Source organism: Procambarus clarkii, chromosome 13 (genome assembly GCF_040958095.1).
Source record: "Procambarus clarkii isolate CNS0578487 chromosome 13, FALCON_Pclarkii_2.0, whole genome shotgun sequence".
In the NCBI taxonomy this organism is placed as follows: domain Eukaryota; kingdom Metazoa; phylum Arthropoda; class Malacostraca; order Decapoda; family Cambaridae; genus Procambarus; species Procambarus clarkii.
The window spans coordinates 36,641,378-36,711,664 of record NC_091162.1 but is presented as its reverse complement, the minus strand read 5'-3'; the positions used below and the strand labels follow the sequence as shown (position 1 = coordinate 36,711,664).

The following is a 70,287-nucleotide window of genomic DNA, read 5'->3' as shown; positions in this document are numbered from 1 at the left end:
GCTGCTGGAGTGTCGTCTGGGGTGGTGTTTGGAAGTGTTGCTGCTGGAGTGTCGTCGGTGGTAGTGTGAGGGAGTGTTGCTGCTGGAATGTCGTTGGTGGAGGTGTGAGGGAGTGTTGCTACTAGAGTGTCGTCGGTGGAGGTGTGAGGGAGTGTTGCTACTAGAGTGTCGTCGGTGGAGGTGTGAGGGAGTGTTGCTGCTGGAGTGTCGTTGGTGGAGGTGTGAGGGAGTGTTGCTGCTGGAGTGTCGTCGGTGGTAGTGTGAGGGAGTGTTGCTGCTGAAATGTCGTCGGTAGAGGTGTGAGGGAGTGTTGCTGCTGGAGTGTCGTCGGTGGAGGTGTGAGGGAGTGTTGCTGCTGGAGTGTCGTTGGTGGAGGTGTGAGGGAGTGTTGCTGCTGGAATGTCGTTGGTGGAGGTGTGAGGGAGTGTTGCTACTAGAGTGTCGTCGGTGGAGGTGTGAGGGAGTGTTGCTGCTGGAGTGTCGTTGTTGGTAGTGTGAGGGAGTGTTGCTGCTGAAATGTCGTCGGTAGAGGTGTGAGGGAGTGTTGCTGCTGGAGTGTCGTCGGTGGTAGTGTGAGGGAGTGTTGCTGCTTGAGTGTCGTCGGTGGAGGTGTGAGGGAGTGTTGCTGCTGGAGTGTCGTCGGTGGTGGTGTGAGGGAGTGTTGCTGCTTGAGTGTCGTCGGTGGAGGTGTGAGGGAGTGTTGCTGCTGGAGTGTCGTTGGTGAAGGTGTGAGGGAGTGTTGCTGCCGGAGTGTCGTCGGTGGATGTGTGAGGGAGTGTTGCTGCTGGAGTGTCGTTGGTGAAGGTGTGAGGGAGTGTTGCTGCTGAAATGTCGTCGGTAGAGGTGTGAGGGAGTGTTGCTGCTGGAGTGTCGCCGGTGGAGGTGTGAGGGAGTGTTGCTGCTGGAGTGTCGTCGGTGGAGGTGTGAGGGAGTGGTGCTGCTGAAGTGTCGTCGGTAGAGGTGTGAGGGAGTGTTGCTGCTGGAGTGTCGTCGGTGGTGGTGTGAGGGAGTGTTGCTGCTTGAGTGTCGTCGGTGGAGGTGTGAGGGAGTGTTGCTGCTGGAGTGTCGTTGGTGAAGGTGTGAGGGAGTGTTGCTGCCGGAGTGTCGTCGGTGGTGGTATGAGGGAGTGTTGCTGCTGGAGTGTCGTCGGTGGTGGTATGAGGGAGTGCAGCTGCTGGAGTGTCGTCGGTGGAGGTGTGAGGGAGTGTTGCTGCTGGAGTGTCGTTGGTGAAGGTGTGAGGGAGTGTTGCTGCTGGAGTGTCGTCGGTGGTGGTATGAGGGAGTGCAGCTGCTTGAGTGTCGTCGGTGGAGGTGTGAGGGAGTGTTGCTGCTGTAGTGTCGTTGGTGAAGGTGTGAGGGAGTGTTGCTGCTGGAGTGTCGTCGGTGGTGGTGTGAGGGAGTGTTGCTGCTGGAGTGTCGTCGGTGGTGGTGTGAGGGAGTGTTGCTGCTGGAGTGTCGTCGGTGGTGGTGTGAGGGAGTGTTGCTGCTGGAGTGTCGTCGTTGGTGGTGTGAGGGAGTGTTGCTGCTGGAGTGTCGTCGGTGGAGGTGTGAGGGAGTGTTGCTGCTGGAGTGTCGTCGGTGGTGGTGTGATGGAGTGTTGCTACTGGAGTGTCGTCGGTGGAGGTGTGAGGGAGTGTTGCTGCTGGAGTGTCGTCGGTGGTGGTGTGAGGGAGTGTTGCTGCTGGAGTGTCGTTGGTGAAGGTGTGAGGGAGTGTTGCTGCCGGAGTGTCGTCGGTGGTGGTATGAGGGAGTGTTGCTGCTGGAGTGTCGTCGGTGGTGGTATGAGGGAGTGCAGCTGCTGGAGTGTCGTCGGTGGAGGTGTGAGGGAGTGTTGCAGCAGGAGTGTCGTCGGTGGTGGTGTGAGGGAGTGTTGCTACTGGAGTGTCGTCGGTGGTGGAGTGAGGGAGTGTTGCTACTGGAGTGTCGTCGGTGGTGGTGTGAGGGAGTGTTGCTACTGGAGTGTCGTCGGTGGTGGAGTGAGGGAGTGTTGCTACTGGAGTGTCGTCGGTGGTAGTGTGAGGGAGTGTTGCTACTGGAGTGTCGTCGGTGGTGGTGTGAGGGAGTGTTGCTACTGGAGTGTCGTCGGTGGTGGAGTGAGGGAGTGTTGCTACTGGAGTGTCGTCGGTGGTGGTGTGAGGGAGTGTTGCTACTGGAGTGTCGTCGGTGGTGGTGTGAGGGAGTGTTGCTACTGGAGTGTCGTCGGTGGTGGTGTGAGGGAGTGTTGCTACTGGAGTGTCGTCGGTGGTGGTGTGAGGGAGTGTTGCTACTGGAGTGTCGTCGGTGGTGGTGTGAGGGAGTGTTGCTACTGGAGTGTCGTCGGTGGTGGTGTGAGGGAGTGTTGCTACTGGAGTGTCGTCGGTGGTGGTGTGAGGGAGTGTTGCTGCCGGAGTGTCGTCGGTGGTGGTGTGAGGGAGTGTTGCTGCCGGAGTGTCGTCGGTGGTGGTGTGAGGGAGTGTTGCTGCTGAAGTGTCGTCAGTTTTTTTTTTCTTCATTTTTTTTCTACCACAGACGTGGCCACACATTTACAATGCTAACCAGCATATATACATTTTCTTCTGTCCTCCATGGACAGGGTTAGAGAAGTGTTAAACATATAGTTCAAGGGTTTATTGAACACTCAACCACAGAAGGTGATTCGGTGCTTTTAAAATGCTAAGCTAACCTACATACGTAAATACATAGATACACAGATTTACGTATGCCCTACATAAAGTGTTCGATGTGTCTTTTACATAGTGTCATTAATGTGCATTTACAAAGGTGAAATGTAATTCTGATCAGCTTCCATATATACTTTATACCCAATCATATACATACACACACACATATACATACATATATACACACACATGCATTCACATACATTTGTCTCATTTACTCTGACAGGGTGAGGTAGCTGATAAAGAAACTAGTGTGCAATTAAGCACTTAATCACTGAAGGTGATGAAGGTGCTTTTACAAGCTCAGGTTATATAGTTACATTATATATATACATTGTATAATTGATATATTACATGGTCAATTTTGGATACAAGTCCAAAATATCATCAAGTGTTCCAGTACTCATATAGTAACTACAGAGTTCAGCATACCTTAGCCCAGGAGGGCGAAAGTCAGTCAATATGGGACATTCTACAATATAATGTTCAAGAGAGTGCATGTTTTCTCTTTCACAAAGTTGACACATTGTGTACTCGACATTTGGGTTTTGAGAAAGCTGCCAGATACGTCTATATCCCAGGCGTATTCTGGCCACTATAACATCACATTGCCGGGTTCTTGTTCTATTAGTCCCATATGTGAATGTCTCCTCACGATATCTATCATAATATTTAATGCTACGCCTTTCAGGTCTTTGAATTTGTTAGGTCAGTGAGATTTTCATTAGATATTTGTTTAAGTATTCTCTTTGTCACTGCTAATGAAACACCCATATCAATTTCTACCGCTGGTTTTCTGCAGGCTGACTTAGCAAGCATATCAACAGTGGCATGCCTTGAGATGCCAACATGTGATGGTATCCATAGGAATTTAATCTCAAATCTGTTTGCTTTAGCAGCTAAAACATTCATTCAAATATCACTGTCTATTTTCTGGGTGTCAATACTATGTGTGTTCAATGCCAGGAGTGCACTCTGCGAGTCACAGTATATAAGTCCACTGCCTTTGTCTTTTAGAAATTCAGTGGCAAGGTATATGCCTGCAAGTTCGGTTTGAGTTGTACTTGCCCAGTCATTGACGCACTTCATTGCTGAATGTACGAGAGAAGATTGTTCAAATATATTGTATGCACATCCGGTACATCGTCCACCTTCTTCTACAGAGCCGTCGGTATAGCACTGATACACATCGTTACCCATACTCTGAGTACTTTCAGTGATGCTTTTCAGTGTTAACTGTTTTAATAATGTAGAGTGTACACTATCTTTCTTGGGCGCATTTACAAAATCAACTGATAGATCCCAGTTATCCCATGGAGCAGTTGGTTGATTAATCATTTTTTTTTTTTTTTTTTTTTTTTTTTTTTGAGATATATACAAGTGTTGTTACATTCTTGTACAGCCACTAGTACGCGTAGCGTTTCGGGCAAGTCCTTAATCCTATGGTCCCTGGAATACGATCCCCTGCCGCGAAGAATCGTTTTTTCATCCAAGTATACATTTTACTGTTGCGTTAAACAGAGGCTACAGTTAAGGAATTGCGCCCAGTAAATCCTCCCCGGCCAGGATACGAACCCATGACATAGCGCTCGCGGAACGCCAGGCGAGTGTCTTACCACTACACCACGGAGACTGTTAAATAATTAATTGAGTTGGGTACATATTTAATATTTTGATGGAGTTGGCTACCTTGTAGAACCAAAATACATAATCAGATTTCGTTCTTCTTCTATAGACGTCAGGTGAGTGCAGCATATTAGAAAGTTTAGCTTGAAACTTCATGTGTTGTCTAGATCTACTCAATGCCTTCACGCCGAAAAATGTGCTAATAGACAAAATTCTCTCACTTATGGTAGGTAATTTTAACTCTGCTCTCATATTAACTATTGTCGTGGACTTTTGAGCCCCAAGGATGAGACGCATAGCTTCATTTTGCAAGGTTTCAAGAGATTTCAGCTCTTTGTCAGTATACAGTGTGAGATATAGAGCATTGTAGTCAATCACAGAGCGTATAAATGATACATAAAACATTCTAGCAAGTCTCACGTTGATTCCATGATTGACACCAACAAGGACCCGCAAAGGCTTTAATCTCTCCCACAGTCTCCTCTTGAGAGAAGAAAGGTACCCAGGGTCGTTAATGGGGACACCAAGGTATCTGTAAGACTCGCAGTTCTCAAGTGCTCGCCCATCTATATGATAATTGGCCGGTGGAATACCACATGGAATGAGGGCACAAGTTTTCTGTACAGAGATAAGGAGGCCACATTCCTCAGCTCTAGTAGCAAAAGCGTCGAGCAGAACTTGCATTCTAGGCTCGGTGGCAGCCTGTAAACATATATCATCAGCATAACAAATGACAGTGTCTTCATTATTAGTTGGAAGATCTTTAATAAGTTTATGCATCAGAACGTTGAACAACAAGGGACTGAGGACCCCTCCTTGTGGAGTTTCCGGTTCAAAGTGTTTGCTCTCTGTGCTTTTAACACCATTAAACAAAACATATGCTGTTCGATTAGACAAATAGCCCTTTATCCATTTCAGTAATTTTCCTTGTATTCCCAGCTCAGCAAGCTGTTCCAGTATGATTTCTCTGTTTGCTGTATCAAAAGCTGCTGCTAGGTCTAGGTCAGGGGTCAGGGGCCTCGTAGCCTGGTGGATAGCGCGCAGGACTCGTAATTCTGTGGCGCGGGTTCGATTCCCGCACGAGGCAGAAACAAATGGGCAAAGTTTCTTTCACCCTGAATGCCCCTGTTACCTAGCAGTAAATAGGTACCTGGGAGTTTGTCGGCTGTCACAGGCTGCTTCCTGGGGGTGGAGGCCTGGTCGAGGACCGGGCCGCGGGGACACTAAAAAGCCCCGAAATCATCTCAAGATAACCTCAAGATAGGTCAATGAAGACTGCTTGAGGGGAAGCTTCAATATGTGCGAAGTACTCAGCAAAATAGTATTGTGTACTGAGCCCAGGCATAAATCCAAACAGTTGAGGTGACAGGTGCCCCTGTATACGATACACGAGTCGGTTAAGAACAATACGTTCAAGCACTTTACAGACACACGATGTTAGAGATATGGGTCTATAATTATCTGAGTGTGGTTTGGGGATGGGAACAATGACACTCTTTGTCCAAGCATCAGGTAATACTCCTTCACGTAAACTCATTCTGTACAACACTAATAATGGATTACCTGGTACGTGTGCGACTAATCTCAGTAGACTGAAAGTAATACCATCCTCTCCAGGAGCAGTTGATTTTCCCTTCTTTAGTGCATGATTTAATTCCCATTCAGTTACATCATTAAGATCCGACACGTCGATAGCTGTACAGGCAAGATTGATGGTTCGTTGTCTGTTGGGGCGTGTGTCATCAAGTTTGTGCTGTATGTTAATTGGGAGTGAGTCGTAGCTCGATGTTAGTGCCCATTGATCAAGGAGAATGTTTGCTTGTTCCAGTGGGCTGTGGTGCAGTGGTTTGGTTGGGCTGCTTCTAGAGATTTCTCGTATCTTTTCCCAAACTTCAACAAGTGTTGTTTGCTCATTTATACTTTGTAGGAACTCTTCCCAGTGTTTATTACGTATGACGTTGCTCATGTCTCTCACCTCTCTATTTGCAACTAGAAATGCATGCAAGTCACCTTGTGCTTTGGTTCGTTTGTACGCATCTCCAAGTTGCTTTACTCGTTCATGTTCTTTAACAAATACGGGGTCAAGGACCCACTTGGGTGGTGGTAGGTGTTGCCCACTTCTCCTAGGCTTACGACCTGTTCCCCAACACACCCATGTGTCGTAGTCGGTAGTAATCGTATCAACGAGATCTCTGTAGAAGGCTTGTACATTCGTTATTGTGTAATCTTGATACCATTTTGATATACAATTAATAAAGTGGTCATGCAAGCCATATGGAATATTCATTTTCCGTCTCTGATGTCTATTAGGTACATCACACTGTACCTCATAGGAAGCAGAAACTGCATAGTGATCACTAACTAAGTGATTTACCAACGAACATTCCATCCTATCTTGCACAAGGTTTCTACCCATTACATAATCAAGTCTGCTTCCCAATAAATGAGTTTGGGTATCCGTAGTATACACGGTTAATCTGTTGTCATAAACATATGTGATAAATTTGCATCCATTATCGTTGTTAGTACTGTCTCCCAGCGTAATATGTCTAGCATTAAAATCTCCCATGTATATTGTCCCATGATTGCCTAGATCTGGGAGCAATGTTACATTGAGTTTCTGGCTTCTGGCATATACGTTGAGGAATGAAAAGTGGCCTGCTGTAGTTTGTACATGAAAGTGATGGTACTGTGTGTGTACATTGTGTGACGTGCTCACAAGAATGTGCGGTAAATCACTTCTGACGTAAGTTAATAGGCCTGTGGCGTTACTGTTGTTATAGGATGCATACCCTCTGATTTTTGGTGGGGTTTTGTTTATCATGTTGGACGTGTAGGGATCCTGTATAGCAATTATATCTATGTTGTTACTGGTAACATATGCAATTAGATCATTCAGTCTTTTGTTGATGCTACGAATGTTCCAACTGAGAAACCTAATGGTTCTTGTGTCAACAGCAGCCATCGTCTTGGTGTTGTTCCTCCCTGGTGCCGCTGTGGATGACTGCTGGAGTGTGGTGGATGTGCTGATGTGGGTGACTTCTGGAGTGTGGTGGTGCTTCTCTGGGTGACTGGTGGAGTGTGATGCTGCTGCTGTGGACGACTGCTGGAGTGTGGTGGTGCTGTGGATGACTGCTAGAGTGTGGTGATGCTATTGTGGATGACTGCTGGAGTGTGGTGGTGCTGCTGTGGATGACTGCTGGAGTGTGGTGGTGCTGCTGTGGATGACTGCTGGAGTGTGGTGGTGCTGCTGTGGATAACTGCTGGAATTTGGTGGTGCTGCTGTGGATGACTGTGTTGTAATCCACAAGTTAGTAGGAATTATTAGCTAGAGGATCATTACTACAACACTTAACGAATGATGATTGAAAGTACATGTAAGTAGACAGACTATGGATCACATATCTAAGAAAGGTCAATGGATTAAGACCGAAGCTGTTTAGCCAAATTAATAATTCCTGGAAAGAGGAATTATTCCTTGTCAGGCTTCTAGGATCAAGGATACCGCTCTAGGGATAAGGTTAATCGGATTATACCTTCCTTGAGAGGCGTGGTGAAATGTTTGAGGCCATGGTTGGCTAAAGTCAATCTGATTGTGGGAGTTGAACTGAGAAGTCCTCTGGATCCCCATTTGTGGCAGCAGCAAAGTGTAGCAGACAGCTATGCGAGAACCTGATGTGATCTTAGTGACCAAGTTAAGTCTGCAGTATGTGAGTATTGAATGAAAGACTAACCGGGTGTGGAGCGTTGTAGTAATCATTCCGTATTAGGGACTTAGGCGGAAGTTACGAGTGTGGGTGGTGATCGCGGAGGTCAAGTGGTCTTGGAAGTGTATTGACCTAATAGAGTATGTTAATATGTTATTATTTGTCAGAGTCTATTCTTTGTAATTAAATGACAAAACCCGACGGTCTTTAAATACCTTCCATATGTTCACTCATTGTGTTCCAGTACAAACCTAGTGGTACGCCTCTAGGGTCTGGTGTGTGTAGGAGTATAGGTGGTAGTAACGGTTGCTGAGGCAAGGTGTTGTGTGTTGTGTAATTGCTGTGTTCGGAATGAACCGGGGTTCAGCGTCACGGCAACTGCTGGAGTGTTGTGGTGCTGCTGTGGAGGCTGGAGTGTGGTGGTGATACTGGGGATGACTTCTGGAGTGTGGCAATGCCGCTGTGGATGACTATTGGAGTGGATGACAGAAGGAGTGTGGAGATGCAACTGTGGATGATTGCTGAAGTGTGGTGGTGCTGCTGTGGATGAGTACTGGTGTGTGGTGAAGCTTTGGTTGACTGTTGAAGTGTGGTGATACTGCTGTGGATGACTGCTTGAATGTGGTGGTGATGTGGATGACTGCTGGAGTGTGGTGGTGCCGCTGTGGATGACTTCTGGAGTGTGGTGATGCTACTGTGGATGACTGCTGGAGTGTTGCGGTGCTGCTGTGGATGACAGCTGGAGTGGATGACAGCTGGAGTGGATGACTGCTGGAGTGTGGTAGTGCTGCTGTGTATGACTGTTGGAGTGTGGTGGTGCTGCTGTGGATGACTGCTGGATTGTGGTGCTGCTGTGGATGACTGCTGGAGTGTGGTGGTGCTGCTGTGGATGACTTCTAGAGTGTTGTGGTGCTGCTGTGGATGACTGCTGGATTGTGGAGGTGCTGCTGTGGATGACTGCTGGAGTGCGGTTGTGGTGCTGCTGTGGATGACTGCTGGAGTGTGGTGATGCTGCTGTGGATGACTGCTGGAGTGTTGTGGTGCTGCTGTGGATGACTGCTGGAGTGCGGTTGTGGTGCTGCTGTGGATGACTGCTGGAGTGTGGTGATGCTGCTGTGGATGACTGGCGGAGTGTTGTGGTGCTGCTGTGGAGGCTGGAGAGTGGTGGTGATACTGGGGATGACTTCTGGAGTGTAGCGATGCCGCTGTGGATGACTTTTGGAGTGGATGACAGTAGGAGTGTGGAGATGCAGCTGTGGATGACTGCTGGAGTGTGGTGGTGATGCTGTGGATGAGTACTGGTGTGTGGTGATGCTTTGGATGACTGTTGAAGTGTGGTGATACTGCTGTGGATGACTGCTTGAATGTGGTGGTGCTGTGGATGATTGCTGGAGTGTGGTGGTCCTGCTGTGGATGACTGCTGGAGTGGATGACTGCTGGAGTGTGCTGGTGGTGCTGTGGATGACTGCTGGAGAGTGGTGCTGCTGCTGTGGATGACTGCTGGAGAGTGGTGCTGCTGCTGTGGATGACAGCTGGAGTGTGGTGGTGCTGCTGTGGATGACTGCTGGAGTGGATGGCTGCTGGAGTGTGATGGTGGTGCTGTGGATGACGGCTGAAGTGTCGTGGTGCTGCTGTGGATGACTTCTGGAGTGTGGTGATGCTGTGTAAGTGTGGGGAAACTCCAGGCAGCTAATCTCTTTTTTTTTAAATTGACTTTAATAAGATAAGGTTATGTCTTATTTATTTTTCTTAGTAAGTAAGAATTATTTGAGTGAACTGTATATACTGGTAAACTGCCTGAAATTATCTTACACACTAATGGGAGGGACAATTGGTAGCCTAAACCACTTTGTTATGGCTCCTTCTTAAACTACCAATTGTTTACCTTTTATAATTATAATATACCACATATGGTGGTCTAATCTTCTAGTAATAATTACTAATTATGACTACTAATGCTGTTAAAAAATGGCTTAGCTGTGCCAGTAGTGTGGGCCTGGTAAGGCGTGTAGGTGTACCTTCAGATTAGGTGTAGCCCTGTGTCTCCTTGTGCCACATAATGGCGGCTGGTGGGAAGGACAAAGCTGGCAAACAAATAGTTAATGTGTATGAACCAACTGTCTGCACAGCTTGCTGCTCCTATCACAATTTACCTGTATGGGATGTAAGGAATTAATCAAAGTTCCCTAAACATATCAATTACAGGTATGACATGAAATGTGAGGGCTGTAAAACGGAGTACACGTACATTGTGGTTGTTTTATTCCTACATCGTGACCTCCTCTACCCATTGAATCAAAATGTGCACAAAATGATATACAATACTTGGTAAGACGGATACGGTCGTTGCTGTGATGTTGATAGGCTGTGTTGCTGGTTGTTGACACGTAATTGGGGTGTCTAGTTGTTTCACCAGTCCTAGAGCCAAGTACAGCGTAGGGCTGTGTTTTGTTGTTGTTTTGGTGAGAGTAAGTCTCTGTCTGGGGCCATCGCCCTCAGGCTCTTGGTTCCACTTCTAAAGTAATTCTACATTAACAAGGGAATCAAGCTACAATTTGATGAAAATAATTATATTCAGTCTTGTTGATTACTTTTTTGTTAACTCTAGATACTAAACTAGTCTATTAACAATGTTTCATAATGTAAATATACGATGACATCCATGATGTCATGGAGTCGATGACGTCACAGAGTCTCCCATTTTCCATCCTGAAGGGATTACAGACTAAGGGAGACTGTGTTATATGTGTGTGTGTTTGTGTGTGTTGGTTTCCCGACATAATTCCGGGGGGGAAGAACACGGGTCGAAGTCCCGGTAAGGACTGCGATCACTTTATTCTTCTCCTTCAGAATTATAGTGCTGCTTTAATTTGAGTTTACATTGTTGTGCAGCAGTCCGTTGGGGACGTATGCCCCGTACTGGCCTATCTGGTGCTGGAAGTCGTTGCACGTCTTCTTTCCCTGCCAGTTCTAGAGGAACTAATTTCTCTAAAGTTTTAAGAGTAGTGTTGCCTCGGCATTTTACTTTCACTATTCTCAAGATGCCCTGGCTGTCTGGATGAACAGAGACTATTTGATCTATAGGCCACTCTGAGCGTGGTCCATCACTATCCACCAGTACTATGTCACCAGGGTTCAAGTTAATTCTGTTATAGGGGTTGTTTGCCCCATAATGATACTCCCTCAGAGCTGTAAGGTATTCACGAATCCATATGTCATTCCACCAACTTATCACCCCTGATAGATATTTGAAACATTGAACCAAATCACTCTCTTTGACATATGAAGGATCCTCTGGTTCCTCGTCCGTAAGGGACACAAGTGTTTTGAGAGGTCTCCCATACATCAGATGAGCTGGAATTAATGGTTCTCACTGCAAAAAATCATCAGAGAGGTAGGTAAGTGGTCGGTTATTAACTCGTGCTTCTATCTCTATGATTACTGTTTGAAGCTCCTGTAGGTCAATCTTTTGGCGGTCTAGGGTTTTCCGTAAAGAACGTTTCACCGTACCAACCATGCGTTCATAGAAGCCTCCGTGCCATGGTGCTCTGGGAGGTATGAATTTCCAATGGCACTGCCGTTGAGTTAGGGCAGTGCGTACCTTTGGGTGTGTCCAGATTTTCCTCAGACATGCTTCTCCTGCCACCAAGTTAGACCCATTGTCTGAAATCATTAACTTAGGACAAGATCTACGTGAAGCAAACCTGCGGAACGCCTGTAAAAATGCTTCGGCACTCATATCGGGAGTCACTTCTAGATGGACTGCCCTTGTTGTGGCACAAGTAAAAAGACAGATATAGGCCTTTACTGGTTTCTTGTCTTTAGTGCCTGTCAGTGTTAGTGCTCCTGTGAAATCTACACCTGTAGTCTCAAAGGGACGAATATGTACGACTCGTTCCTTCGGAAGTGGAGGAGGGCCAGGATATGGACACACTCTGGCATCGTATCTCCGGCATACAACACAGGATTTGATTATGGATTTTACTGTCTGTCTACCTTGGGGTAGCCAGTACTGATGTCTTAAGTCCGTGAGAGTATCTAATACCACACCATACAGAGTGCAGTATTTGTGTATATGTAATACAATTAGTTTGCTTACTATGTGGTGACGAGGGAGCAATATTGGATTTTTTGCTTCCAGATCTATGTCAGCATGTTGTAAGCGTCCTCCGCATCTTATCAAGTTATAATTGTCAGTGTCTAACCAGAGACCCAGATCCTGTTGTAGCTTCTTTGGAACATTGTCAATTTCTGTCCCGAATGTGTCGGTCTGAGCTCTTTTGACCCAGTACCTTAGGGCACTAGGGAATTTATGCTTGATTCCTATTTTCTTTAGAAAATCAAACACTACTTGGGTGACACCTACAAGTTTGTTCAGTTCAGAGTACCGAGCAGGATCAATTACCAAAGTCCGAGGTAGTTCTGGGTTCTCAGTGGGAACAGTGACATTGGTCACAATGACTTGTGGCTTTTGTTCAGGCCACTGGTCGCTGATTAGCCACTGAGGTTCATTGAACCACATCTCTGCCTTTGTTAATTGCCGTAAAGTCAGGCCTCGGGAGGGATAGTCAGCTGGATTCTCTTTAGTAGGTACATATCTTAGTTTATACCCTGCTGACAACTCTCGTATTTCCTTAACGCGGTTACTCACGTAAGGATTCTTACTGTTATTGTTTTTAACTCACTGTAGCACTGCCTCATTATCTGACCATACTACTGTTTCTTTAAAGTGGATGTGGCTTAAGACCTTGATCAGATAATGAGCCAATCTTACACCTAGCAGTAAGGCTGTTAATTCCAGTTGTGGCAGTGATCTTTTCTTTAAAGGTGCCACTCTGGCCTTTGATGTGAGCAAATTGGCTTGCCCATTTGAGACCAGGTAAGCTACTGTACCATAAGCCTTTCCTGAGGCATCACAAAATACATGCAGCTTAATTGGTTCCTTTTCATTTACTACTATGTTCCGAGGGAACTTGACAGACTCTAGGATACTTAAATCTTTCACTAACCCTTGCCATTTTTCTTGTAGGGCAGGCGTTAGAAGATCATCCCAGCCTATCTTTTGTTGCCAACATTCCGGTATTATCTTCTTCCCATTAATTAGTATTGGACTTAATAAGCCTAATGGGTCGAAGGGTTTGCTGACTTGTGATAGCAATTTTCTCATTGTTAAGTTAGTGGTGTCTGGCTCCACCGACTTGATTGTCAGCTGATCGGTTGTCGTGTTCCATTGGACACCTAGTACCTTTGTCATCTCGGGTACTTGGTAGTTGGGAAATTCAGTTGTGATCAGTTGTTTTAATTTGTCATTGTTAGAGACCCAAGACTGGAGAGGCATATTGGCTCCCATTAATTCTCAATTGGCCTCATGGTATATGTCCAACAGTTTACTCTCACTGTTGGTTGTTCCTTGAAAATTATCCACATACAGGTTTTCGTTAATTTCCGTCTTGTTCGGGCTATTGGACTTCTTCAAGTGCGTATCCAAGGTAGCTTGAAGCAGAAATGGGGAGGACGTGGCTCCGAACAAAACAGACGCAAACCGATAAGTGATTATTTCACTGTTTGGATCGTTAGGATCCTTAATCCATAGGACCTTTGTGTAGTTCCGGTCTTCTTCTTGAAGACCTACCCTAAGGAATGTCTTGCTAATGTCGGCCGTATATGCATAAGTCCCAATACGAAACTTTAACAGCACGTCATAAAGCCTTTGTGTTAGGCTAGGGCCAGTTTGAAGGCAGTCATTTAACGAAACACTATTCTGCCCCATCTTAGCACTGCAATTAAATACTATCCGTAGTGGGGTAGTAGCAGAATTCTTCTGTACATGATGGTGTGGCAGGTAGTGTCCTTCCTTTGGGTTATCATTTGTTACAACTTTGATACATTTGTCATCGAGCTGCTTCTGTATTATTTCATGGTACAACTTCAAGTTCTCAGGTTGCCTTTGTAAGCGTAACACCTGTGAACTTAATTGATTTTGTGCCATAAAGTAGTTGACGGGTAGCTGAGGGTGATTCAGCTACCATGGTAACCTGACCCAGTACTGATTATCTCTGTAGATAACTGAGTCTATGTATTGTTTGGAAGTCCAGTCATCATCTGGGCTAGGTTGTTCAGGGACAATGCCGAGAGTTGCCAGGTCCCATAACTTATATACTGGGGGATCAAGCTCATCCTCGGATATGTCTCTGTGTTGCAGTGGAGACTGTTCTCCTACTCATGCAACCATTACTGTGTTGACATGTTGGTGATCAACAGGTGCGGGTTGTTTTAGCCGTAATACTGGGCCTGTTAGTAAATAGCCACCTGCAGATGGTAACACGTTTATACCGTGGTAATCTTCCTTTCCTATGATAAACTTATGGTAGACATCTGATCCCTTAAGGATTCCAATATTGGAAAGGTTGTCCGATGTAATGTTATCAGCCAAAGGAATTCCCTTTTCTTCCAGGAATTTGGTTGTTGTTCCTAGACCTTCTATATACAGGTCTGTTGGGAATCTATCTACTACCAGTGCTGATACTTTTCGTACATAACCTCCTAATTGTACTTTGGGTCGTACTACCCTGTAAGCTCGGGCTCCTGAGTTAGTCAGGAATCCTGCTATGTTTATCCGTGTCTCCTCTACAGGTGCAAGTTTCAGTTTATCTACCAACTCCTTGGATATAAAGGTCAGTTGGGACCCTTGATCAAATAATCCACGTACGGTGGCCTTATTCTTTCCATTTCTAATGATCAATCGTGCAGTAGGTAGAGCTGATTTATGATTAGACCTTGTCGAGAAGACACTTATGTCAGGTAACACAGTACAAAGCTGTACTGAAGTGGTTGCCCCTTCCTCCTCCTGTGGTTTGGCAGACTTTGTATTTGTGTCCCCACAAAGTGCTGTATGGTGTTGACCCTTATGGCACTTATTGCAGGAGCGTATTTAAGTTATGCAATTGTCGGTATGATGTTCCCTTATACACTTGGTACATCTATGTAACTCCTTGAGTCGTTTTATGCGTGTTGCATGATCAGGGTAGCGTCTGCAATTGTACATGGAATGTGATTGCTCACAAAACACACATGGTCTCCAGACGTTAACAGTATCTTGAGGAGTCACCGTCTTGGGTGACACATTAACTGTAGGTTTGGAGGGACCAACTGCATATGTTCCTACACTGCCCTGATTCCACTTTGTGGAGGGGGAAGTTGTTTTAGCTTTGTTTGGAGTACTGTTTGTACTCTGTTGTTTACTATTAGTAGTAGACGAAGGTTTAGATGTCACTTTTCCTTCTGGATTAACTCTTTCTCGTTCTATGATGGTTTGTAAACCCTTTGTAATCTCCTTTACAGTCAAGGATGACTTACCTACTAATACAAACAACTTATCCAGTATGTCCCTGGGTAATTTTCGTGTCATATGGACTTGTATTATCCAGTCTGACTCATCCAAGTTCACTTTATTTTTAAGTGCCTTGAGCATGGACAGCTCTAATCTGAAGGCTTGGAGTGAGACTGCTGTATTATTTGGAGGTTTAATGTCTAACAGTTTCTGTGTTAGAATTCTGATGGTCCTTTCTGGTTTAGCGTAATCATCTTTCAGAAGTTGTACTGCATTGTCATAATCATCATCTGTGTGATTCAGATTACAGACTACCTGATACACTTCATCCTTCAAGACACTCTGTATGTATGTAAACTTTGTTGTTTTTGGCACATTGGCATTAGAATCCACAGAATCGACAAATTTGCTCCAGAAACCGTCCCAACTCTCGTCCTCTGTACCAGAAAAGGTTGGGAGACTGAGTGATGGCAATTTGACTTCTGGTGCTGTCTGGTTCTGGGAAGTTGTGGTTGCAATATTTATATTGGCTTTATGGGCATTTATGATATCATCAAAGTGTTGCAACTTTGTAAATATTGCATCTTCATAATCGGAATGTTTTTGTAGTACACCTTTCATTGTATCTCCATCAATACTGGTAAGCTTAAGTAAATCTTGATATTCTTTCATTTGTTGCAACACGCGGTCATATTTGTTCCGTGTAAGCTTAAGATAGTTTTCCAGTGCTGCATAATTAACTGGAGTTTGGTTACTCATGTCTTCACATGTGCTAATCTGCTGTGTTAAATGTCCCCTCAATCCTGTGTGGGTTATTTGGACATTTGTGACAGTAGACATCTTGGAAGTACTTGTTAGTCGTATGGACTAGTGTCAGGACTATTTCTGGCACTTGTATTAGTAGAGCCACTAGTTTCCGAACAAGAGCTACTTATCATTTATTTAAATATACACTGTATAATCATACACACTATAATTTGAGTGGTAGACCTGTATCAATGCTGGAATCCACAAGTTAGCCCTTCTTTATCACTCTTGGTTGGTACAGAGACACAGGTTAACACTCAAAGGTGAAATGATTATAGTTAAATTATACCTATAGTTATATTGATATCATGTTGACAACACAACTCGGGTTGTCTTAAATACTGCATAAAAATATGTACTTGCTAGGTTGTAATATGTGTACAACTCTAGACAAGTGTAAACTTCTTACCCTTACACCAGGTTAGCACAATAAATTAGACTAGGTTGCTGTACAACACCAGCCTAAATGTTCTACCCTTGTGCATGAATTAGTTGTAAATAATGTAGCATGCAGTAATTGTTACAGAAATGGCAGTAATAATGCAATAATTACAAAAAAACATTTATAAGTAACTTATAAGTAAAGTAGCCTCTTATCAACCTCTTGTAATGAAATGAAAAAAGCACAATTGTTCCTTTGTTACTACCAGAACAATAATAGTGCTTGTTGTAAGTTCTGTTTGCTATGAGAATGAAAAGTTAGGCTAGAAAAAATGCAAAAATATAGCAGTGCCTTCCTGCTATAATGTGTGTAGGTAATATTGCACTATATATATATGTATAATATCCGGTTCGAAGGACCAAATTAATGTGGGGAAACTCCAGGCACCTAATCTCTTTTTTTTAAATTGACTTTAATAAGATAAGGTTATGTCTTATTTATTTTTCTTAGTAAGTAAGAATTATTTGAGTGAACTGTATATACTGGTAAACTGCCTGAAATTATCTTACACACTAATGGGAGGGACAATTGGTAGCCTAAACCACTTTGTTATGGCTCCTTCTTAAACTACCAATTGTTTACCTTTTATAATTATAATATACCACATATGGTGGTCTAATCTTCTAGTAATAATTACTAATTATGACTACTAATGCTGTTAAAAAATGGCTTAGCTGTGCCAGTAGTGTGGGCCTGGTAAGGCGTGTAGGTGTACCTTCAGATTAGGTGTAGCCCTGTGTCTCCTTGTGCCACATAATGGCGGCTGGTGGGAAGGACAAAGCTGGCAAACAAATAGTTAATGTGTATGAACCAACTGTCTGCACAGCTTGCTGCTCCTATCACAATTTACCTGTATGGGATGTAAGGAATTAATCAAAGTTCCCTAAACATATCAATTACAGGTATGACATGAAATGTGAGGGCTGTAAAACGGAGTACACGTGCATTGTGGTTGTTTTATTCCTACATCGTGACCTCCTCTACCCATTGAATCAAAATGTGCACAAAATGATATACAATACTTGGTAAGACGGATACGGTCGTTGCTGTGATGTTGATAGGCTGTGTAAGTCTCTGTCTGGGGCCATCGCCCTCAGGCTCTTGGTTCCACTTCTAAAGTAATTCTACATTAACAAGGGAATCAAGCTACAATTTGATGAAAATAATTATATTCAGTCTTGTTGATTACTTTTTTGTTAACTCTAGATACTAAACTAGTCTATTAACAATGTTTCATAATGTAAATATACGATGACATCCATGACGTCATGGAGTCTCCCATTTTCCATCCTGAAGGGATTATAGACAAAGGGAGACTGTGTTATATGTGTGTGTGTTTGTGTGTATCGGTTTCCCGACAGTAAGACGGCTGTAGTGTGGTGATGCTGTTGTGTATGTCTCTTGGAGTGTGTAGTGCTGCTGTGGATGACTGCTGGAGTGTGGTGGTGCCACTGTGGAAGACTGCGGGAATGTGGTGGTGCTGCTGTGGATGACTGCTGGAGTGTGGTGGTGCAACTGTGGATGACTTCTAGAGTGTTGTGGTGCTGCTATTGATGACTGCTGGAGTGTTGCGGTGCTGCTGTGGATGGCAGTCGGAATGGATGAATGCTTGGGTGTGGTGATGCTGCTTTGGATGACTGCGGAAGTGTGGTGGTGCTGCTGTGGATGACGGCTGGAGAGGATGACTGCTGGAGTGCGGATGTGGTGCTGTGGATGACGGCTAGAGTGCTTGGGTGCTGCTGTTGATGACTGCTGGAGTTTGGTGATGCTGCTGTGGATGACTGCTGGAGAGTGGTTGTGCTGCTGTTGATGACTTCTGGAGTGTCGTTGTTCTGCTGTGGATGACTGCTGGAGTGTGGTAGTGCCGCTGTGGATGACGGTTGGAGAGTGGTGGTGATGCTGTGGATGACTGCTGGAGTGTGGTGGTGCTGCTGTGGATGACTGGTGGAGTGTGGCGTTGCTGCTGTGGATGACTGCTGGAGTGTGGTGGTGCCGCTGTGGATGACTGCTAGAGTGTGGTGGTGTTGCTGTGGATGACTGCTGGAGTGTGATGGTGCTGCTGTGGATGACTGCTGGAGTGTTGTGATGCTGCTGTAGATGACTGCTGGAGTGTGGTGGTGCTGTTGTGGATGACTGCTGGAGTGAGGTGGTGCTGCTGTGGATGAATGCTGGAGTGTGGTGGTGCCGCTGTGGATGACTTCTAGAGTGTTGTGGTGCTGCTGTGGATGACTGCAGAAGTGTGGCCGTGCTGCTGTGGATGACAGCTTGAATGGATGAATGCTGGAGTGTGGTGATGCTGCTTTGGATGACTGCGGGAGTGTGGTGGTGCTGCTGTGGATGACAACTGGAGTGTGGTGGTGCTGCTGTGGATGACTGGTGGAATGTGTCGGTGCTGCTGTGGATGACAGCTGGAATGGAGGAATGCTGGAGTGTGGTGGTGCTGCTTTGGATGATTGCGGAAGTGTGGCGGTGCTGCTGTGGATGACTGCTGGAGAGGATGACTGCTGAAGTGTGGTGGTGCTGCTGTGGATGACTGCTGAAGTGTGGCGGTGCTGCTGTGGATGACTGCTGGAGAGGATGACTGCTGAAGTGTGGTGGTGCTGCTGTGGATGACTGCTGAAGTGTGGCGGTGCTGCTGTGGATGACTGCTGGAGAGGATGACTGCTGAAAAGTGGTGATGCTGCTTTGGATGATTGCGGAAGTGTGGTGGTGCTGCTGTGGATGACTGCTGGAGAGGATGACTGCTGAAGTGTGGTGGTGCTGCTGTGGATGACTGCTGAAGTGTGGTGGTGCTGCTGTGGATGACAACTGGAGTGTGGTGATACTGCTGTGGATGACTGCTGGAGTGTCGTTGTTCTGCTGTGGATGACTGCTGGAGTGTGGTGGTGCAGCTGTGGATGACGGTTGGAGAGTTGTGGTGCAGCTGTGGATGACTGCTGGAGTATAGTGGTGCTGCTCTGGATGACTGGTGGAGTGTGGCGGTGCTGCTGTAGATGACTGCTGGAGTGTGGTGGTCTTGCTGAGGATGACGTCTGGAGTGTGGTGGTGCTGTGGATGACGGCTGAAGTATCGTGGTGCTGCTGTGGATGACTTCTGGAGTGTGGTGGTGCTGCTGTGGATGACTGCTGGAGTGTGGTGCTCCAGTGGACGACTGCTGGAGTGTGGTGATGATGTTGTGGATGACTGCTGGAGTGTGGTGATGCTGTTGTGGATGACTGCTGGAGTGTGGTGTTGCTGCTGTGGATGACTGCTGGAGTGTGGTGTTGCTGCTGTGGATGACTGCTGGAGTGTGGTGTTGCTGCTGTGGATGACTGCTGGAGTGTGGTGTTGCTGCTGTGGATGACTGCTGGAGTGTTGTGTTGCTGCTGTGGATGACTGCTGGAGTGTGGCGGTGCTGCTGTGGATGACTGCTGGAATGTGGTGGTGCTGCTGTGGATGACTGCAGGAGTGTGATGCTGATGTGGATGACTGCTGGAGTGTGGTGGTGCTGCTGTGGATGACTGCAGGAGTGTGATGGTGGTGCTGTGAATGACTGCTGGAGTGTGGTGGTGCTGCTGTGGATGACTGCTGGAGTGTGGTGATGCTATTGTGGATGACTGCTGGAGAGTGGTGGTGCTGCAGTGGATGACTGCTAGAGTGTGATTGTGGTGCTGTGGATGACTGCAGGAGTGTGATGCTGATGTGGATGACTGCTGGAGTGTGGTGGTGCTGCTGTGGATGACTGCTGGAGTGAGGTGGTGCTGCTGTGGATGATTGCTGGAGTGTGGCGGTGCTGCTTTGGATGACTGCTGTTGTGGATGACTGCTGGAGTGTGGTGGTGCTGCTGTAGATAACTGCTGGAGTGTGGCGGTGCTGCTTTGGATGACTGCTGTTGTGGATGACTGCTGGAGTGTGGTGGTGCTGCTGTGGATGACTGCTGGAGTGTGGTGATGCTATTGTGGATGACTGCTGGAGAGTGGTGGTGCTGCAGTGGATGACTGCTAGAGTGTGATTGTGGTGCTGTGGATGACTGCAGGAGTGTGATGCTGCTGTGGATGACTGCTGGAGTGAGGTGGTGCTGCTGTGGATGATTGCTGGAGTGTGGCGGTGCTGCTTTGGATGACTGCTGTTGTGGATGACTGCTGGAGTGTGGTGGTGCTGCTGTGGATGACTGCTGGAGTGTGGTGCTGCCGCTGTGGATGACTGCTGGAGTGTGGTGGTCTTGCTGAGGATGACTTCTGGAGTGTGGTGGTGCTGCTGTGGATGACGGCTGGAGTGTGGTGGTGCTGCTGTGGATGACTGCTGGAGTGTGGTGATGCTGCTGTGGATGACTGCTGGAGTGTGGTGCTGCCGCTGTGGATGACTGCTGGAGTGTGGTGGTCTTGCTGAGGATGACTTCTGGAGTGTGGTGGTGCTGCTATGAATGACTGCTGGAGTGTGGTGGTGCTGCTGTGGATGACTGCTGGAGTGTGGTGGTGCTGCTGTGGATGACTGCTGGAGTGTGGTGGTGCTGCTGTGGATGACTGCTGGAGTGTGGTGCTGCCGCTGTGGATGACTTCTGGAGTGTCGTTGTTCTGCTGTGGATGACTGCTGGAGTGTGGTGGTGCAGCTGTGGATGACGGTTGGAGAGTTGTGGTGCAGCTGTGGATGACTGCTGGAGTGTGGTGGTGCTGCTCTGGATGACTGGTGGAGTGTGGCGGTGCTGCTGTGGATGACTGCTGGTGTGGATGACTGCTGGAGTGTGCTGGTGGTGCTGTGGATGACGGCTGGAGTGTGGTGGCGCTGCTGTGGATGATTGCTGGAGTGTAGTGACGCTGTTGCAGATGACTACTGGAGTGAATGACTGCTGGAGTGTGGTGGTGCTGCTGTGGATGACTGCTGGAGTGTGGTGCTCCAGGGGACGACTGCTGGAGTATGGTGTTGCTGCTGTGGATGACTGCTGGAGTGTGGTGGTGCTGTTGTGGATGGGTGCTGGAGTGTGGTGATGTTGCTGTGGATGACTGTAGGAGTGTGATGGTGGTGCTGTGGATGACTGCTGGAGTGTGGTGGTGCTGCTGTGGATAACTGCTGGAGTGTGGTGATGCTATTGTGGATGACTGCTGGAGTGTGGTGGTGCTGCTGTGGATGACTGCTAGAGTGTGATGGTGGTGCTGTGGATGACTGCTGGAGTGTAGTGATGCTGTTGTGGATGACTGCAGGAGTGTGATGCTGATGTGGATGACTGCTGGAGTGTAGTGGTGTTGCTGTGGATGACTGTTGGAATGTTGTGGTGCTGCTGTGGATGACTGCTGGAGTGTTGTGGTGCTGCTGTGGATGACTGCTGGAGTGTTGTGGTGCTGCTGTGGAGGCTGGAGAGTGGTGGTGATACTGGGGATGACTTCTGGAGTGTAGCGATGCCGCTGTGGATGACTTTTGGAGTGGATGACAGTAGGAGTTTGGATATGCTGCTGTGGATGACTGCTTGAATGTGGTGGTGCTGTGGATGACAACTGGAGTGTGGTGGTGCTGCTGTGGATGACTGCTGGAGTGTGGTGTTGCTGCTGTGGATGACTGCTGCAGTGTTGCGGTGGTGCTGTTGTGGATGGGTGCTGGAGTGTGGTGATACTCCTGTGGATGACTGTAGGAGTGTGATGGTGGTGCTGTGGATGACTGCTGGAGTGTGGTGGTGCTGCTGTGTAAGACTGTTGGAGTGTGGTGATGCTGCTGTGTATGACTGTTGGAGTGTGGTGCTCCAGTGGACGACTGCTGGAGTGTGGTGGTGCTGCTGTGGATGACTGCTGGAGTGTGTTTGTGCCGCTGTGGATAACTTCTAGAGTGTTGTGGTACTGCTGTGGATGACTCCTGAAGTGTGGCGGTGCTGCTATGGATGACAGCTTGAATGGATGAATGCTGGAGTGTGGTGATGCTGCTTTGGATGATTGCGGAAGTGTGGTGGTGCTGCTGTGGATGACTGCTGGAGAGGATGACTGCTGGAGTGTGGTGGTGCTGCTGTGGATGACTGCTAGAGTGTTGTGGTGCTGCTGTAGATGACTGCTGGAGTGTGGCGCTACTGCTGTGGATGACTGCTGAAGTGAGGTTGTGCCGATGTGGATGACTGCTGGAGTGTGGTTGTTCTGTAGTGGATGACTGCAGGAGAGTGGTGGTGCTGCTGTGGATGACTGTTGGAGTGTGGTGGTGTTGCTGTGGATGACTGCTGGAATGTGATGGTGCTGCTGTGGATGACTGTTGGAGTGTTGTGGTGCTGCTGTGGAGGCTGGAGAGTGGTGGTGATACTGGGGATGACTTCTGGAGTGTAGCGATGCTGCTGTGGATGACTTTTGGAGTGGATGACAGTTGGAGTGTGGAGATGCAGCTGTGGATGACTGCTGGAGTGTAGTGGTGCTGCTGTGGATTAGTACTGGTGTGTGGTGAAGCTTTGGATGACTGTTGAAGTGTGGTGATACTGCTGTGGATAACTGCTTGAATGTGGTGGTGCTGTGGATGCTTGCTGGAGTGTGGTGATGCTGCTGCGGTTTACTGCTGGAGTGTGGTTGTGCTGCTGAGGATGACTTCTGGAGTGTCGTTGTTCTGCTGTGGATGACTGCTGGAGTGTAGTGGTGCCGCTGTGGATGACGGTTGGAGAGTTGTGGTGCCGCTGTGGATGACTGCTGGAGTGTGGTGGTGCTGCTCTGGATGTCTGGTGGAGTGTGGCGGTGCTGCTGTGGATGACTGCAGGTGTGGATGACTGCTGGTGTGGATGACTGCTGGAGTGTGCTGGTGGTGCTGTGGATGACGGCTGGAGTGTGGTGGTGCTGCTGTGGATGATTGCTGGAGTGTGGTGGTGCTGCTGTGGATGACGGCTGGAGTGGATGACTGCTTGAGTGTGGTGGTGGTTCTGTGGATGACGGCTGAAGTGTGGTGTTGTTGCTGATGATGATTGCTGGAGTTTGGTAATGCTGCTGTGGATGACTGCTGGAGTGTGGTGGTGCTGCAGTGGATGACTGCTAGAGTGTGATGGTGGTGCTGTGGATGACTACAGGAGTGTGATGCTGATGTGGATGACTGCTGGAGTGTGGTGGTGCTGCTGTGAATGACTGCTGGAGTGAGGTGGTGCTGCTGTGGATGATTGCTGGAGTGTGGTGATGCTGCTGTAGATGACTGCTGGAGTGGATGACTGCTGGAGTGTGGTGGAGCTGCTGTGGATGACTGCTGGAGTGTGGTGCTCCAGTGGACGACTGCTGGAGTGTGGTGTTGCTGCTGTGGATGACTGCTGGAGTGTGGTGGTGCTGTTGTGGATGGGTGCTGGAGTGTGGTGATGCTGCTGTGGATGACTGTAGGAGTGTGATGGTGGTGCTGTGGATGACTGCTGGAGTGTGGTGGTGCTGCTGTGGATAACTGCTGGAGTGTGGTGATGCGATTGTGGATGACTGCTGGAGTGTGGTGGTGCTGCTGTGGATGACTGCTAGAGTGTGATGGTGGTGCTGTGGATGACTGCTGGAGTGTGGTGATGCTGTTGTGGATGACTGCAGGAGTGTGATGCTGATGTGGATGACTGCTGGAGTGTGTTGGTGTTGCTGTGGATGATTGCTGGAATGTTGTGGTGCTGTTGTGGATGACTGCAGGAGTGTGATGCTGATGTGGATGACTGCTGGAGTGTGGTGGTGCTGCTCTGGATGACTGGTGGAGTGTGGCGGTGCTGCTGTGGATGACTGCAGGTGTGGATGACTGCTGGTGTGGATGACTGCTGGAGTGTGCTGGTGGTGCTGTGGATGACGGCTGGAGTGTGGTGGTGCTGCTGTGGATGATTGCTGGAGTATGGTGGTGCTGCTGTGGATGACTGCTGGAGTGGATGACTGCTGTAGTGGATGACTGCTGGAGTGTGGTGGTGGTTCTGTGGATGACGGCTGAAGTGTGGTGTTGTTGCTGATGATGATTGCTGGAGTTTGGTGATGCTGCTGTGGATGACTGCTGGAGTGTGGTGGTGCTGCAGTGGATGACTGCTAGAGTGTGATGGTGGTACTGTGGATGACTGCAGGAGTGTGATGCTGATGTGGATGACTGCTGGAGTGTGGTGGTGCTGCTGTGGATGACTGCTGGAGTGAGGTGGTGCTGCTGTGGATGATTGCTGGAGTGTGGCGGTGCTGCTTTGGATGACTGCTGTTGTGGATGACTGCTGGAGTGTGGTGGTGCTGCTGTAGATGTCTGCTGGAGTGTGGTGCTGCCGCTGTGGATGACTGCTGGAGTGTGGTGGTCTTGCTAAGGATGACTTCTGGAGTGTGGTGGTGCTGCTGTGGATGACTGCAGCAGTGTGGTGGTGCTGCTGTGGATGACTGCTGGAGTGTGGTGATGCTGCTGTGGATGACTGCTGGAGTGTGGTGTTGCCGCTGTGGATGACTGCTGGAGTGTGGTGGTCTTGCTGAGGATGACTTCTGGAGTGTGGTGGTGCTGCTGTGGATGACTTCTGGAGTGTGGTGGTGTTGCTGTGGATGACTGCTGGAATGTGATGGTGCTGCTGTGGATGACTGGTGGAGTGTTGTGGTGCTGCTGTGGAGGCTGGAGAGTGGTGGTGATACTGGGGATGACTTCTGGAGTTTAGCGATGCTGCTGTGGATGACTTTTGGAGTGGATGACAGTTGGAGAGTGGAGATGCAGCTGTGGATGACTGCTGGAGTGTAGTGATGATGCTGTGGATTAGTACTGGTGTGTGGTGATGCTTTGGATGACTGTTGAAGTGTGGTGATACTGCTGTGGATGACTGCTTGAATGTGGTGGTGCTGTGGATGCTTGCTGGAGTGTGGTGATGCTGCTGCGGTTTACTGCTGGAGTGTGGTTGTGCTGCTGTGGATGACTTCTGGAGTGTCGTTGTTCTGCTGTGGATGACTGCTGGAGTGTGGTAGTGCAGCTGTGGATGACGGTTGGAGAGTTGTGGTGCCGCTGTGGATGACTGCTGGAGTGTGGTGGTGCTGCTATGGATGACTGGTGGAGTGTGGCGGTGCTGCTGTGGATGACTGCAGGTGTGGATGACTGCTGGTGTGGATGACTGCTGGAGTGTGCTGGTGGTGCTGTGGATGACGGCTGGAGTGTGCTGGTGCTGCTGTGGATGATTGCTGGAGTGTGGTGGTGCTGCTGTGGATGACGGCTGGAGTGGATGACTGCTGGAGTGTGGTGGTGGTTCTGTGGATGACGGCTGAAGTGTGGTGTTGTTGCTGATGATGATTGCTGGAGTTTGGTGATGCTGCTGTGGATGACTGCTGGAGTGTGGAGGTGCTGATGTGGATGACTGCTGGAGTTTGGTGTTGCTGCTGTGGATGACTGCTGGAGTGTGGCGGTGCTGCTTTGGATGACTGCTGTTGTGGATGACTGCTGGAATATGGTGATGTTGCTGTAGATGACAGCTGGAGTGTGGTGCTGCCGCTGTAGATGACTGCTGGAGTGTGGTGGTCTTGCTGAGGATGACTTCTGGAGTGTGGTGGCGCTGCTGTGGATGACTGCTGGAGTGTGGTGGTGCTGCTGTGGATGACTGCTGGAGTGTGGTGATGCTGCTGTGGATGACTGCTGGAGTGTGGTGCTGCTGTGGATGACTGCTGGAGTGTGGTTTTGCTGCTGTGGATGACTGCTGGAGTGTGGTGCTGCCGCTGTGGATGACTTCTGGAGTGTCGTTGTTCTGCTCTGGATGACTGCTGGAGTGTGGTGGTGCAGCTGTGGATGACGGTTGGAGAGTTGTGGTGCAGCTGTGGATGATTGCTGGAGTGTGGCGGTGCTGCTTTGGATGACTGCTGTTGTGGATGACTGCTGGAATATGGTGGTGTTGCTGTAGATGACTGCTGGAGTGTGGTGCTGCCGCTGTGGATGACTGCTGGAGTGTGGTGGTCTTGCTGAGGATGAATTCTGGAGTGTGGTGGCGCTGCTGTGGATGACTGCTGGAGTGTGGTGGTGCTGCTGTGGATGACTGCTGGAGTGTGGTGATGCTGCTGTGGATGACTGCTGGAGTGTGGTGCTGCCGCTGTGGATGACTGCTGGAGTGTGGTGGTCTTGCTGAGGATGACTTCTGGAGTGTGGTGGTGCTGCTGTGGATGACTGCTGGAGTGTGGTGGTGCTGCTGTGGATGACTGCTGGAGTGTGGTGGTGCTGCTGTGGATGACTGCTGGAGTGTGGTGGTGCTGCTGTGGATGACTGCTGGAGTGTGGTGCTGCCGCTGTGGATGACTTCTGGAGTGTCGTTGTTCTGCTCTGGATGACTGCTGGAGTATGGTGGTGCAGCTGTGGATGACGGTTGGAGAGTTGTGGTGCAGCTGTGGATGACTGCTGGAGTGTGGTGGTGCTGCTCTGGATGACTGGTGGAGTGTGGCGGTGCTGCTGTGGATGACTGCTGGTGTGGATGACTGCTGGAGTGTGCTGGTGGTGCTGTGGATGACGGCTGGAGTGTGGTGGCGCTGCTGTGGATGATTGCTGGAGTGTGGTGATGCTGCTGTAGATGACTGCTGGAGTGGATGACTGCTGGAGTGTGGTGTTGCTGCTGTGGATGACTGCTGGAGTGTGGTGCTCCAGTGGACGACTGCTGGAGTGTGGTGTTGCTGCTGTGGATGACTGCTGGAGTGTGGTGGTGCTGTTGTGGATGGGTGCTGGAGTGTGGTGATGCTGCTGTGGATGACTGTAGGAGTGTGATGGTGGTGCTGTGGATGACTGCTGGAGTGTGGTGGTGCTGCTGTGGATGACTGCTGGAGTGTGGTGATGCTATTGTGGATGACTGCTGGAGTGTGGTGGTTCTGCTGTGGATGACTGCTAGAGTGTGATGGTGGTGCTGTGGATGACTGCTGGAGTGTGGTGATGCTGTTGTGGATGACTGCAGGAGTGTGATGCTGATGTGGATGACTGCTGGAGTGTGTTGGTGTTGCTGTGGATGACTGCTGGAATGTTGTGGTGCTGTTGTGGATGACTGCAGGAGTGTGATGCTGATGTGGATGACTGTTGGAGTGTGGTGGTGCTGCTCTGGATGACTGGTGGAGTGTGGCGGTGCTGCTGTGGATGACTGCAGGTGTGGATGACTGCTGGTGTGGATGACTGCTGGAGTGTGCTGGTGGTGCTGTGGATGACGGCTGGAGTGTGGTGGTGCTGCTGTGGATGATTGCTGGAGTGTGGTGGTGCTGCTGTGGATGACTGCTGGAGTGGATGACTGCTGGAGTGTGGTGGTGGTTCTGTGGATGACGGCTGAAGTGTGGTGTTGTTGCTGATGATGATTGCTGGAGTTTGGTGATGCTGCTGTGGATGACTGCTGGAGTGTGGTGGTGCTGCAGTGGATGACTGCTAGAGTGTGATGGTGGTGCTGTGGATGACTGCAGGAGTGTGATGCTGATGTGGATGACTGCTGGAGTGAGGTGGTGCTGCTGTGGAAGACTGCTGGAGTGAGGTGGTGCTGCTGTGGATGATTGCTGGAGTGTGGCGGTGCTGCTTTGGATGACTGCTGTTGTGGATGACTGCTGGAGTGTGGTGGTGCTGCTGTAGATGACTGCTGGAGTGTGGTGCTACCGCTGTGGATGACTGCTGGAGTGTGGTGGTCTTGCTGAGGATGACTTCTGGAGTGTGGTGGTGCTGCTGTGGATGACTGCTGGAGTGTGGTGGTGCTGCTGTGCATGACTGCTGGAGTGTGGTGATGCTGCTGTGGATGACTGCTGGAGTGTGGTGCTGCCGCTGTGGATGACTGCTGGAGTGTGGTGGTCTTGCTGAGGATGACTTCTGGAGTGTGGTGGTGCTGCTGTGGATGACTGCTGGAGTGTGGTGGTGCTGCTGTGGATGACTGCTGGAGTGTGGTGGTGCTGCTGTGGATGACTTCTGGAGTGTGGTGGTGCTGCTGTGGATGACTGCTGGAGTGTGGTGGTGCAGCAGTGGATGACGGTTGGAGAGTTGTGGTGCAGCTGTGGATGACTGCTGGAGTGTGGTGGTGCAGCTGTGGATGACGGTTGGAGAGTTGTGGTGCAGCTGTGGATGACTGCTGGAGTGTGGTGGTGCTGCTCTGGATGACTGGCGGAGTGTTGTGGTGCTGCTGTGGAGGTTGGAGAGTGGTGGTGTTACTGGGGATGACTTCTGGAGTGTAGCGATGCTGCTGTGGATGACTTTTGGAGTGGATGACAGTAGGAGTGTGGAGATGCAGCTGTGGATGACTGCTGGAGTGTAGTGGAGATGCTGTGGATTAGTACTGGTGTGTGGTGATGCTTTGGATGACTGTTGAAGTGTGGTGATACTGCTGTGGATGACTGCTTGAATGTGGTGGTGCTGTGGATGCTTGCTGGAGTGTGATGATGCTGCTGCGGTTTACTGCTGGAGTGTGGTTGTGCTGCTGTGGATGACTTCTGGAGTGTCGTTGTTCTGCTGCGGATGACTGCTGGAGTGTGGTGGTGCAGCTGTGGATGACGGTTGGAGAGTTGTGATGCCGCTGTGGATGACTGCTGGAGTGTGGTGGTGCTGCTCTGGATGACCGGTGGAGTGTGGTGGTGCTGCTTTGGATGACTGCAGGTGTGGATGACTGCTGGTATGGATGACTGCTGGAGTGTGCTGGTGGTGCTGTGGATGACGGCTGGAGTGTGGTGGTGCTGCTGTGGATGATTGCTGGAATGTGGTGGTGCTGCTGTGGATGACTGCTGGAGTGGATGACTGCTGGAGTGTGGTGGTGGTTCTGTGGATGACGGCTGAAGTGTGGTGTTGTTGCTGATGATGATTGCTGGAGTTTGGTGATGCTGCTGTGGATGACTGCTGGAGTGTGGTGGTGCTGCAGTGGATGACTGCTAGAGTGTGATGGTGGTGCTGTGGATGACTGCAGGAGTGTGATGCTGATGTGGATGACTGCTGGAGTGTGGTGGTGCTGCTGTGGATGACTGCTGGAGTGAGGTGGTGCTGCTGTGGATGATTGCTGGAGTGTGGCGGTGCTGCTTTGGATGACTGCTGTTGTGGATGACTGCTGGAGTGTGGTGGTTCTGCTGTAGATGACTGCTGGAGTGTGGTGCTGCCGCTGTGGATGACTGCTGGAGTGTGGTGGTCTTGCTGAGGATGACTTCTGGAGTGTGGTGGTGCTGCTGTGGATGACTGCAGGAGTGTGGTGGTGCTGCTGTGGATGACTGCTGGAGTGTGGTGATGCTGCTGTGGATGACTGCTGGAGTGTGGTGCTGCCGCTGTGGATGACTGCTGGAGTGTGGTGGTCTTGCTGAGGATGACTTCTGGAGTGTGGTGGTGCTGCTGTGGATGACTGCTGGAGTGTGGTGGTGCTGCTGTGGATGACTGCTGGAGTGTGGTGGTGCTGCTGTGGATGACTGCTGGAGTGTAGTGGTGCTGCTGAGGATGACTGCTGGAGTGTAGTGGTGATGCTGTGGATTAGTACTGGTGTGTGGTGATGCTTTGGATGACTGTTGAAGTGTGGTGATACTGCTGTGCATGACTGCTTGAATGTAGTGGTGCTGTGGATGCTTGCTGGAGTGTGATGATGCTGCTGCGGTTTACTGCTGGGGTGTGGTTGTGCTGCTGTGGATGACTTCTGGAGTGTCGTTGTTCTGCTGTGGATGACTGCTGGAGTGTGGTGGTGCAGCTGTGGATGACGGTTGGAGAGTTGTGGTGCCGCTGTGGATGACTGCTGGAGTGTGGTGGTGCTGCTCTGGATGACTGGTGGAGTGTGGCGGTGCTGCTTTGGATGACTGCAGGTGTGGATGACTGCTGGTTTGGATGACTGCTGGAGAGTGCTGGTGGTGCTGTGGATGACGGCTGGAGTGTGGTGGTGCTGATGTGGATGATTGCTGGAGTGTGGTGGAGCTGCTGTGGATGACTGCTGGAGTGGATGACTGCTGGAGTGTGGTGGTGGTTCTGTGGATGACGGCTGAAGTGTGGTGTTGTTGCTGATGATGATTGCTGGAGTTTGGTGCTGCTGCTGTGGATGACTGCTGGAGTGTGGTGGTGCTGCAGCAGATGACTGCTAGAGTGTGATGGTGGTGCTGTGGATGACTGCAGGAGTGTGATGCTGATATGGATGACTGCTGGAGTGTGGTGGTGCTGCTGTGGATGACTGCTGGAGTGAGGTGGTGCTGCTGTGGATGATTGCTGGAGTGTGGCGGTGCTGCTTTGGATGACTGCTGTTGTGGATGACTGCTGGAGTGTGGTGGTGCTGGTGTAGATGACTGCTGGAGTGTGGTGGTGCTGCTGTGGATGACTGCTGGAGTGTGGTGGTGCAGCTGTGGATGACGGTTGGAGAGTTGTGGTGCCGCTGTGGATGACTGCTGGAGTGTGGTGGTGCTGCTCTGGATGACTGGTGGAGTGTGGCGGTGCTGCTTTGGATGACTGCAGGTGTGGATGACTGCTGGTTTGGATGACTGCTGGAGTGTGCTGGTGGTGCTGTGGATGACGGCTGGAGTGTGGTGGTGCTGATGTGGATGATTGCTGGAGTGTGGTGGAGCTGCTGTGGATGACTGCTGGAGTGGATGACTGCTGGAGTGTGGTGGTGGTTCTGTGGATGACGGCTGAAGTGTGGTGTTGTTGCTGATGATGATTGCTGGAGTTTGGTGCTGCTGCTGTGGATGACTGCTGGAGTGTGGTGGTGCTGCAGCGGATGACTGCTAGAGTGTGATGGTGGTGCTGTGGATGACTGCAGGAGTGTGATGCTGATATGGATGACTGCTGGAGTGTGGTGGTGCTGCTGTGGATGACTGCTGGAGTGAGGTGGTGCTGCTGTGGATGATTGCTGGAGTGTGGCGGTGCTGCTTTGGATGACTGCTGTTGTGGATGACTGCTGGAGTGTGGTGGTGCTGGTGTAGATGACTGCTGGAGTGTGGTGGTGCTGCTGTGGATGACTGCTGGAGTGTGGTGCTGCCGCTGTGGATGACTGCTGTTGTGGATGACTTCTGGAGTGTGGTGGTGCTGCTGTGGATGACTGCTGGAGTGTGGTGGTGCTGCTGTGGATGACTGCTGGAGTGTGGTGATGCTGCTGTGGATGACTGCTGGAGTGTGGTGCTGCCGCTGTGGATGACTGCTGGAGTGTGGTGGTCTTGCTGAGGATGACTTCTGGAGTGTGGTGGTGCTGCTGTGGATGACTGCTGGAGTGTGGTGGTGCTGCTGTGGATGACTGCTGGAGTGTAGTGGTGCTGCTGTGGATGACTGCTGGAGTGTGGTGGTGCTGCTGTGGATGACTGCTGGAGTGTGGTGCTGCCACTGTGGATGACTTCTGGATGTCGTTGTTCTGCTGTGGATGACTGCTGGAGTGTGGTGGTGCAGCTGTGGATGACGGTTGGAGAGTTGTGGTGCAGCTGTGGATGACTGCTGGAGTGTGGTGGTGCTGCTCTGGATGACTGGTGGAGTGTGGCGGTGCTGCTGTGGATGACTGCTGGTGTGGATGACTGCTGGAGTGTGCTGGTGGTGCTGTGGATGGCGGCTGGAGTGTGGTGGCGCTGCTGTGGATGATTGCTGGAGTGTGGTGATGCTGCTGTAGATGACTGCTGGAGTGGATGACTGCTGGAGTGTGGTGGTGCTGCTGTGGATGACTGCTGGAGTGTGGTGCTCCAGTGGACGACTGCTGGAGTGTGGTGTTGCTGCTGTGGATGACTGCTGGAGTGTGGTGGTGCTGTTGTCGATGGGTGCTGGAGTGTGGTGATGCTGCTGTGGATGACTGTAGGTGTGTGATGGTGGTGCTGTGGATGACTGCTGGAGTGTGGTGGTGCTGCTGAGGATGACTGCTGGAGTGTGATGGTGGTGCTGTGGATGACTGCTGGAGTGTGGTGATGCTGTTGTGGATGACTGCAGGAGTGTGATGCTGATGTGGATGACTGCTGGAGTGTGTTGGTGTTGCTGTGGATGACTGCTGGATTGTTGTGGTGCTGTTGTGGATGACTGCTAGAGTGTGATGGTGATGCTGTGGATGACTGCTGGAGTGTGGTGATGCTGTTGTGGATGACTGCAGGAGTGTGATGCTGATGTGGATGACTGCTGGAGTGTGTTGGTGTTGCTGTGGATGACTGCTGGAATGTTGTAGTGCTGCTGTGGATGACTGCTGGAGTGTTGTGGTGCTGCTGTGGAGGCTGGAGAGTGGTGGTGATACTGGGGATGACTTCTGGAGTTTAGATATGCTGCTGTGGATGACTGCTTGAATGTGGTGGTGCTGTGGATGATTGCTGGAGTGTGGTGATGCTGCTGTGGATTACTGCTGAAGTGTGGTGGTACCGCGGTGGATGACTGCTGAAGTGTGGCGGTGCTGCTATGGATGACAGCTTGAATGGATGAATGCTGGAGTGTGGTGAAGCTGCTTTGGATGATTGCGGAAGTGTGGTGGTGCTGCTGTGGATGGCTGCTGGAGAGGATGACTGCTGTAGTGTGATGGTGCTGCTGTGGATGACTGCTGGAGTGTTGTGGTGCTGCTGTGGATGACGGCTGGAGTGTGGTGGTGATACTGGGGATGACTGTTGGTGTGTGGTGATACTGCTGTGGATGACTGCTTGAATGTGGTGGAGCTGTGGATGACTGCTGGAGTGTGGTGATACTGCTGTGGATGACTACTTGAATGTGGTGGAGCTGTGGATGACTGCTGGAGTGTGGTGGTGCTGCTGTAGATGACTGCTGGAGTTTGGTGCTGCCGCTGTGGATGACTGCTGGAGTGTGGTGGTCTTGCTGAGGATGACTTCTGGAGTGTGGTGGTGCTGCTGTGGATGACTGCTGGAGTGTGGTGGTGCTGCTGTAGATGACTGCTGGAGTGTGGTGCTGCCGATGTGGATGACTGCTGGAGTGTGGTGGTCTTGCTGAGGATGACTTCTGGAGTGTGGTGGTGCTGCTGTGGATGACTGCTGGAGTGTGGTGGTGCTGCTGTGGATGACTGCTGGAGTGTGGTGATGCTGCTGTGGATAGCTGCTGGAGTGTGGTGGTGCTGCTGTGGATGACTGCAGGAGTGTGATGGTGGTGCTGTGGATGACTGCTGGAGTGTGGTGGTGCTGCTGTGGATGACTGCTGGAGTGTGGTGATGCTGCTGTGGATTGCTGCTGGAGTGTGGTGGTGCTGCTGTGGATTACTGCAGGAGTGTGATGGTGGTGCTGTGGATGACTTCTGGAGTGTGGTGGTGCTGCTGTGGATGACTGCTGGAGTGTGGTGATGCTATTGTGGATGACTGCTGGAGTGTGGTGGTGCTGCTGTGGATGACTGCTAGAGTGTGATGGTTGTGCTGTGGATGACTGCTGGAGTGTGGTGGTTTTGCTGTGGATGACTGCTGGAGTGTGGTGGTGCTGCTGTGGATGACTGTTGGAGTGTGGTGGTGTTGCTGTGGATGACTGCTGGAATGTGATGGTGCTGCTGTGAATGACTGCTGGAGTGTTGTGGTGCTGCTGTGGAGGCTGGAGAGTGGTGGTGATACTGGGGATGACTTCTGGAGTGTAGCGATGCCGCTGGGGATGACTTTTGGAGTGGATGACAGTAGGAGTGTGGATATGCTGCTGTGGATGACTGCTGGAGTGTGGTGGTGCTGCTGTGGATGAGTACTGGTGTGTGGTGATGCTTTGGATGACTGTTGAAGTGTGGTGATACTGCTGTGGATGACTGCTTGAATGTGGTGGTGCTGTGGATGACTGCTGGAGTGTGGTGAAGCTGCTGTGGATGACTTCTGGAGTGTGGTGATGTTACTGTCAATGACTGCTGGAGTGTGGGGGTGCTGCTGTGGATGACTGCTGGAGTGTTGCGGTGCTGCTGTGGATGACAGCTGGAGTGGATGACTGCTGGAGTGTGGTAGTGCTGCTGTTTAAGACTGCTGGAGTGTCGTGATGCTGCTGTGTATGACTGTTGGAGTGTGGTGGTACTGCTGTGGGTGACTACTGGAGTGTGGTGCTGCTGCTGTGGAAAACTGCGGGAGTGTGGTGGTGCTGCTGTAGATGACTGCTGGAGTGTGGTGCTGCTGCTGTGGATGACTGCTGGAGTGTGGTGCTGCTGCTGTGGATGACTGCTGGAATGGATGAATGCTGGAGTGTGGTGATGCTGCTGTGGATGACTGCTGGAGTGTGGCGCTGCTGCTGTAGATGACTGCTGGAGTGTGGTGGTGCTGCTGTGGACGACTGCTGGAGTGTGGTGCTGCTGCTGTGGATGACTGCTGGAGTGTGGTGCTGCTGCTGTGGATGACTGCTGGAGTGTGGTGCTGCTGCTGTGGATGACTGCTGGAGTGTGGTGATGCTGCTGTGGATGACTGCTGGAGTGTGGTGCTGCTGCTGTGGATGACTGCTGGAGTGTGGTGGTGCTGCTGTGGATGACTGCTGGAGTGTGGTGGTGCTGCTGTGGATGACTGCTAGAGTGTTGTGGTGCTGCTGTGGATGACTGCTGGAGTGTGGCGCTGCTGCTGTGGATGACTGCTAGAGTGTGGTGGTGTTGCTGAGGATGACTGCTGGTGTGTGGTGATGCTGCTGTGGATGACTGCTGGAGTGTGGTGCTGCTCCTGTGGATGACTGCTGGAGTGTGGTGGTGCTGCTGTGCATGACTGCTGGAGTGTGGTGCTGCTGCTGTGGATGACTGCTGGAGTGTGGTGGTGCTATTGTGCATGACAGCTGGAGTGTGATGGTGCTGCTGTGGATGACTGTTGGAGTGTGGTGGTGTTGCTGTGGATGACTGCTGGAATGTGATGGTGCTGCTGTGGATGACTGCTGGAGTGTGGTGCTGCTGCTGTGGATGACTGCTGGAGTTTGGTGCTGCTGCTGTGAATGACTGCTGGAGTGTGGTGGTGCTGCTGTGGATGACTGCTAGAGTGTTGTGGTGCTGCTGTGGATGACTGCTGGAGTGTGGTGATGCTGCTGTGGATGACTGCTGGAGTGTTGTGGTGCTGCTGTGAATGACTGTTGGAGTGTTGTGGTGCTGCTGTGGAGGCTGGAGAGTGGTGGTGATACTGGGGATGACTTCTGGAGTGTGGCGATGCCGCTGTGGATGACTTTTGGAGTGGATGACAGTAGGAGTGTGGAGATGCAGCTGTGGATGACTGCCGGAGTGTAGTGATGATGCTGTGGATTAGTACTGGTGTGTGGTGATGCTTTGGATGACTGTTGAAGTGTGGTGATACTGCTGTGTATGACTGCTTGAATGTGGTGGTGCTGTGGATGCTTGCTGGAGTGTGGTGATGCTGCTGCGGTTTACTGCTGGAGTGTGGTTATGCTGCTGTGGATGACTTCTGGAGTGTCGTTGTTCTGCTGTGGATGACTGCTGGAGTGTTGTGGTGCTGCTGTGAATGACTGCTGGAGTGTTGTGGTGCTGCTGTGGATGACTGCTGGAGTGTGGTGGTGCCGCTGTGGATGACAGCTGGAGTGGATGACTGCTGGAGTGTGGTAGTGCTGCTGTGTATGACTGTTGGAGTGTGGTGGTGCTGCTGTGGGTGACTGCTGGAGTGTGGTGCTGCTGCTGTGGAAGAATGCGGGAGTGTGGTGGTGCTGCTGTGGATGACTGCTGGAGTGTGGTGGTGCTGCTCTGGATGACTGGTGGAGTGTGGCGGTGCTGCTGTGGATGACTGCTGGTGTGGATGACTGCTGGAGTGTGCTGGTGGTGCTGTGGATGGCGGCTGGAGTGTGGTGGCGCTGCTGTGGATGATTGCTGGAGAGTGGTGATGCTGCTGTAGATGACTGCTGGAGTGGATGACTGCTGGAGTGTGGTGGTGCTGCTGTGGATGACTGCTGGAGTGTGGTGCTCCAGTGGACGACTGCTGGAGTGTGGTGGTGCTGCTGTGGATGACTGCTGGAGTGTGGTGGTGCTGTTGTCGATGGGTGCTGGAGTGTGGTGATGCTGCTGTGGATGACTGTAGGTGTGTGATGGTGGTGCTGTGGATGACTGCTGGAGTGTGGTGGTGCTGCTGTGGATGACTGCTGGAGTGTGATGGTGGTGCTGTGGATGACTGCTGGAGTGTGGTGATGCTGTTGTGGATGACTGCAGGAGTGTGATGCTGATGTGGATGACTGCTGGAGTGTGTTGGTGTTGCTGTGGATGACTGCTGGATTGTTGTGGTGCTGCTGTGGATGACTGCTAGAGTGTGATGGTGGTGCTGTGGATGACTGCTGGAGTGTGGTGATGCTGTTGTGGATGACTGCAGGAGTGTGATGCTGATGTGGATGACTGCTGGAGTGTGTTGGTGTTGCTGTGGATGACTGCTGGAATGTTGTAGTGCTGCTGTGGATGACTGCTGGAGTGTTGTGGTGCTGCTGTGGAGGCTGGAGAGTGGTGGTGATACTGGGGATGACTTCTGGAGTGTAGCGATGCCGCTGTGGATGACTTTTGGATTGGATGACAGTAGGAGTTTGGATATGCTGCTGTGGATGACTGCTTGAATGTGGTGGTGCTGTGGATGATTGCTGGAGTGTGGTGATGCTGCTGTGGATTACTGCTGAAGTGTGGTGGTACCGCGGTGGATGACTGCTGGAGTGTTGCGGTGGTACTGTGGATGACAGCTGGAGTGGATGACTGCTGGAGTGTGGTAGTGCTGCTGTGTAAGACTGTTGGAGTGTGGTGGTGCTGCTGTGGATGACTTCTACAGTGTTGTGGTGCTGCTGTGGATGACGGCTGGAGTGTGGTGGTGCTGCTTTGGATGACTGCTGGAGTGTGGTGGTGCTGCTATGGATGACTGCTGGAGTGTGGTGGTGCCGCTGTGGATGACTTCTAGAGTGTTGTGCTGCTGCTGTGGATGACGGCTGAAGTGTGGCGGTGCTGCTGTGGATGACAGCTGGAATGGATGAATGCTGGAGTGTGGTGATGCTGCTTTGGATGACTGCTGGAGTGTGGTGGTGCTGCTGTGGATAACAACAGGAGTGTTGTGGTGCTGCTGTGGAAGACTGCGGGAGTGTGGTGGTGCTGCTGTGGATGACTGCTGGAGTGTGGTGGTGCTGCTGTGGATGACTGCTGGAGTGTGGTGGTGCCGCTGTGGATAACTTCTAGAGTATTCTGGTACTGCTGTGGATGACTGCTGAAGTGTGGCGGTGCTGCTATGGATGACAGCTTGAATGGATGAATGCTGGAGTGTGGTGATGCTGCTTTGGATGATTGCGGAAGTGTGGTGGTGCTGCTGTGGATGGCTGCTGGAGAGGATGACTGCTGTAGTGTGGTGGTGCTGCTGTGGATGACTGCTGGAGTGTTGAGGTGCTGCTGTGGATGACGGCTGGAGTGTGGTGGTGATACTGGGGATGACTGCTGGTGTGTGGTGATACTGCTGTGGATGACTGCTTGAATGTGGTGGAGCTGTGGATGACTGCTGGAGTGTGGTGATACTGCTGTGGATGACTGCTTGAATGTGGTGGAGCTATGGATGACTGCTGGAGTGTGGTGGTGCTGCTGTAGATGACTGCTGGAGTTTGGTGCTGCCGCTGTGGATGACTGCTGGAGTGTGGTGGTCTTGCTGAGGATGACTTCTGGAGTGTGGTGGTGCTGCTGTGGATGACTGCTGGAGTGTGGTGGTGCTGCTGTAGATGACTGCTGGAGTGTGGTGCTGCCGATGTGGATGACTGCTGGAGTGTGGGGGTCTTGCTGAGGATGACTTCTGGAGTGTGGTGGTGCTGCTGTGGATGACTGCTGGAGTGTGGTGGTGCTGCTGTGGATGACTGCTGGAGTCTAGTGATGCTGCTGTAGATTACTGCTGGAGTGAAGTGATGCTGTTGTGGATGACTGCTGGAGTGTGGCGTTGCTGCTGTGGATGACTGCTGGAGTGTGGTGATGCTGCTGTGGATAGCTGCTGGAGTGTGGTGGTGCTGCTGTGGATGACTGCAGGAGTGTGATGGTGGTGCTGTGGATGACTGCTGGAGTGTGGTGGTGCTGCTGTGGATGACTGCTGGAGTGTGGTGATGCTGCTGTGGATTGCTGCTGGAGTGTGGTGGTGCTGCTGTGGATTACTGCAGGAGTGTGATGGTGGTGCTGTGGATGACTTCTGGAGTGTGGTGGTGCTGCTGTGGATGACTGCTGGAGTGTGGTGTTGCTATTGTGGATGACTGCTGGAGTGTGGTGGTGCTGCTGTGGATGACTGCTAGAGTGTGATGGTTGTGCTGTGGATGACTGCTGGAGTGTGGTGGTTTTGCTGTGGATGACTGCTGGAGTGTGGTGGTGCTGCTGTGGATGACTGTTGGAGTGTGGTGGTGTTGCTGTGGATGACTGCTGGAATGTGATGGTGCTGCTGTGAATGACTGCTGGAGTGTTGTGGTGCTGCTGTGGAGGCTGGAGAGTGGTGGTGATACTGGGGAAGACTTCTGGAGTGTAGCGATGCCGCTGCGGATGACTTTTGGAGTGGATGACAGTAGGAGTGTGGATATGCTGCTGTGGATGACTGCTGGAGTGTGGTGGTGCTGCTGTGGATGAGTACTGGTGTGTGGTGATGCTCTGGATGACTGTTGAAGTGTGGTGATACTGCTGTGGATGACTTCTGGAGTGTGGTGATGTTACTGTCAATGACTGCTGGAGTGTGGGGGTGCTGCTGTGGATGACAGCTGGAGTGGATGACTGCTGGAGTGTGGTAGTGCTGCTGTTTAAGACTGCTGGAGTGTCGTGATGCTGCTGTGTATGACTGTTGGAGTGTGGTGGTACTGCTGTGGGTGACTACTGGAGTGTGGTGCTGCTGCTGTGGAAAACTGCGGGAGTGTCGTGGTGCTGCTGTAGATGACTGCTGGAGTGTGGTGCTGCTGCTGTGGATGACTGCTGGAGTGTGGTGCTGCTGCTGTGGATGACTGCTGGAATGGATGAATGCTGGAGTGTGGTGATGCTGCTGTGGATGACTGCTGGAGTGTGGCGCTGCTGCTGTAGATGACTGCTGGAGTGTGGTGGTGCTGCTGTGGACGACTGCTGGAGTGTGATGCTGCTGCTGTGGATGACTGCTGGAGTGTGGTGCTGCTGCTGTGGATGACTGATGGAGTGTGGTGATGCTGCTGTGGATGACTGCTGGAGTGTGGTGCTGCTGCTGTGGATGACTGCTGGAGTGTGGTGGTGCTGCTGTGGATGACTGCTGGAGTGTGGTGGTGCTGCTGTGGATGACTGCTAGAGTGTTGTGGTGCTGCTGTGGATGACTGCTGGAGTGTGGCGCTGCTGCTGTGGATGACTGCTAGAGTGTGGTGGTGTTGCTGAGGATGACTGCTGGTGTGTGGTGATGCTGCTGTGGATGACTGCTGGAGTGTGGTGCTGCTGCTGTGGATGACTGCTGGAGTGTGGTGGTGCTGCTGTGGATGACTGCTGGAGTGTGGTGCTGCTGCTGTGGATGACTGCTGGAGTGTGGTGGTGCTATTGTGCATGACAGCTGGAGTGTGATGGTGCTGCTGTGGATGACTGTTGGAGTGTGGTGGTGTTGCTGTGGATGACTGCTGGAATGTGATGGTGCTGCTGTGGATGATTGCTGGAGTGTGGCGGTGCTGCTGTGGATAACTGCTGGAGTGGTTGACTGGTGGAGTGTGGCGGTGCTGATGTGGATGACTGCTGGAGTGTGCTGGTGGTTCTGTGGATGACGGCTGAAGTGTGGTGCTGCTGCTGTGGATGACTGCAGGAGTGTAGTGCTACTGCTGTGGATGACTGCTGGAGTGTGGTGCTGCTGCTGTGGATGACTGCTGGAGTGTGGTGCTGCTGCTGTGGATGATTGCTGGAGTGTGGCGGTGCTGCTGTGGATGACTGCTGGAGTGGTTGACTGGTGGAGTGTGGCGGTGCTGATGTGGATGACTGCTGGAGTGTGCTGGTGGTGCTGTGGATGACTGCTGGAGTGTGGTGCTGCTGCTGTGGATGACTGCTGGAGTGTAGTGCTACAGCTGTGGATGACTGCTGGAGTGTGGTGGTGCTGCTGTGGATGACTGCTGGAGTGTGGTGGTGCTGCTGTGGATGACTGCTGGAGTGTGTCGATGCTGCTGTGGATGACTGCTGGAATGTGGTGCTGCTGTTGTGGATGACTGCTGGAGTGTGGTGGTGCTGCTGTGGATGACAGCTAGAGTATTGTGGTGCTGCTGTGGATGACTGCTGGAGTGTGGCGCTGCTGCTGTGGATGACTGCTAGAGTGTGGTGGTGTTGCTGAGGATGACTGCTGGAGTGTGGTGATGCTGCTGTGGATGACTGCTGGAGTGTGGTGGTGCTGCTGTGGATGACTGCTGGAGTGTGATGATGCTGCTGTGGACGACTGAAATAGTGTGGTGATGCTATTGTGGATGACAGCTGGATTGTGGTGGTGCTGTGGATGACAGCTGGAGTGTGGTAATTCTATTGTGGATGACTGATGGATTGTGGTGGTGCTGTGGATGACAGCTGGAGTGTGGTAATGCTATTGTGGATGACTGCTGGAGTGTTGTGGTGCTGTGGATGACTGCTGGATATTGGTGGTGCTGTGCATTACAGCTGGAGTGAGGGTGTGCCGATGTGGATGACTGCAGGAGTGTGGTCGTTCTGTTGTGGATGACTGCTGGAGTGTTGTGGTGCTGCTGTGGAGGCTGGAGAGTGGTGGTGATACTGGGGATGACTTCTGGAGTGTGGCGATGCCGCTGTGGATGACTTTTGGAGTGGATGACAGTAGGAGTGTGGAGATGCAGCTGTGGATCACTGCCGGAGTGTAGTGGTGATGCTGTGGATGAGTACTGGTGTGTGGTGATGCTTTGGATGACTGTTGAAGTGTGGTGATGCTGCTGTGGATGACTGCTGGAGTGTGGTGGTGCTGCTGTAGTTGACTGCTGGAGTGTGGTGCTGCTACTGTGGATGACTGCTGGAGTGTGGTGGTGCTGCTGTGGATGACTGCTGGAGTGTGGCGGTGCTGCTGTGGATGACTTCTGGAGTGTCGTTGTTCTGCTGTGGATGACTGCTGGAGTGTGGAGGTGCAGCTGTGGATGACGGTTGGAGAATTGTGGTGCCGCTGTGGATGACTGGTGGAGTGTGGTGGTGCTGCTCTGGATGACTGGTGGAGTGTGGCGGTGCTGCTGTGGATGATTGCTGGAGTGTGCTGGTGGTGCTGTGGATGACGGCTGGAGTGTGGTGGTGCTGCTGTGGATGATTGCTGGAGTATGGCGGTGCTGCTGTGGATGACTGCTGGAGTGGATGACTGCTGGAGTGTGGTGGAGGTTTTGTGGATGACGGCTGAAGTGTGGTGCTGCTGCTGTGGATGACTGCTGGAGTGTAGTGCTACTGCTGTGGATGACTGCTGGAGTGTGGTGCTGCTGCTGTGGATGACTGCTGGAGTGTAGTGCTACTGCTGTGAATGACTGCTGGAGTGTGGTGCTGCTGCTGTGGATGACTGCTGGAGTGTTGTGCTGCTGCTGTGGATGACTGCTGGAGTGTAGTGCTACTGCTGTGGATGACTGCTGGAGTGTGGTGCTGCTGCTGTGGGTGACTGCTAGAGTGTGGTGCTGCTGCTGTGGATGACTGCTGGAGTGTAGTGCTACAGCTGCGGATGACTGCTGGAGTGTGGTGCTGCTGCTGTGGATGACTGCTGGAGTGTGGTGCTGCTGCTGTGGATGACTGCTGGAGTGTAGTGCTACTGCTGTGGATGACTGCTAGAGTGTGGTGCTGCTGCTGTGGACGACTGCTGGAGTGTGGTGCTGCTGTAGATGACTGCTGGAGTGTGGTGATGCTGCTGTGGATGACTGCTGGAGTGTGGTGGTGCTGCTGTAGTTGACTGCTGGAGTGTGGTGATGCTGCTGTAGTTGACTGCTGGAGTGTGGTTGTACTGCTGTGGATGACTTCTGGAGTGTGGTGATGCTGCTGTGTATGACTGATGGAGTGTTGCGGTGCTGCTGTGGATGACAGCTGGAGTGGATGACTGCTGGAGTGTGGTAGTGCTGCTGTGTAGGACTGCTGGAGTGTGGTGATGCTGCTGTGTATGACTGATGGAGTGTGGTGGTGCTGCTGTGGGTGACAGCTGGAGTGTGGTTGTGCTGCTGTGGAAGACTGCGGGAGTGTGGTGGTGCTGCTGTGGATGACTGCTGGAGTGTGGTGGTGCTGCTGTGAATGACTGCTAGAGTGTTGTGGTGCTGCTGTGGATGATTGCTGGAGTTTGGCGGTGCTGCTGTGGATGACTGCGGGAGTGCATGACTGCTGGAGTGTGGTGGTACTGCTGTGGATGAATTCTGGAGTGTGGTGATACTGCTGTGGGCGACTGCTGGAGTGTGGTGGTGCTGCTGTGGATGACTGCTGGAGTGTGGTGGTGCTCCAGTGGATGACTGCTGGAGTGTGGTGATGCTTTTCTGGATGACTGCTGGAGTGTGGTCCTGCTGCTGTGGATGACTGCTGGAGAATGGTGGTGCTCCAGTGGATGACTGCTGTAGTGTGGTGGTGCTGCTGTGGATGACTACTGGAGTGTTATGACGCTGCTGTGGATGACGGCTGGAGTGTGCTGTTGGTGCTCCAGTGGATGACTGCTGTAGTGTGGTGGTGCTGCTGTGGATGACTACTGGAGTGTTATGACGCTGCTGTGGATGACGGCTGGAGTGTGCTGTTGGTGCTGTGGATGACTGCTGGAGTGTGGTGATGCTGCTTTGGATGACGGTTGGAGTGTTGTGGTGCTGCAGTGGATGATTGCTGAAGTGTGGCGGTGCTGCTGTGGATGACTGCTGGAATGGATGACTGCTGGAGTGTGGTGGTGGTGCTGTGGATGACGGCTGAAGTGTCGTAGTGCTGCTGTAGATGACTGCTAGAGTGTGGTGATGCTGCTGTGGATGACTGCTGGGGTGTGGTGCTACTGTGGAGGATGGAGTGTGGTGATGCTTCGGTGGATTACTGCTGGAGTGTGGTAGTGCTGCTGTGGATGAGTACTGGTGTGTGATTGATGCTTTGGATGACTGTTGAAGTGTTTTGATGATGCTGTGAATGACTGCTTGAATGTGATGGTGCTGTGGATTACTGCTGGAGTGTGCTGATGCTACTGTCAATGACTGCTGGAGTGTGGGGGTGCTGCTGTGGATGACTGCTGGAGTGTTGCGGTGCTGCTGTGGATGACAGCTGGAGTGGATGACTGCTGGAGTGTGGTAGTGCTGCTGTGTAAGACGGCTGTAGTGTGGTGATGCTGTTGTGTATGACTGTTGGAGTGTGTGGTGCTGGTGTGGATGACTGCTGGAGTGTGGTAGTGATGCTGTGGAAGACTTCTGGAGTGTGTGGTGGTGCTGCTGTGGATGACTGCTGGAGTGTGGTGGTGCCGCTGTGGATGACTGCTGGAGTGTTGTGGTGCTACTGTGGATGACTGCTGGAGTGTGACGGTGTTGCTGTGGATGACAGTTGGAATTGATGTATGCTGGAGTGTGGTATTGCTGCTTTGGATGACTGCGGAAGTGTGGTGGTGCTGTTGTGGATGACGGCTGGAGTGTGGTAATGCTGCTGTGGATGACTGCTGGAGTGTGGTGTTGCCGCTGTGGATGACTGTTGGTATGTGGTGGTGCTGCTGCTGTAGATGACTGTTGGAGTGTAGTGGTGCTACTGTGGGGAATTGCTGGAGTGTGATGGAGCTGCTGTGGATGACTGCTGGAGTGTTGCGGTTCTGCAGTGGATGACAGCTTGAGTGGATGACTGCTGGAGTGTGGTAGTGCTGCTGTGTAGGACTCCTGGAGTGTAGTGATTCTGCTGTGTATGACTGTTGGAGTCTGGTGGTGCTGCTGTGGGTGACAGCTGGAGTGTGGTTGAGTTGCTGTGGAAGACTGCGGGAGTGTGGTGGTGCTGCTGTGGATGGCTGCTGGAGTGTGGTGGTGCTCCAGTGGATGACTGCTGGAGTGTGGTGGTGCTTCTTTGGACGACTGCAGAAGTGAGGTGCTGCTGCTGTGGATGACTGCTGGAGTGGATGACTGCTGGAGTGTGGTGGTGCTGCTGTTTATGACTGCTGGAGTGTGGTGCTCCAGTGGAGGACAGCTGGAGTGTGGTGGTGCTGCTGTGGATGACTGCTGGAGTGTGGTGGTGCTCCAGTGGATAACTGCTGGAGTGTGGTGGTGCTGCTGTGGATGACTTCTGGAGTGTGGTGATGCTGCTGTGGATGACTGCTGGAGTGTGGTGGTGCTGCTGTGGATGACTGCTGGAGAATGGTGGTGCTCCAGTGGACGACTGCTGGAGTGTGGTGGTGCTTCTGTGGATGACTGCTGGATTGTGGTTGTACTGTGCATGACAGCTGGAGTGTGGTGGTGCTGCTGTGGATGACTGCTGGAGTGTGGTGGTGCTGCTGTGGAAGACTACGGGAGTGTGGTGCTGCTGCTGAGGATGACTGCTGGAGTGTGGTGGGGCTGCAGTGGATGACTGCTGGAATGTGGTGCTGCTGGTGTGGATGACTGCTGGAATGTGGTCCTGCTGCTGTGGATGACTGCTGGAGTGTGGTGGATCTGCTGTGGATGACTGCTGGAGTGGATGACTGCTGGAGTGTGGTGGTAGTGCTGTGGATGACGGCTGGAGTGGATGACTGATGGAGTGTGGTAGTGCTGCTGTGTAAGACTGCTGGAGTGTGGTGATGCTGCTGTGTTTTACTGTTGGAGTGTGGTGGTGCTGCTGTGGAAGACTGCGGGAGTGTGGTGGTGCTGCTGTGGATGACTGCTGGAGTGTGGTGGTGCTGCTGTGCATGACTGTTGGAGTGTGGTGGTGTTGCTGTGGATGACTGGTGGAATGTGATGGTGCTGCTGTGGATGACTGCTGGAGTGTGGTGGTGATACTGGGGATGACAGCTGGAGTGGATGACTGATGGAGTGTGGTAGTGCTGCTGTGTAAGACTGCTGGAGTGTGGTGATGCTGCTGTGTTTTACTGTTGGAGTGTGGTGGTGCTGCTGTGGAAGACTGCGGGAGTGTGGTGGTGCTGCTGTGGATGACTGCTGGAGTGTGGTGGTGCCTCTGTGAATGACTTCTAGAGTGTTATGGTGCTGCTGTGAATGACTGTTGTAGTGTGACGGTGCTGCTGTGGATGACAACTGGAATGGATGAATGCTGGAGTGTGGTGATGCTGCTGTGGATGACTGCTGGAGTGTTGTGGTGCTGCTGTGGAGGCTGGAGTGTGGTGGTGATACTGGGGATGACTTCTGGAGTGTGGCGATGCCGCTGTGGATGACTTTTGGAGTGGATGACAGTAGGAGTGTGGAGATGCAGCTGTGGATGACTGCTGGAGTGTGGTGGTGCTGCTGTGGATGAGTACTGGTGTGTGGTGATGCTTTGGATGACTGTTGAAGTGTGGTGATACTGCTGTGGATGACTGCTTGAATGTGGTGGTGCTGTGGATGACTGCTGGATTTTGGTGGTGCCGCTGTGGATGACTGCTGGAGTGTGGTGGTACTACTGTGGATGACTGGGTGAGTGTGGCGGTGCTGCAGTGGATGACTGCTGGAGTGTGCTGGTGGTGCTGTGGATGAAGGCTGGAGTGTGGTGCTGCTGCTGTGGATGACTGCTGGAGTGTTGCGGTGCTGCTTTGGATGACAGCTGGAGTGGATGGCTGCTGGAGTGTGGTAGTGCTGCTGTGTAAGACGGCTGTAGTGTGGTGATGCTGTTGTGGATGACTGCTGGAGTGTGTTTGTGCTGCTGTGGAAGACTGCAGGAGTGTTATGATGCTGCTGTGGACGACTGCTGGAGTGTGGTGGTGCTGTGCATGACAGCTGGAGTGAGGTGGTGCTGTTGATGAATGCTGAAGTGAGGATGTGCCGATGTGGATGACTGCTGGAGTGTGGTCGTTCTGTTGTGGATGACTGCTGGAGAGTGGTGGTGCTGCTGTGGACGACTGTTGGAAAGTGGTGGTGTTGCTGTGGATGACTGCTGGAATGTGATGGTGCTGCTGTGGATGACTGCTGGAGTGTGGTGGTGCTGTTGATGACTGCTGGAGTGTGGTGATGCTATTCTGGATGACTGCTGGATTGTTGTTGTGCTGTGCAGGACAGCTGGAGTGTGGTGGTGCTGTTGATGACTGCTGAAGTTAGGTTGTGCCGATGTGGATGACTGCTGGAGTGTGGTCGTTCTGTTGTGGATGACTGCTGGAGAGTGGTGATGCTGCTGTGGATGACTGCTGGAGAGTGGTGGAGCTGCTGTGGATGACTGTTGGAGTGTGGTGGTGTTGCTGTGGATGACTGCTGTAATGTGATGGTGCTGCTGTGGATGACCGCTGGAGTGTTGTGGTGCTGCTGTGGAGGCTGGAGTGTGGTGGTGCTGCTGTGGAGGCTGGAGTGTGGTGGTGCTGCTGTGGAGGCTGGAGTGTGGTGGTGCCGCTGTGGATGACTTTTGGTGTGGATGACAGTAGGAGTGTGGAGATGCAGCTGTGGATGACTGCTGGAGTGTAGTGGAGGTGCTGTGGATGAGTACTGGTGTGTGGTGATGCTTTGGATGACTGTTGAAGTGTGGTGATACTGCTGTGGATGACTGCTTGAATGTGGTGGTGCTGTGGATGATTGCTGTAGTGTGGTGATGCTGCTGTGGATTACTGCTGGAGTGTGGTGGTGCCGCTGTGGATGACTTCTGGAGTGTGGTGATACTACAGTCAATGACTGCTGGAGTGTGGGGGTGCTGCTGTGGATGACAGCTGGAGTGTTGCGGTGCTGCTGTGGATGACATCTGGAGTGGATGACTGCTGGAGTGTGGTATTGCTGCTGTGTAAGACTGCTGGAGTGTGGTGATGCTGCTGTGTATTACTGTTGGAGTGTGTTGGTGCTGCTGTGGAAGACTGCGGAAGTGTGGTGGTGCTGTTGTGGAAGACTGCGGGAGTGTGGTGGTGCTGCTGTGGATGACTGCTGGAGTGTGGTGGTGCCGCTGTGAATGACATCTAGAGTGTTGTGGATGACAGCTGGAATGGATGACTTCTGGAGTGTTGTGGTGCTGCTGTGTAGGCGGGAGAGTGGTGGTGATACTGGGGATGACTTCTGGAGTGTGGCGATGCCGCTGTGGATGACTTTTGGAGTGGATGACAGTAGGAGTGTGGAGATGCAGCTGTGGATGACTGCTGGAGTGTGGTGGTGCTGCTGTGGATGAGTACTGGTGTGTGGTGATGCTTTGGATGACTGTTGAAGTGACGTGATACTGCTGTGGATGACTGCTTGAATGTGGTGGTGCTGTGGATGACTGCTGGATTGTGGTGGTGCCGCTGTGGATGACTGCTGGAGTGCGGTGGTACTACTGTGGATGACTGGTGGAGTGTGGCGGTACTGCTGTGGATGACTGCTGGAGTGGATGACTGCTGGAGTGTGCTGGTGGTGCTGTGGATGACGGCTGGAGTGTGCTGGTGGTGCTGTGGATGACTGCTGGAGTGTGGTGCTGCTGCTGTGGATTACAGCTAGAGTGTGGTGGTGCTGCAGTGGATGATTGCTCGAGTGTGGCGGTGCTGCTGTGGATGACTGCTGGAGTGGATGACTGCTGGAGTGTGGTGGTGGTGCTGTGGATGACGGCTGAAGTGTCGTAGTGCTGCTGTAGATGACTGCTGGAGTGGATGACTGCTAGAGTGTGGTGATGCTGCTGTGGATGACTGCTGGAGTGTGGTGCTGCTGTGGAGGATGGAGTGTGGTGATGCTGCTGTGGATGACTGCTGGAGTGTGGTGCTGCTGTGGAGGATGGAGTGTGGTGATGCTGCTGTGGATGACTGCTGGAGCGTGGTGCTGCTGTGGAAGATGGAGTGTGGTGATGCTGCTGTGGATGACTGCTGGAGAGTGGTAGTGCTGCTGTGGATGAGTACTGGTGTGTGGTGATGCTTTGGATGACTGGTGAAGAGTGGTGATACTGCTTTGGATGACTGCTTGAATGTGATGGTGCTGTGGATGACTGCTGGAGTGTTGCGGTGCTGCTGTGGATGACAGCTGGAGTGGATGACTACTGCAGTGTGGTAGTGCTGCTGTGTAAGACGGCTGTAGTGTGGTGATGCTGTTGTGGATGACTGTTGGAGTGTGTGGTGCTGGTGTGGATGACTGCTGGAGTGTGTGGTGGTGCTGCTGTGGATGACTGCTGGAGTGTGGTGATGCTGCTGTGGATGACTGCTGGATTGTGGCGGTGCTGCTGTGGATGACAGCTGGAGAGGATGACTGCTGGAGTGCGGTTGTGGTGCTGTGGATGACGGCTAGAGTGCTGGGGTGCTGCTGTTGATGACTGCTGGAGTATGGTGATGCTGCTGTGGATGACTGCTGGAGTGTCGTTGTTCTGCTGTGGATGACTGCAGGAGTGTGGTGGTGCCGCTGTGGATGACGGTTAGAGAGTGGTGGTGATGCTGTGGAAGACTGCGGGAGTGTGGTGGTGTTGCTGTGGATGACTGCTGGAGTGGATGACTGCTGGAGTCTGCTGGTGGTGCTGTGGATGATGGCTGGAGTGTGGTAGTGCTGCTGTGGATGATTGCTGGAGTGTGGCGGTGCTGCTGTGGATGACTGCTGGAGTGGATGACTGCTGGAGTGTGGTAGTGCTGCTGTGTAAGACTGCTGGAGTGTGGTGATGCTGCTGTGTATGACTGTTGGAGTGTGGTGGTGCTGCTGTGGATGACTGCTGGAATGTGGTGGTGCTGCTGTTGAAGACTGCGGGAGTGTGGTGGTGCTGCTGGGGGATGACTGCTGGAGTGGATGACTGCTGGAGTCTGCTGGTGGTGCTGTGGATGATGGCTGGAGTGTGGTGTTGCTGCTGTGGATGATTGCTGGAGTGTGGCGGAGGTGCTGTGGATGACTGCTGGAGTGGATGACTGCTGGAATGTGGTGCTGCTGCTGAGGATGACTGCTGGAGTATGGTGGTGCTGCAGTGGATGACTGCTGGAATGTGGTGCTGCTGGTGTGGATGACTGCTGGAATGTGGTGCTGCTGCTGTAGATGACTGCTGGAGTGTGGTGGATCTGCTGTGGATGACTGCTGGAGTGGATGACTGCTGGAGTGTGGTGGTAGTGCTGTGGATGACGGCTGAAGTGTCGTGGTGCTTCTGTAGATGACTGCTGGAGTGTGGTGGTGCTGTTGATGACTGCTGATGTGGAGGAATGCTGGAGTGTGGTTTATCTGCTGTGAATGACTGCTGGAGTGGATGACTGCTGGAGTGTGGTCGTTCTGTTGTGGATGACTGCTGGAGTGTGGTGGTGCTGCTGTGCATGACTGTTGGAGTGGATGACAGTAGGAGTGTGGAGATGCAGCTGTGGATGATTGCTGGAGTGTGATGGTGGTGCTGTGGATGACCGCTGGAGTGTTGTGGTGCTGCTGTGGAGGCTGGAGAGTGGTGGTGATACTGGGGATGACTTCTGGAGTGTGGCGATGCCGCTGTGGATGACTTTTGGAGTGGATGACAGAAGGAGTGTGGAGATGCAGCTGTGGATGATTGCTGGAGTGTGGTGGTGTTGCTGTGGATGACAGCTGGAGAGTGGTGGTGCTGCTGTGGATGACTTTTGGAGTGGATGACAGTAGGAGTGTGGAGATGCAGCTGTGGTTGATTGCTGGAGTGTGATGGTGGTGCTGTGGATGACCGCTGGAGTGTTGTGGTGCTGCTGTGGAGGCTGGAGAGTGGTGGTGATACTGGGGATGACTTCTGGAGTGTGGCGATGCCGCTGTGGATGACTTTTGGAGTGGATGACAGAAGGAGTGTGGAGATGCAGCTGTGGATGATTGCTGGAGTGTGGTGGTGGTGCTGTGGATGAGTACTGGTGTGTGGTGATGTTTTGGATGACAGTTGAAGTGTGGTGATACTGTTGTGGATGACTTCAGGAGTGTGGTGATTCTACTGTGTATGACTGCTGGAGTGTGGTGGTGCTGCTGTGGAAGACTGCGGGAGTGTGGTGGTGCTGCTGTGTATGACTGTTGGAGTGTGGTGGTGCTGCTGTGGATGACTGCTGGAGTGTGGTGGTGCTGCTGTGGATGACTGCTGGAGTGAGGTGGTGCTGCTGTGGATGACTGCTGGAGTGTGGTGGTGCCGCTATGGATGACAGCTGGAGTGGATGACTGCTGGAGTGTGGTGGTGCTGCTGTGGATGACTGCTGGAGTGTGGTGGTGCTGCTGTGGATGACTGCTGGAGTGTGGTGGTGCTGCTGTGGATGACTGCTGGAGTGAGGTGGTGCTGCTGTGAATGACTGCTGGAGTGTGGTGGTGCTGCTGTGGATGACTGCTGGAGTGTGGTGGTGCTGCTGTGGATGACTTCTGGAGTGTTGTGGTGCTGCTGTGGATTGTTACGTACCCTTATAAGATACGTAAGTAAATATATTAATATGTACATTTATAATTATATGTAAATTACAAGCATGTATATTGTTATACTTATATGTTCTATGCAAATGCACATTCATGTTACAGTGTTGGCGTTAGGCCCAACGTATCGTGGGAATGATTGTTTATTTCTTTGTGTGATCAGTTTTCCCACGGGAACTAATGATTTATATGTGATCATAAGTGGGTAACAGAGTGAAATAATAATTGAGTGAACTGTATCTGGCAAATTGTCGTGGGATCGTCCGTTGCTGGGTGTGCATGCCATTATTTCCTTCTGTATGCATATTTTAATTACTATGTAAAGAATAATTACTTTTGTTTGTGTATATCAATATGTACTAATTATTCATTAAGTTAGTTTAAGATTACTCTTGTCACAATGTAGTGCTCCATTGTTGAAATAATAAATATTGTAACTTTGGCAAATTATTCGCGGGGCAAGGCAATGTGTTTTTTGACTCGCATTTTGTTGTTCAGTAGCTGAGCAGGAACCAGGGAGATAACAACTTGTTGAAGTTAAGTTCATTTGTTCTGTCATAGCCATACTTATTATTATTTTAATTTAATGTCTGGAAGTTACAGTGATATTTTTAATGTGATATATATTGTGACCATATAATCATCTGTTTGCCTTTGAGATTTATTTAATATAATGTTATATATATATGCTTAGTGTCTTTATTCTTCAGTCCTATGAAGATTCTATTTTTGTGCTCATTACTTATTAAGGGGTTATACTGGTGATTCGCTATTGAGAACAGCAGTTGTGTGGTATCCCTAGACTTATTAAAGTTTGGCTGCTGTAGGATCACGAGCCTTAACGTACGATAGGTAACAAAGAGTTATGGGGGCCTGTGCCGGGAAATATTGTCCCATTTAACTTAACTATGCTAATCTAACCTTGCCTTCCTAGGTACCAGTGTGTCAAGTGTCTCTGTGTGTTTCTTAAGAACTATTCCATGTGCCAAGCAAGCCTTCCTGTGTGTCAAGTAACAACGTTTCACGATTTTGAGGTAAGTCATCCTATATATTTTGTTTGTGCAGTGAGGCCAAGCGAATTTTCAGTGTGGTGACAATTTTACAGTGAAGTGTAGTGCAGTGCCATTGTTTTAATTATTGTTGTGAATTAAGTGCCAAGTGTTAGTAACGATGGAGGAGAAAGTTGCAGCGTTGGTGGCTCACCCAGACTTTGAAGGGATTCAGAACCTTAAAAAGACTGAGTTAATACAAATGGCAAATCACTTGGATTTGACCGCCAGCAATAGAATGGTTAAAGCCCAAATATTGAAAGTCATTGTGACGCATTTTGTTGAGAATGGGGATTTAGAGGAAGAAATTCTAGAAGAGTTAAGAGAGGAGTCGAGTGATCAGATGACGTTAAAGCGTCTTGAGTTAGAAGCGCAAATAGCCAATGCTAAGCTTGAAGCTTAAAGGGAACAGAAAATATTAGAGGCTGAAGCTCGTCAAAGAGAGATTGAAGCTCAACAGCAACAGCAAATATTAGAGGCTGAAGCTCAGCAAAGGGAGCTGGAGACTAGGCGTTTAGAAATTGCGGCACAAAACCAGAGAGGTTTAATTGAGTTGCAACTTGAAGCCACAAAGAAGCAACAAGCCGAGGAACAAACTAGGCAATTAGAGATTCAACAACAAATGGCTGACACTAACTTCAGGCTTGAATCACAGCGTATGGCAGCTGGGCATGGAAATACTAGTAATGTTTCAACAAATAGTGATAATAATCCCATCAGGATGAATAAGTATATAGAGTTGCCCAAGTTCAATGAGGAAGATCCTGAGGTTTTCTTTGCACATTTTTATAAAATTGCCATCAGTATGAACTGGCCAAGGGATCAGTGGGTAGCCATTATGCAGTCTCAATTCAAGGGGCGTAGTCAGGAGGTTTTCACAACCCTACCTGACGCTCATAGTTTTGATTATGACTTTGTAAAGAAAAGCATCCTCAATGCATACCAGCTAAATCCAGAGGCACACAGGCAAAAGTTCAGGAACCTAAGGAGAATCAGGGATCAGACAATAGCAGATTTTACTCGTCAGAAGACGAATTTTTGCAACAGATGGTTAAAGTCACTTGCAGTCACTGATTTTGATGCTCTAAAGAATCTTCTTATAATGGAAGAAGTATTGTCATGTCTTCCAGACCAGTTGTCTACTTTTATGGCAGAACAAAAGAATGTAACAGATATTGATGAGCTGTCAAAGCTCGCGGATGAGCATGAGTTGCTGACTAAGGCCCCGTTTACGGCCACTTCACCTAAGTCTAGTCGTAGAGTAAATTTCAATGCTCACCGTACTCCTTATCAGTATAAGTCTCCTCCTGGTGCGACAGTTACTCCCGTGAACTCTTCTCTTACTAACCCTAAGATGGTTACTCCATTGCCAGGATCATCTAAGCCTAGTAATGCTAATTCTAAACCGGCAGTTGGTTCTACCAGTGTGTCCACTGTCAAACATTGTACCCATTGTAAGAGAAGATTGATTTCTTCATGTGATTTCTTCATGTTTTAGTTTGCATCCTGAACTCCGACCAACTGGTCTTATTATGAGTAAAGGAGTGCAACCTATTAATTCTTCATGTATTACAGTCAGTCCCAATTGGATGGCTGAATTCAAACCCTATATTTCCACAGGTACCTTATTATGTACTAATGGTAGACATAAGACTGTTCAATTACTCCGTGATACTGGAGCTTCACAGTCTCTTATTACCCAGAAGGTACTTGATGATGTTGACACCCGAGATCTGGGTGAAGTTGTGCTTCTCCAGGGTATTGCCGGTAGTGTGCAACCAGTGTCCTTATTGCAAGTTAACCTTGATTCTAAATATACTTCAGGATGGTGTAATGTTGGTGTAAGTAAACAACTGCCCATTCCTGGGGTAGACATTATTCTAGGTAATGATTTTGGCAACCAAATGGTTGTAGGGCCCAAGTGTCCCATCATGTTAACTAAACCCCATAATGTATTAGCTCAACCGGAAGCAGATGATGATATTATTTACCCTGCTTGTGTTGTTACTAGATCAATGGGAAAAACAGGTGAGAGTAATCCTGTCTTCACTAAGGTTGCTGATCCCAAGACCAGGACCCCTTCAGTAAAGGAGTGGGAGGTGGATCTTGAGGATTCTTTTATGACTCGACTGGATGATGAGAGTGAGGCCGTAGTAGAAGCCCCGCCGAACCTAAATCACAAGGAAAGTGAAGGTGAGGAGGCTGAACTATCTGTACCTTGCCCGCTTGTCTCCAGTGCGCCAGTTGTCGAGAGTGAGGCCGAAGTAGCTATGACTCCATTTTATTCTGATCAATCGGGAAAAGAGATCAAGCTACTAGGTTCTTGCCCGCTCGCTGCTGAGTCTGAGTCATTGCCCTTAAGTGTTGTACAGACTACTGATCCTAGTTTAAGTAAGTGTATTTCTGAGGCTCCTGATAATATTGATGCATTGGAGGAAGGGACGGGTTTCTTCTTCAAGGATCGACTTCTGATGAGAAGGTGGAGACCCAAGGGAACTCCCTCTTCAGAGGATTGTGAGATTAGAACCCAACTCGTTGTCCCCAATGATTATCGTAGGCAGGTCCTGCAGGCTGCACATGATGACCCCATGGGAGGTCATCAAGGTATCACGAATATGTACCATAAGATAAGTAAATATTTTTTCTGGCCAAAGTTAAAGAAAGACGTGGTCAGATATTGTCATAACTGTATACCCTGTCAAATTGTTGGTAAACCAAATCAATCTGTACCTAGAGCACCATTGCAACCTATTGTAGTTCCTGATGAACCATTTACTCATGTTGTAATTGATTGTGTGGGTCCTTTACCTAAGACTAAATCGGGTAACATGTTTTTGTTCACTCTCATGTGTATGACTACTAGATTTCCTGAAGCTTATGCTCTACGGAATACCAAGGCTCATAATCTCATCAAGTGTCTTGAAAGATTCTTTTCGTTGTTTGGAATGCCTAGAGTTATTCAGAGTGATAATGGGGGAAATTTTGTTTCTAAAGTTTTCAGAACTTTTTGCGAATCCCGAGGGATTCAGCACAAATTATCCAGTCCATATCATCCCCAAAGCCAAGGTGGGCTTGAACGTTTCCACCAGACTTTGAAACAAATGCTGAAGACAACCGGAGAAACTCATCCACGTAATTGGGATGAGAATCTCCCCTTTGTGTTGTTTGCTGCTAGAGAAGGGCTACAAGAGTCATTGGGCTGTTCACCCTTTGAACTAGTGTTTGGTCACCAAGTAAGAGGTCCTCTTAAAATGCTACAAGAAAAGTTGTTGGGAGATGTCTCTGTTCATCAGAGCGGATTGTACTTGAGTGAGGTCAAGGCTAAGTTGTGTCGGGCTCGTGAGTTGGCGAAAGAACATCTAGGAAGGACTCAACAAGCCATGAAAGTACGTTATGACAAGAAGTTCAAAGCTAAGCTAAGGTCGTTTGATGTCGGAGATTTGGTGTTGGTGTTGAAACCTCGTATGGGGACTTCCATGTCCCATAAGTTCGCAGGACCCTACCAAGTGGTAGACAAGGTGGGAGACCTAACTTATAAACTAATTAACCCTAATCTTTCAGAACCCCAAATGACTGTGCACATTAACAGATTAAAAGCTTATGTTGGACCTGGTGTAGTAGCTTGTTTTAGTCGGGAAGAGTTACCACCTGAGGATAATTGTAGTGAGGGACATGATGTTAATATCCAACTTCTCAGTTCCAGTTCCAATGGCAGGGAGATGCTATGTCATTTACAGGAGGAACAACGTGATGAGTTCCAGGTTCTGCTGGACAACCATACATCTCTGTTTGGGGAGGTTCCTACCCAGACCCACCTCATCACACACGACATTCAGCTCCTGGACAGCACCCCCATTCGACAACATCCGTACCGAGTGAATCCCGAAAAGAGGAAAATTATACGAGCAGAAGTGGAATATCTGCTCCAGCATGATTTCATTCGGCCAAGTCAAAGTACTTGGAGCTCTCCGTGTTTGTTAGTGCCAAAACCAGATGGAACCTGGAGATTGTGCGTGGATTACAGGAAATTGAACAAGAACACTACAGTGGACGTTTTTCCTTTACCCTTGTTGGAAGAATGTATAGAGTCCATAGGTCATGCCGAATATGTAAGTAAGCTTGATTTGTCAAAAGGGTATTATCAAATTCCATTAACAGAGTATGCTAGAGAGGTTACTGCTTTTGTTACACCTGATGGTGCGTATGAATTTAATGTCATGCCATTCGGTTTGAGAAATGCACCTGCTACTTTTCAAAGATTCATGAATTTCTTACTCAAGGATGTGCCAGATTGTAGGGCCTACCTTGATGACATTGTTTTGTACAGTAAGAATTGGGCAGATCATCTCTTAGGCCTTAAGAACTTGTTTACAGTGTTGGAAAACGCAAAGTTAACCATAAATATGAATAAGTGTAGTTGGGCAAAAGGTACGATAACTTATCTTGGCCACGAGGTGGGACAAGGTAAGATTATCCCCTTACAAGATAAGATTCAAGCCATTGTGGACTACCCAGTGTTGACCAATAAGAAAGGAGTCCAACGGTTTATTGGTATGTGTGCATACTATAGGCGTTATTGTAGAAATTTTTCAACAGTAGCTGCTCCTTTGACAAACTTGTTACGCAAGCAAGTAAAGTTTCAGTAGACACAAGATTGTCAGAATGCTTTTCAGAACCTAAAGGGCATATTGTCCACCTCACCTATTCTTGCTAGTCCCCAATTTGATAAACCATTTATATTACACATTGATGCGTCAGATGTTGGAATAGGTGCTGTGCTTATTCAAGTTGGTTTAGACCAGATTGAGCATCCTGTGTATTACTATTCCAGAAAATTTAATGCAGCTCAGAGAAATTATTCCGTGGTAGAAAAGGAGGCGTTGGGTCTTATATTGTCAATCAAGAAGTTTGAGATTTACTTATCAGGAAATAAAGTGTTAGTATTTACAGACCACAACCCCCTTATCTTTATAAATATGATGAAAGTCAAGAACCAACGAATTCTGCGCTGGTCATTGTTTTTGCAGGAATTTAATGTAGAAATCAAACATATTCCAGGCAGACAAAATGTTATTGCTGATGCTTTGTCAAGAAGTTTTGATGTACCCTAAATGAAATGTTTCTTTTTACTTAACATTTTTACTTCTGAAAAAATGCCATTGATCTTCAATCCATTGCATTTTTTTTCTTGGAGGTGGAAGTGTTACGTACCCTTATAAGATACGTAAGTAAATATATTAATATGTACATTTATAATTATATGTAAATTACAAGCATGTATATTGTTATACTTATATGTTCTATGCAAATGCACATTCATGTTACAGTGTTGGCGTTAGGCCCAACGTATCGTGGGAATGATTGTTTATTTCTTTGTGTGATCAGTTTTCCCACGGGAACTAATGATTTATATGTGATCATAAGTGGGTAACAGAGTGAAATAATAATTGAGTGAACTGTATCTGGCAAATTGTCGTGGGATTGTCCGTTGCTGGGTGTGCATGCCATTATTTCCTTCTGTATGCATATTTTAATTACTATGTAAAGAATAATTACTTTTGTTTGTGTATATCAATATGTACTAATTATTCATTAAGTTAGTTTAAGATTACTCTTGTCACAATGTAGTGCTCCATTGTTGAAATAATAAATATTGTAACTTTGGCAAATTATTCGCGGGGCAAGGCAATGTGTTTTTTGACTCGCATTTTGTTGTTCAGTAGCTGAGCAGGAACCAGGGAGATAACAACTTGTTGAAGTTAAGTTCATTTGTTCTGTCATAGCCATACTTATTATTATTTTAATTTAATGTCTGGAAGTTACAGTGATATTTTTAATGTGATATATATTGTGACCATATAATCATCTGTTTGCCTTTGAGATTTATTTAATATAATGTTATATATATATGCTTAGTGTCTTTATTCTTCAGTCCTATGAAGATTCTATTTTTGTGCTCATTACTTATTAAGGGGTTATACTGGTGATTCGCTATTGAGAACAGCAGTTGTGTGGTATCCCTAGACTTATTAAAGTTTGGCTGCTGTAGGATCACGAGCCTTAACGTACGATAGGTAACATGGATGACTGCTGGAGTGTGGTGATGCTGCTTTGGATGACTGTGGGAGTATAGTGGTGCTTCTGTGGATGACGGCTGGAGTGTGGTGGTGCTGCTGTGGATGACTGCTGGAGTGTGGTGGTGCTGCTGTGGATGATGGCTGGAGTGTGGTGGTGCTGCTGTGGAAGACTGCTGGAGTGTGGTGATGCTGCTGTGGATGACTGCTGGAGTGTGGTGGTGATACTGTGGATGACTTCTGGAGTGTGGTGGTGCTCCAGTGGATGACTGCTGGAGTGAGGTGGTGATACTGTGGATGACTTCTGGAGTGTGGTTGTGCTCCAGTGGATGACTGCTGGAGTGTTGTGGTGCTGCTGTGGATGACTGCGGGAGTGTGGTGGTGCTGTGGATGACTGCTGGAGTGTGGTGATGCTGTTGAGGATGACTGCTGGATTGTGGTGGTGCTGTGGATGACTGCTGGAGTGAGGTGATGCTGGTGTGGATGACTGCTGGAGTATGGTGGTGCTGTGGATGACAGCTGGAGTGTGGTGGTGGTGCTCTGGATGACGGCTGGAGTGTCGTGGTGCTGCTGTGGATGACTGCTGGAGTGTGGTGGTGCTGTGGATGACTGCTGGAGTGAGGTTGTGCCGATGTGGATGACTGCTGGAGTGTGGTCGTTCTGTTGAGGATGACTGCTGGATTGCGGTGGTGCTGTGGATGACTGCTGGAGTGTAGTGGTGCAGTGGATGACTGCTGGAGGGTGGTCGTGCCGCTGTGGATGACTGTTGGAGTGTGGTGGTAGCGCTGTGAATAGCTGCTGAAGTGCGGTGGGGCTGCTGTGGATGACAGCTAAATTGTTGTGGTGCTGCTGTGGAATTACTGTTGGAGTGTGGTGGTGCTGCCATGAACGACTGCTGGAGTGGATGACTGTAGGAGTGTGGTGATGTTGCTGTGGATGACTGCTGGAGTGTGGTGGTGCTGCTGTGGATGACTGCTGGAGTGTGGTGGTGCAGCTGTGGATGATTGTTGGAGTGTGGTGGTGGCGCTGTGGATGGCTGCTAGAGTGTGGTGGTGCTGCTGTGGATGACTGCTGGAGTGTGGTGGTAATGCTGTGGATGACTGCTGGAGTGTGGTGATTCTGTGGATGACTGCTGGAGTGTGGTGGTGCTGATGTGGATGACTGCTGGAGTGTGATGATGCTGCTGTGGATGACTGCTGGAGTGTGGTGGTGCTGCTGTGGATGACTGCTGGAGTGTTGTGGTGCCGCTGTGGATGCCGGCTGGAGTGTAGTGGTGCCGCTGTGGATGACTGCTGGAGTGTAGTGGTGCCGCTGTGGATGACTGCTGGAGTGTAGTGGTGCTGCTGTGGATGACTGCTGGAGTGTGGTGGTGCTGCTGTTGATGACTGCTGGAGTGTGGTGGTGCCGCTGTGGATGACTGCTGGAGTGTGGTGGTGCTGCTGTGGATGACTGCTGGAGTGTGGTGGTGCTGCTGTGGATGACTGCTGGAGTGTGGTGGTGCCGCTGTGGATGACTGCTGGAGTGTAGTGGTGCTGCTGTGGATGACTGCTGGAGTGTGGTGGTGCTGCTGTGGATGACTGCTGGAGTGTGGTGGTGCCGCTGTGGATGACTGCTGGAGTGTAGTGGTGCTGCTGTGGATGACTGCTGGAGTGTGGTGGTGCTGCTGTTGATGACTGCTGGAGTGTGGTGTTGTACGAGGCACACTGTACATCTGGTCATCTACGAGTGTCACTTCTACATAAAAATGATCTACCAATCAGAAGGTCAACTAACAGAGAGGTATCATGGGTTACAGACATCAATATAATCTACCAATCAGAAGGTCAACTAACAGAGAGGTATCATGGGTTACAGACATCAATATAATCTACCAATCAGAAGGTCAACTAACAGAGAGGTATCATGGGTTACAGACATCAATATAATCTGCCAGTCAGAAGGTCAACTAACAGAGAGGTATCATGGGTTACAGACATCAATATAATCAACCAGTCAGAAGGTAAACTAACAGAGAGGTATCATGGGTTACAGACATCAATATAATCTGCCAATCAGAAGGTCAACTAACAGAGAGGTATCATGGGTTACAGACATCAATATAATCTGCCAATCAGAAGGTAAACTAACAGAGAGGTATCATGGGTTACAGACATCAATATAATCTGCCAATCAGAAGGTAAACTAACAGAGAGGTATCATGGGTTACAGACATCAATATAATCTGCCAGTCAGAAGGTAAACTAACAGACTTGTTAAGGCTGACATATTAATGCATATACTGTAACTACTCCACCTACCAGCCAAGAGCAGACAAAGCAGCAAACTACCCATCTCAAACGACCCATGAAGGTCGTGACCACTCTGACCTTCACTCGGCAGTTGTGTGTAGGTCGTCGCAACCTTTTAGCCTGTAGAGGAAATAAAGAATATTATTTAGATGGGAATATAAACTGTTCAGTTAACGTCTTAGTTGACTTTAAGAGTCAAGAGAGCAGTACACATGAGACAAGAACAGTAGTTGTTAACAGTATGACCCAACGACCTGGTACTACCAGCCCGACCTCCAAACAAAGACCCAAAAGTGATTCCATGCACCCGCCAACCCCCCCCCCCCCTCGCCCCCCTGTTTATGTATGAAAAACGGTTTACTCACGACTCACAACTGATTTCGTTCGAACACTTTTGGAACAAGTGCTTCACCCACGTACTACAAATACAAATAATCGCCAACAGAACCTAAATACCTAACCTAACCTAGCCTATGCCTATATATGCACAATATGCTAATATATTATAATATTAATTTATATATCTGAAAATTCCTGTTGTAAATGAACAGTATGTAAATATTTATGAATGCGTCAGTGGGGTTGTAATGGACTCGAGGCGAGGACGGGTTGGGCACTAAACGGTCACTGCAGAAAATGAGCAGCAGAAAGCGCTAAGCTATAACGTCTTGGAAGAAATATGAGGATAATGAATTAGGATAGGATGGAGGGAATGACTGGCACCCAACCACTTGGACGGTCTGGGAATGAACGCCGACCTGCAAGAGCAGAGACCGTAGTTTTTTTTCTATTTGAAATAATTATTATGATGATAAACACTTAATCACAAAGTGTGGTGCCTCTGACACAGCAACTGTGCTGACGCTTCGCGCCTCGACGAGTGACCTAACCAACAACACAACTTACATTAACAATAAACAATGTCCAGCTGCAACACAAGCTATGTTCTAATTAATTAAAGTAAAACATATTTGTGTTGATCATTCAAGTGAACCTTAATATTTTCAGTGCACTTCTAGACTAAGGGGATGTATATATGGGAGGACAAGCCTGGTCATGAGCACTCACCCACCACTGTAAGACTAACAACAAATGAAAGCATTGTTAAAACTAATAGCTGAAGTAAATCCTCCTAATCTATATAAATAAAAATGTATATGTTCGTGTGTTCAGAATCGCTAATCTCCGAAAGTTTTTCACCGATTGCTTTAAAATTTTGACAACGTTCCAATTGCATAGGAGCGTGTTTCTATATACATACTATATAGAGGTCACGTCTGTGACAGGTAAAAACTTGCTTATTTTGAAAAACTTTCTTTTTTATGTGAGTTTTAATGTGAGGGAAATTTCCAAAACCTCATTACCGATTGCTTTGAAATTTTGACACAACGTTCCATACGAATATGCACGTGTTTTTTTTTATATAACTACTATATAGATGCCACACCTGTGACGGGTAAAAACATGTTTTTTTAAAAAAAAACAGCACCATTTATTGCACGTAAAAGCAACACATGCTATACTAAATATGTTACGATTCTATTTCAATGTTTCTGATTGCATTGATAAGTTGAATTTTCATATATTTCAATTTATTTTAATTTTAATTTAATTATTTTGTGTGACATTACATTGTAATTGAGCTGTGTTGCTTACCGCACCGTTCATTTCGTGAGAATAGTTTATCTTTTTATTTTTTTATTTTTTTTATTTCGTTTTTCAACTGTTCCTATTTTTCAGTGATGGGAACATCAGATCATTTGACGTTCCCATTTTTCTGACTGGAACATCAGATCATTTGGGAACGCAGTGGACGAGGGAGTGGGGAATGGGGAGGTAAACAAGGGGACTGGGGAGTGGGGGATGGTGAGAACGAGGAGACGGGGGTGTGGCGAATGGTGGGCAGGACAAGGGGACAGGGGAGCGGGGAATGGTTGGGAGGACGAGGGGATTGGGGAGGGGGAACGGTGGGGAGGACGAGGGGATGGAAGAGTGAGGAATGGCTGGGAGGACGAAGGGACGCGAGAGTGGGGAATGGTGAGGGGGACGGAGGAGGGGTGCTGTGGCTCAGCAACGCCCATATGTTGCTGAGCCACAGCAACGCGGTTCCGGGTATAGCTTTACAACAAGTTAATGGAGTCACTATTTGTTGGTGCAACTTGCAGAACTTAAGAAACTTTCAGTTTTGGTTTATTTTAGCTCAGATTAGTTGGCCAAAGATTTAATGTCTTAGATAAGTCGATGGGAGCATGACAACATCATCCACAAAGGCAACAGACTCGAATAAATCTACATTTGTGTGCTACAACTGAGCAATGTCTGTTCTTGCTAGATGTTACATTTACTTGTAACGTTTCCACAAGTATATTGTGTGAACAATAGAAAGCAAGTTGAGGTGTGGATGTTGTGATCTCTGGCTGAAGTAATCTATAGCTGTTGTGTGATATAGCTCATGCAATCTGTGGCTGTTGTGACCTGTGGCTGTTGTGACCTGTGGCTGTTGTGACCTGTGTTTGTTGCAACCTGTGACTCTTGCGACCTGAGTTGTTGTGACCTGTGCCTGTTGTGACCTCTGTTTATTGTGACCTGTACTCACCTAATTATACTCACCTAATTGTGCTTGCGGGGTTGAGCTTTGGCTTTTTGGTTCCGCCTCTCAACTGTCAATCAACTGGTGTACAGATTCCTGAGCCTATTGGGCTCTATCATATCTACACTTGAAACTGTGTATGGAGTCAGCCTCCACCACATCACTGCCTAGTGCATTCCATTTATTAACTACTCTGACACTGAAAAAATCTTTCTAACGTCTCTCTGGCTCATCTGGGTACTAAGTTTTCACCTGTGTCCCCTTGTTCGTGTCCCACCTGTGCTGAAGAGTTTGTCTTTGTCCACCCTGTCAATTCCCCTGAGAATTTTGAAGGTGGTTATCATGTCTCCCCTTACTCTTCTGTTTTCCAGGGATGTGAGGTTCAGCTCCTTTAGCCTTTCCTCGTACCTCAATTCTCTCAGTTCCGGGACGAGCCTGGTGGCATACCGCTGAATCTTCTCTAACTTTGTCTTGTGTTTAACTAGGTATGGACTCCAGGCTGGAGCTGCATACTCCAGGATTGGTCTTACATAAGTGGTATAGAGGGTTCTGAAAGATTCCTTACACAAGTTTCTAAAGGCAGTTCTTATGTTGGCCAGTCTAGCATATGCCGCTGATGGTATTCTTTTGATGTGGACCTCTGGGGACAGGTTCGGTGTGATATCAACCCCCCCAGGTCTTTCTCTCTATTTGACTCTTGCAGGATTTCCCCTCCCAGATGATACCTTGTGTTCAGCCTCCTGCTCCCTTCACTTACAAGTGAAGGTTCATACACGGAGGATGACAAAGAAATTAGTGAAATCCTAAAAAAGCAGTATGAGGACATGTTTAGCACTCCAATAAACAACATGAAGGTGGAAGATCCAGACAATTTCTTTATGCGGGATATTCAAACCCCTGTAAATATAACTGATATAAACACGAGCGCACTAAATTTTGAAAAAGAAATTGAAAACATGCCTATGCACTCGGCCCCAGGTCCAGACTCATGGAATTCAATATTTATAAAGAAATGCAAAGTGCCGGTAGCACAGGCACTCAGTATAGTGTGGAGGAAGAGCTTGGACACGGGGGAGATACCAGATGCACTTAAAGTATCAGACATAGCCCCTCTACACAAAAGAGGGAGCAAAGCATTGGCAAAAAAATATAGACCAGTTGCACTAACATCGCACATCATAAAAGTATTTGAGAGAGTGATTAGGAGTCAGGTCACCAATTTCATGGAGACCAATGACCTTCATAACCCAGGCCAACATGGATTTCGAGCGGGAAGATCGTGCCTCTCACAGCTACTTGAGCACTACGACAAAGTCACTGAGGCATTAGAAGAGAAACAGAATGCTGATGTGATATACACGGACTTCGCAAAGGCTTTCAATAAATGTGACCATGGCGTGATAGCACACAAAATGAAGTCAATGGGAATAACCGGTAAAGTAGGACGCTGGATACTCAGTTTTCTGTCAAACATGACTCAGCGAGTAACTGTCAACCATATAAAATCTAGTCCAAGTGCAGTGAAAAGCTCTGTACCTCAGGGTACAGTCCTTGCACCGCTGCTTTTCCTTATTCTCATATCAGATATAGACAAAAATACAAGTCACAGCTTCGTATCATCCTTTGCAGATGACACAAAAATCAGTATGAAAATTACCTCGGCTGAGGACATTGAAAAACTTCAAGCTGATATTAATAAAGTTTTCGACTGGGCATCAGAAAATAATATGATGTTTAACAGTGATAAATTCCAGGTACTCAGGTACGGTAAAAATGAGGACCTTAAACATAATACAGAGTACAAAACACAATCAAATGTACTCATAGTAGGAAAACAGCATGTAAAGGATTTGGGAATAATATTGTCTGACGACCTAACGTTTAAGGAGCATAACCAAGCAAATATTGCGACAGCCAGAAAAATGATAGGATGGATTACGAGAACTTTCAAATCCAGGGATCCCATCACAATGGTTGTACTCTTCAAGTCACTTGTGTTGTCCCGTCTTGAGTACTGCTCAGTACTCACTTCCCCCTTCAGAGCAGGAGAGATTGCTGAAATAGAGGGAATACAGAGAACATATACGGCACGCATAGACGCAATAAAGCACCTAAATTATTGGGATCGTCTGAAAGCCCTCCAAATGTACTCACTAGAAAGAAGACGAGAGAGATACCAAATAATATACACCTGGAAGATACTGGAGGGCCAAGTACCAAATCTACACAGTAAAATAACAACGTACTGGAGTGAACGACATGGAAGAAAATGTAGAATAGAACCAGTGAAGAGCAGAGGTGCCATAGGCACAATCAGAGAACACTCTATAAACATCAGAGGTCCGCGGTTGTTCAACGTCCTCCCAGCAAGCATAAGAAATATTGCCGGAACAACCGTGGACATTTTCAAGAGGAAACTAGATTTATTCCTCCAAGGAGTGCCGGACCAACCGGGCTGTGGTGGGTATGTGGGCCTGCGGGCCTCTCCATGCAACAGCCTGGTGGACCAAACTCTCACAAGTCAAGCCTGGCCTCGGGCCGGGCTTGGGGAGTAGAAGAACTCCCAGAACCCCATCAACCAGGTATTAACCAGGTACCTAATTTCATCACCTTACACTTTCCCGAGTTGAAATTTAGCAGCCATTTTCTAGACCATTCCTCAAGTTTATCCAGGTCATCCTGTAGTCTCTGTCAATCTTCATCCGTCTTGATTCTTCTCATAATTTTTGCGTCATCAGCAAACATTGAGAGGAATGAGTCTATACCCTCCGGAAGATCGTTCACATATATTAGAAACAGGATGGGTCCAAGTACTGAGCCCTGTGGGACTCCGCTGGTGACATCTGTTACGAACCCGGATCCAGCGTCCGAGCACGGAGCAGTGACGACCGCGCCATCTGTGGGTCAGCTCCCGAAACCCCCTCCAAACGGACGACGACACCTGGTGAGGATGACGTGTACTGGCCACAAGGGCCAGTTTCCAGTCCTGTGCAGCTCACAACACAACCGCTCCTGACCTCTGGTGAGGTGGTGCTCAGACTACAGCACCATCTATGGAGTGGATATGTCGGGCGTTTGTGTCTGAGCCTGTAAGTGAGATGTTTTAGTGTCCCTGTTATTGATGACGTGTCTGCTTACAGAGTCGACCTGGGACTGCTGTGATGGAAGTTGAGTGAGTCTACCCAAGGCAGCCGTCTCCATACCTTGTGCTTTGCTGCAGCAGCTGTGAAGTCGTCCCCCGGAAGGACACTGTGGTGTTACCCTGTCAGTGGAGTGGCAGTAGAAGGATTACCCGGGACCGACTGCTGGAGACGATTATCCACTGGGGTACTGAGGACAGGAGAGTGATTTGTGGTATCACACGAGGCTCCTGACTAGGGCGCTACCCTAGTATCGCTCGTGGGGTGGCCTGACCAGCCTTGCTGATCCGGAACCTGCCAGCAGACCTGCTGGACTTGTGGTTGACGGCCTCCACGGCGGTGCCCCCAGTGGAACTCTGTTTTGGCTGGCCTGTGTTTGGGGTAGACTCAGCTTGGTCGAAGGATTCGTCAAGAGACCACGAAAGCACCGAGGACTCAGCACCGAGAGTCTGCATCCAGAGTCTTCAGCAGAAGACGATTGTGTATTTCCCCTGTACAGTGTTAATACCCCTCCCCCTGTGCACTCTTTTAATATATTATTTATTTGGTGATGGTAACAATTATAGTCTTAAGTTCTTAACTTTCTTTCCCTTCCCCCTTTAAGTTTCTTGCATCATGGATCACATCCCTTGAAAGCCACTACTGGCTTGGGGTCGGATACAACTTCCTCTAACAACATCAGAGTAAGAACCCCGTTGCGTCCCGAGCGGGCCGTAACATAATTGGCATCCCCAGCGGGATCCGTCCCCTTGTTAAGTATGTTTGACAGGGGTGGTGAAGTGGCGTAATCCCTGTATATAATTCCCCCTGTGTGACGATTGTGACGTTATACGTCCTGTGCGGTGCTCAAGAGTGACTAAGTGCGATATTGTGCAGTGCGGTGCTCGCTGTGATTAAGCGATTCAGTGCAATATTGGGTAGTGCGGTGCCCGAAGTAATTACGTGCAATATTGGCAAGTGAAGTGCCAGGTGCGATAAAGTGCAATATTGACGTAGAACAGTGCTCGGTGCGTGAAGTGCTAACGTGAAAGCGGTGTGTTAAGTGCTAGTTGAGTGTTCCATCTGTGACAATGGCAGAAAAAGCTACCATCGATGATCTGGACGATGTTCAGGCTTTTCTGAACAGAGAGGACTGTCTTGCCAGATTAAAATATCTGAACAAACAGGAACTAGTACTAGTGAGCGCCTACCTGGAGATCCGTGCCAGTGATTCCCGTGTGGAGATCTTGTCCAAGGTTCACCGGCACTTGAAGGCAGAAGAGAAACAGGAAGGCGAGACTCCTAGTACAAAGGAAAGTGAAGAAATAGCTTCCACGGAAAAGGATGATAAAGGTAGTGGCATTGACAGTGATGCAGGTGAGCTGAATATAAGCTTGTTAACTGTCAAAATGCGTGCCTTGGAAATTAATCGAGAAATTGAATGGAAGAAGTTAGAAATAGAACGAGAATTAAAAGATAAAGAAATGGAGATGAAAGAAAAAGAATTGGCGATGAGGCGTTTAGAATTAGAAAGAGAAGAAAGAAGAGAAGAACGAGAAAGAGAAGAGAAACGAGAGAGAGAAGAACGAGAAAGAGAGAGAGAAGAAAGAGAAGAGAAACGAGAGAGAGAAGAACGAGAAAGGGAAGAGAAACAGCGAGAGAGAGAAGAAAAGGAAAGACAGAGACAACATGAACTAGAAGTATTACGATTAGGCGGTGGTCGGAGGCTAACAACGGACACCAGCGGTTTCGATCCGGTAAGGAACATCAAAATGGTCCCCAAGTTCAATGAGAGGGAAGTTTCGAAGTTCTTTGCAGCCTGCGAGAAAGTCGCTGCCTCTTTGGAGTGGCCAAGGGAGATGGGCCATCATGATACAGTCAGTCTTGACTGGGAAGGCCCAAATCCTCTACTCTACGTTATCCCTTGACGACTCCGGCGATTACGACAAGGTGAAGAAGGTTGTGCTCATGGCGTACCAATTGGTACCTGAGGCGTACAGGCAGAAGTTTAGAAACCTGAAGAAGACCTCAGAGCACACTTTCACCGAATTCGCCACCATCAAGGAGCGACTTTTCCAGGAATGGTGTGCCTCTCGGAAGGTGGAGACCAAAGAAGACCTTGAGCAGCTTATACTGCTAGAGGACTTCAAGGATTGTTTGTCTGGAGACCTGAAGACGTACCTAGAGGAACAGCAGGTAGAGACCTTGAGTGTGGCAGCCACCATGGCTGAGGAATACATCCTGACGCATAGGCCTTCTGCTAAGTACGTCCCAAGGCATTACCAACGCCGGTTTGATAAACCTCAGGACGAAGAAGAGACTCCCGTCCCACGAAGCGCTAAGAAAACGCCCCCAAGTAGCCCTCGAAGGACAAGTCCTAGCAGTCCGAAACACCGGAGCCCGAGGAGGAATATGGTGTGCTGGACTTGTGGGCAGAAAGGGCATGTAGCTGCTATGTGCCGAGGCAGAAGAGGTGGTGGCGCACGTAGGGAAGTGATGATGATGAGCTGTGTTACACCACCAGCAGGAAACCAGTCGACGACGACACAGGAAGGATCAAGTTTGTTCGCCCCTCACACTTCAAGCAGGTATGTAACGAGTGATCATACTGGTAGATCTGTAGTAGTGCTCAAAGATAGTGGAGCAGCCCAGTCCCGGATCGTGAAGAACTCGTTACCCGAGCGAGTAAGTGTGGATGGGAGACAAAAGGTTGTCCTGGTTGGGTTTCCTAGGACGCAGTACATCACCCCCTTAGTGCCAGTACATCTCAACTCGCCTTACTTCAGTGGCACATGTGCGTTGGCAGTAATCGATACCCTCCCTGTGGCTGGGATTGACGTGGTACTAGCCAACGACTTGGTGACCGATTGGAGCACCAATCATCCCAAGATAGCGGATGAGTCAGCCGAAACAGCAAGGTCGGAGGTAACGGCAGGCAATGGTAATATCCAGGTAAAGGCAGACCCGGATTCAAACAGGTTTAATTTGTCCTCTCACCCGCAGATCGACAGTGTTCTAGCAGAGTCTCCTGATTCTTCTCTCGACAAGAAACATGAGGTTACGATGGCAGAAGTACCTGAGCTAGAAGAGAGGCCTTGTGTGCAGGCACCCACGGATACCAACGAGTCTGGAGCGAAGGCGAATGTGTACTTGCGGTATGGCATTGTACAGCGTTCATTGAACCGGCCAGAGATTCCCCAGACGTCAGAGGTATGTGAGGTGTGTTCGAAAGGTCTAGTGTCCTCTTTGGTCCAAACCAGGCTAGTGGATATAGCCGGCTATGGACATTACAGGCTCAGGAAGCTTATCCCTCAGGTGGCCAAATGTTTCCTAGCAGTATTTTGTTTTATTCTCGTGTGTGGTCTCGGTAAGGATCAGTGGACGACCCGAAGGATGATGGCTCCCTTGAACATCGTGAAGAGATCCCAGGGATTAGAGACGTGCACTATGAGTGTTGCAGTCGAAGAAGGGACCTGGAAGGTGATGGTTGATACAGGAGGTACGAGATATGATAATGTGAGTGCCTGTTTCCGACAGGTTGACACCCCCCGCGTGACTGCTGAGCCTCAATGCAGCGTTATGTGGAACGTTGGTCGACCTGACGGTGGCAGAGCGAATGCCATCTGCGACGTGCAAGCAGCCCTGTTGAAACTAGGTGTAAGCCTAGTAGAGGCGTATGCAGTAAGTATTGACTTACCCACTGTCGCTATCACTCTGAATTATCAGACCCCTGTATTCCAGGTGCCCGTCTCCCTGAAGGACCACCGGACCGGTACTAGAAATACCGTCTGGGACCAGCTATCATCGGTGCCACGACACAGGGAAGTGTCGAGTCGCCCCAGATCGTGTCTACACGGATCCTTACTCGAGAGATGTGAGATTATGCTCCGGATTAACATCTCGGTTGAGGTGTGGAGAAGTACATCAGGCAGGTCATTGCCTTACATCTGCAAGTTTCCTTTGTGCGAGAGTTCCCCAGTGGTACGGTTCTGTGGACGAGACAGCCTCGCCGTTCCAGTTTATGAAGCATGTGTGTCCATTTGGAGTTGTGTCGCCATACTAATTTGGTTTGTGTTTCTTTTTCTAGAACCCCAAACCAAATTCTTTTTGGTGGGGAGGTGTTACGAACCCGGATCCAGCGTCCGAGCACGGAGCAGTGACGACCGCGCCATCTGTGGGTCAGCTCCCGAAACCCCCTCCAAACGGACGACGACACCTGGTGAGGATGACGTGTACTGGCCACAAGGGCCAGTTTCCAGTCCTGTGCAGCTCACAACACAACCGCTCCTGACCTCTGGTGAGGTGGTGCTCAGACTACAGCACCATCTATGGAGTGGATATGTCGGGCGTTTGTGTCTGAGCCTGTAAGTGAGATGTTTTAGTGTCCCTGTTATTGATGACGTGTCTGCTTACAGAGTCGACCTGGGACTGCTGTGATGGAAGTTGAGTGAGTCTACCCAAGGCAGCCGTCTCCATACCTTGTGCTTTGCTGCAGCAGCTGTGAAGTCGTCCCCCGGAAGGACACTGTGGTGTTACCCTGTCAGTGGAGTGGCAGTAGAAGGATTACCCGGGACCGACTGCTGGAGACGATTATCCACTGGGGTACTGAG

The 70,287-nt window shown here is 49.7% G+C and overlaps 2 protein-coding genes across 2 annotated transcripts; both read right to left on the bottom strand.

Annotated features, from left to right (window-relative positions):
* Positions 1-18,772: 18,772 nt before the first annotated feature.
* Positions 18,773-28,161, bottom strand: LOC138364464 (pneumococcal serine-rich repeat protein-like). The gene is made up of 6 exons (XM_069324104.1): positions 27,659-28,161; positions 26,113-26,789; positions 24,369-25,890; positions 21,920-23,259; positions 20,138-21,365; positions 18,773-19,787 (listed from the first exon to the last, which is right to left on the bottom strand). Exons 1-6 carry the CDS (start codon positions 28,159-28,161, stop codon positions 18,773-18,775), a joined length of 6,285 nt encoding a protein of 2,094 aa, XP_069180205.1.
* A 4,229-nt stretch (positions 28,162-32,390) lies between these two features.
* Positions 32,391-61,636, bottom strand: LOC138364463 (uncharacterized). Its single transcript, XM_069324103.1, has 5 exons — positions 61,625-61,636; positions 60,008-60,088; positions 45,299-46,273; positions 42,785-44,215; positions 32,391-33,353 (listed from the first exon to the last, which is right to left on the bottom strand). Exons 1-5 carry the CDS (start codon positions 61,634-61,636, stop codon positions 32,391-32,393), a joined length of 3,462 nt encoding a protein of 1,153 aa, XP_069180204.1.
* Between the last annotated feature and the right edge of the window lie 8,651 nt (positions 61,637-70,287).

What these genes read in the sequence shown, in the direction of transcription:
- LOC138364464 (XM_069324104.1), bottom strand. Translation starts at nt 28,161, where the DNA reads ATGCACAGCAGCACCACCACACTCCAGCAGTCATCCACAGCAGCACCA. An exon ending in AGCAGCACCACCACACTCCA is followed by an intron (nt 26,790 to 27,658) that starts GCAATCATCCAC and finishes CGTCATCCACAG; the next exon opens with CTGCACCACCATACTCCAGC. An exon ending in AGCAGTCATCCACTCCAGCA is followed by an intron (nt 23,260 to 24,368) that starts GTCATCCACAGC and finishes CCACACCTGCAG; the next exon opens with TCATCCACAGCAGCACCGCC.
- LOC138364463 (XM_069324103.1), bottom strand. An exon ending in TCATGGGTCGTTTGAGATGG is followed by an intron (nt 46,274 to 60,007) that starts GTAGTTTGCTGC and finishes CATCCAGAATAG; the next exon opens with CATCACCACACTCCAGCAGT. An exon ending in AGCACCATAACACTCTAGAA is followed by an intron (nt 44,216 to 45,298) that starts GTCATTCACAGA and finishes TCACTTCTGCAG; the next exon opens with TCGTCCAAAGAAGCACCACC.